The sequence below is a fragment of the Microcebus murinus genome, chromosome 1 (assembly GCF_040939455.1).
Source record: "Microcebus murinus isolate Inina chromosome 1, M.murinus_Inina_mat1.0, whole genome shotgun sequence".
NCBI lineage: Eukaryota > Metazoa > Chordata > Mammalia > Primates > Cheirogaleidae > Microcebus > Microcebus murinus.
The window spans coordinates 93,242,612-93,314,700 of NC_134104.1; the positions used below are offsets into that span (position 1 = coordinate 93,242,612).

Consider the following 72,089-nt stretch of genomic DNA (forward strand, 5'->3'; position numbering starts at 1 on the left):
TAGGGCTCCAATTTCTCTACGTCTTCACCAATACTTGTTATTGTTTGTCTTTTTGATTGTAGCCTTCCTAATAATGTATGTGAAGTGGTATCTCACTGTGGTTTTGATTTGTGTTTCCTTAATAACTAATAATGTTGAGCATCTTTTCATGTTCTTATTGACAATCTGATTATCTTCCTTGGAGAGTCGTCTATTCAAATCTTTAGTTCATTTTTAAATTGTGTTATTTGTATGTGAGTTATAAGGTATTTATATGCAACAGTTCTTTTCACAATTTTAAAAAATTTGAATGCATTTGTTTTTGTAATAATTATCATATAATAATTGTACATATTTATGAGGTGTAGTAATATTTTGATACATGTATACAATGTATAATGATCAAATCAGGGTAATTAGCATATATATAACCTCAAGAGTTTATAATTTATTTGTGTGTTAATAAGTCAATAACCTTTCTTCTATTTGAAAAATTACAATGGATTATTGTTTGCTATAGTCACCCCACAGTGCCATATAACACTAGAACGTATTCCTCCTATCTATAATTTTGTATCCATTACCCCAACTCTCCCAATTCTCCCTCCTCCTTATACTTGCCAACATCTAGTAACCACTATTCTACTGTCTACTTTTTAAAAATTGTTTTTAATTTCACCATATTATGGGGGTACAAATGTTCAGGTGATGTATATTGTCCTTGCCCCACCCAAGTCAGAGCTTCAAGCATGTCCATGTCCCAGATGGTGTGCATCACACTCATTATGTGTATTATACCCATCCCCTCCTCACCCCCATCTACCCGACACCATATGAATGTTATTACTATATGTGCACTTAAGTGTTGATCAGTCAAAACCAATTTGCTGGTGAGTACATATGGTGCTTGTTTTTCCATTCTTGTGATACTTCACTTAGTAGTATGGGTTCCAGCTCTACCCAGGATAATACAAGAGGTGATACATAGCTGTTGTTTTTTGTGACCAAGTAGAACTCCATGGTATACATATACCACATTTTGAAAAACTCTTATAGACATTGGCCTAGGCAAAGAATTTATGAAGAAGACACCAAAGGCAATCACAGCAACAACAAAATAAATAAATGGGACCTGATCAAATTCAAAAGCTTTTGCACAGCCAAGGAAACTATCACAAGAGCAAACAGATAACCTACAAAATGGGAGAAAATATTCACATGTTACATATGCTATAAATGGCTGATAACTAGAATCTATGTAGAACTCAGAAAAATCAGCAAGAAAAAAATCTACTCTCTACTTTTAAGATCAACTTTTTTGGCTTTCACATATGAGTGAGAATATGCAGTATTTATTTTTCTGTACCTGACTTATTTCACTTAATTTAATGTCGTTTAGGCTCATCAATGTTGCTGCAAATGAAAGAAGTTCATTTCTTTTTATGGCTGAATAACACATCACTGTTTATATACACCACATTTTCTTTATCGAGTCATCTATTGATGCACACTTAGGTTGATTCCATATCTTCGCTATTGTGAATAGTGCTGCGATATACATAGAGTAGAGATATCTCTTCAACATATTTATTTCCTTTCCTTTGAATACATAGCCAGCAGTCAGATTGCTGGATCATATAATAGTTTTATTTTTAGCTTTTTGAGAATACTCCATACCATTCTCCCTAATGGCTGTTCTGCTTCACACTGCCACCATCAGTATATATGAATTCCCCTTCCTCTACATCCTGTTATTTTTTGTCTTTTTGTCTTTTGATAATAGCCATTCTAACTGAGATGAGATGATCTTTCACTATAGTTTTGATTTGCATTTCCGTAATGATTAGTAATGTTGAGCATTTTTTCATATACTTGTTGGCCATTTGTTGGTTCATCATGTTGGTTCTTTGAAAAAATAAACAAAACTGACACTCCTCTTGTTAGATTAACAAGAAGCAGAAAAGAAAGGAGGAGGGAAAAAGCAAAAGGAAGCTGGAATGGTTAGGTGGGAAGAGCAGATTAAACCTCTTATCCAAGTCACACGAGAAATAGCCTACAAAGAAGAAAAAGGAAAGGAGCATTAAATTAGATAATCAGGCAGAATTTTAAGAATAATTGGTATTGACTCTTTAAATGCCAAAATGAAGCTATTGAAATAAAAATGGACTAAAGGATTAATCATTCTGGACACAATGTATTTAATGGAATCGCTGTCTAGTAGGAAAGGGATGTCCAACATGGTCCAATTGGAGACCATTATTTTTTTAAATGTTATATTTATATGCCAATAAGTTGATACTAATAAACATGGTAAAATATAGCTACTCTGGAGTTTACATGTATTCAGAGTAAGAAGGGAATGTATTGTGGAGGTGCTCTAAATTCTAGTCTCAAATACTTGGGCAAAAGATTTGGGCCAGAAATAGACTGGCTTAGGCCTGGTATCTACCTATAATCCAATTAGATGGGGTAGGAAGATGAGAAAAAGGCATACACAGAGGCATATAGTATAAATATCACCTGAGATCATTCTTATAGATAGCTCTCAGAGTAGAGGGAACATGGGCTAGAAAGACATCCTCAAAAATAGTGCTAATACCGAATGCCATTAGCTAGGTGGCTATGATGGCGTCAGAGATAAAGAATCAAGTCTACCTGCATGTTTGTGGGAGTGAAACCAATATACTTTTCTGTCCCTGTGCAAAGTAATTTTGTGATCAGGCAAACATAACATAACTACTTGTTCCAGGAAAGAATTGCTATTGCAAGCTAAGATGCTGAACCAACTAAAATAAAAATATCAGCAAGATGAATACAGGAAATTGTGTGGAGGTCTGTTTTCAAAACATCTTTCCATAGCATTAACTGAACCACAAAATTTCACTTTTTCTTTCTGACCTCAGTTGTGTTGTAATGGCATCATAAATTATTACATTAAGTATCATTGATATATGGGCACCATGAGATATTTAGCAAAAACTTTTTTAAACCTCAATTTACAGCCCCTGGTTGAGTGACCTTGGTCAAGTGAATAAAGTTATTGTTTAGCTACAGTTTCCTCGGTTGCTATATGTGGAGAATAATATCTGCCTTGAAAATTGTTACGAAGATTACAGAAAATGTCTTAGAACCATGCCTAACTCTCAATAAATCATAGTTGTTGATAATTCAATACAAAGACAAAACATAATAAAACAGAACACATAGGCATACAAAAACTAGGAGGGGTTAACTCATTCGCAAATAAAGAATTTGAGAAATTTATTATAAACCTGGAAGTGCTGAATTAATTTATCACTAATGGAGCATCTGTAACAGCAAGGGAAAAGGGACGATTCAGCAGTTTGCTCAAGCCAGAGAGGAAGCTGGTATGTCACATTTCTTTTGCATCATTCATTAGGCGATTCTGTGCTGAGAGCTTTGCAAATCAGATTTTGTATGGTGGGATAGAAAAGAGATTTCAAGTTTGAAACTCTTCCCTTTGTTTTGGCCTTTAAATATTACCACGGTATGGCTCATTAAAAGAAAATGAAGTAAAGTCTAGAAATATCTTTTTAAAATTTTAGTCACATAGGAAACTTGTTGCAGAGATTTTCAGAGGAACTTTTTCAAATTACAGACTTTTCAGAATTAGAAGCCTCTAAGGAACCAACTTGTCAGATCCTTCATGACTCACAAGATTGAATTTTCTACTGATGTGGAAAGACAGTGAATACATTTGTCTTAAAACCTCAGGGAGAGGTCCATTATTGATTTGTTCAAGGAGGTGGTAGTTCAGATTCAAGCTGATTATGTGTGTAGTGGGGTGCCAGTGTGACCTGCAGCTGAGTGCACTATTGGAGCTGAAACGTGACCAGGCATGCCTGGAGGACAAGTGGGACTGGTTCACTAGAAATCTATCTATATTGGGAATGAAGCACCTTCTAGGAGATAAATTATTCTAGAGGGAAGAGGAGTCAGATGTCCAATGGCATCTAAGCTGGTCCAATGGCAAAGACTGCTACCTGACAGGTAATTCTGAATATAGCAGTTTATGTTACTTGGATTCTTAACATCTCTCTAAACCTTCCTCCACTTTCCTGGTATTCATGTAAGTTTGAGGGACTGTGATAGTTAATTTTAGGTGTCAATTTGACTGGGTTAAGTAATACTCGGGTAGCTGGTAAAGCATTATTTTTTGGGTATGTCTGCAGAGTGTTTCTGGAGGAGATTGGCCTTCAACCAGTAGACTGAGTAAGGAAGATCCACTATCACCCAGTGTGTCAGGGGGGCATCATCCAATCTGTTGAGGACCTAAATAGAAAAAAAAAAAAAAAAAAAAAAAAAACAGAGGAAAGAAAAATTTCCCTATCTTTCCCTTTTGGAGTTGGGACACCCATCTTCCCCTGCTCTTGGATCTTAGAACCCCAAGAAGCCTTGAACTTCAGGACTTGCATCAGTCCTCTAGTTCCTCAGGCCTTTGGACTTCAGCTTGGCTGTGCCTCTGGCTTTTCTGGCCTCCAATTTGCAGATTGCGTATTGTGGGACTTCTCAACCTCCATAATTGCATGAGCCTATTCCCATAATAAATCCCCTCTAATCTATCTATGTCTATATATCCTATTGGTTCTGTTTCTCTGCAGAACACTGATTAATACCCAAATTATAATTCTTTTATCACAAATCTGTAATAACAGCTCTTAAAACATTTGGAAACAAGCAGTCCTTTTTGTTTACCTGTACTACATGGTATAATATCTAAGAGTGAGAGTTGGGAGGATGCCTTCAAACCCCATCCATCTACATACACTTCTGCATGAAGTATCGAATGTCTTCACAAAGCTGAGGACTCTAGGAAACCAACATCCTTTTGGTCTTTCAAGTGCTCCAGACAATGGTGGTGTCTGGTAAGGATGGTAACAGTGACCATCAAGATCTGGCACAGCTGTGAGCCTCAGATATTCACAGATGTGAGGCACCTTCATGTCCCACTTACAACACAGGCTCCACAAGTAAGAGAGAAAGAAATGATAGAAATTCATTCTTTCAGCAAGTAATTGTTGACTCAATTGACTAAATTTCTAGAATACTTAGATGTTGTAGAATGGAGCAACTTTGCAAGAGCCTGGAAGTCCTTCAGTAGGCACTGGAAGGCCATTACCTATGAAATATAGAATATACTCTTAATAGCAACTCCATGATAGCAGGGGTTATATCTGTTTTAATCACTACTATATCCCCAGAACCTACACTGGAAACAGGTACATAATAAGAGCTAATAAATATTTGTCAAATTTGTTGAATCAATATGATCTTATTTACTAGTCTGGACAGATTGTTAAAAAAACATGATATAATGGTCAATTTAATGAGTCAACTTGACTGAGCTATGGGGGTTCATATGTATTTGGTAAACATTGTTACGTTTGTGAAGGTGTTTCTGAATGAGATTAACATTTTAATTGGTAGACTAAAGAAAGCAGATTGCCTCCCCAATGTGTGTGAGCCTCATCTAATACGTTGGCAATCTGAACAGAACAAAAAAGCTGAAAAAGAGAGAATTTACTATCTCTGCCTGACTGTCTTGGAGCTGAAACATCAGTTTTCTCCTGCCTTTGAACTCAGACTCAGATTGGAACTTACCCCATTGGCTTTCCTGATCCTCAGGTCTTTGGTCTCAAACTAGAACTACACCATCAGCTCTTCTGTGTCTCCAGCTTGCCAACTGCAGATCATGGGACTGACCTCTCAGCCTCCATAACCCTGTGAGACAATTCCTTATAATATATATATTTGCATAATATGTAAATTATATGTTATATATTTATTTACATTATATTCTATGATTATTAGTCTGGGTTCTTCAAACAGACCAATATTTATATATACATATAAATGTATATTTATATATAATATATATTTATATATAGTTCATGTATATTATATGCACATAGATATGTATATAATATATACCATTATAAAAATTACCATTTTATATATATAATCCATGTATATTATATACATATATGTGTTCTGTTCTACCTTTCTTATGTTTAATTTGCTCTTATTTTTCTAGCTTCCTGAGGCAGAAGATTAAATTATTGATTTTAGATTTTTCTTCCATTTTCTCTTATTTTATTTTGTTATTTTTTTAGAGACAAGGTCTCACTCTGACACGTAGGCTAGAGTGTAGTGGCTAGATCATAGCTCACTACAGCCTTGAATTCCCGAGCTCAAAAGATCCTCCCACCTCAGCCTCCAGAGTAGCTAGTATGCACATACTACCATGCCTACCTAATTTTTTTAATTTTTATTATTTTGTAGGGACAGAGTCTCCCTGTGTTGCCCAGGCTGGCCTCAAGCAATCTTCTACTTTGGCCACCCAAAGTACTGGGATTACAGGTGCGAGCCACTGTACCCAGCTCTTCCTTTTTATTTTATTATTTTTATTTATTTATTTATTTATTTTTGAGACAGAGTCTCCCTTTGTTGCCCGGGCTAGAGTGAGTGCCGTGGCGTCAGCCTAGCTCACAGCAACCTCAAACTCCTGGGCTCAAGCAATCCTTCTGCCTCAGCCTCCCAAGTAGCTGGGACTACAGGCATGCGCCACCATGCCCGGCTAATTTTTTCTATATATATTAGTTGGCCAATTAATTTCTTTCTATTTATAGTAGAGACGGGGTCTCGCACTTGCTCAGGCTGGTTTTGAACTCCTGACCTCGAGCAATCCGCCCGCCTCAGCCTCCCAGAGAGCTAGGTTTACAGGCGTGAGCCACCGCGCCCGGCTTATCTTCTCTTCCTTTTTAATACAAGCATTTAATGCAAAAAATTTCCCTCTAGCACTGCTTTAGCTGTCTCCCACACTCAATCCTGAGAAATGAAACTAATGTATTTAACTATTTACATTTGTGACTCTAGTTACAAAAAGAGGGATAAGAGGGGAGGAAAAATACGATATCTGAGTAACTTGCTCATCTTGGTTAATAACTTACTGATAAAACAAGAGGAGGAAAATCAGTGAGCAGCATTACTCACAGATCAGTGGATATGGATAGCACCACCTAGAGCATAGATTTTCTTCTGGGGCACTGCTGGAGTTTGTTGCAGAGCAGAAGCAGAAGCAGTACTTTCAGAGCCAAGTTTTTGAAAAACCAATTAAAGAGTGTATAGTTGCTTTTTTAGGAAGTCTTCCATTGTTCACTCCTGTCCAGATTATGACATTCGTATGTGTGTAGCAGTGGTAGTAATGGCAGTGTTGCTGTCTCAGATAGGAAGAAGAAAGAAATGAATACAAAAAAGTAGAGAATATTTATTAAATAAACATTCATTATTTACTTAAGAAATAACAAGGAAGGACAGGAATTAAATCATGAAACTTCCTTTTATAATGTGGTTACTTCACCTTGAGTTCTAATCCATTGCAGCTAGACCTTGCTGCAGAAAAGTACTTGCAATCTCCTCACAACATAGCAACCATAATGATCTTTTAAAATATAAGTCAAATCATGTCACTCTGCACAAAGCCCTCCAGCCACTTCCATCTCACTCAGTGAAAACCAGCATCTTTACAGGGGCTTATAAGGCTCTGCAAGTTTGGCCCCCCATTGCCCCTGGCGTTCATCATCAATTTCTCTTTCCTTATTCACTCTGCTCAGGGCCCGGTAACCTCTTTGAATTTCCTCCAACTTCTCAGGCATCTTCCCCAATACAGGCTTTTATTCTTGCCACTCCCTCCCTGTGCCTGGACCACTTTCTCTCCAGATATCTATAGTGCTTGTTTCCTTACTTCTTTCAGGGCTTTGTTTAAATGTCCACTTCTAGGAGACTAATTCCCCAATTTCCCCATTTAAAATTGAAACCTGTAGGCAACAACCTGGGTTTTCCTTTAGTGCTTTATTTTTTTTCCTTAGGACTTATCACTCTCCAACATGCTATGGGGCATGCATGCTGAGTTTATTGTCCCTCTGTCTCTCCTCTAAGACAAATTCCATGTGGGCAGCAGCTATTGTTTCTTTTGTTCTGTGCTGTGATGCAGCACCTAAAACATCTACTAATACATAGAAGGAATTCAATATATTTTTGGTGAATAAGCGAATAAATTGAATGAATACTGTGACAATCTGTCTAGAAGTTGAATGTATTGAAATTGCTTGTCATAAAGCCAATAACATCAAAACCTTTTTATAAATCTCCTGAATGTGGAACCTTTTTGCTAGCTATTATTCTTTAGAAATTTGAATGAGTGGTGTTATTTGCAGATTCTATAGCTCTTTATTTCTCTAAGTCATATATCTTCTCTTAGCTCCCATTTGTCAAAATGGTAGGAAACTCCATATTATACATCACTGGGCCTCTTTCTCCTTTGCCAGGGTTGTGTAAAGTTCCTGGGAACCTATGAGCTCCAGAAAATTTGACAAGGGACTTGTCAAATTTCATTCTTTCCCCTGGCGTGATCACTGCTATCCTTGCATGTTCCCTTGGAGGCAATCCACTCTTCTGTGTCTTTGCCAAAGTTTGACAGCAAAGTCTTTGCCAACGTTTGGAGGGAGCTTTATTGTCTTCAGTCTAGCTTTCCGAGGTTCATAATGGCACCATGCCTCCTGTAGTCTTGCCACCTTCCATGGTTTATGCAAGGGAATGCGACATGAGCTCCTAATTCTCACAAAACCTGCAATTATCTTCCCATTTGAAGTGCAACGAACTCTCTTCCAAAGATTGCTACCAACTTTTTCTCTCCCATTTGAAAAAATTCTTCACGATCTCTGTTTAAAAGCCTTGAAAAAGATAATGGTCTCTTTCATGCAGCATGGGAGAAGAGGATGGTGAAACAGTCAACTTTTCTTTATAAAAACCCATTTTGTAGTAAAAAAAATCTTCTTAGTTTTCTACAGAAAAGTTGTGAGGTAAGTTTAGGGGCTTTCTTAGGGGCATTTGAAAAGTATTTGAAAAGAGGATGAGGCGGGAGGATTGCAAGAGTCCAGGAGTTCGAGGCTACAGTGAGCTGTGATCATGCCACTATGCTCCAGCCTGGGTGACTGAGCAAGACCCTGTCAATGGAAGGGAAGGAAAGGAAAGGGGAGGGGAGGGGAGGGGAGGGGAGGGGAAAGAAGGGGGAGGGGAGGGGAGAGAAAAGGAAAGGAAAGGAAGAGAATACCATAACATACTTTTTGAAATAAAAGAGAACATTAGGTTTTTAATAATGACAAAAGTTAAACAAATCTAATTCATGTAAAGTTTTTCGAGAAAACATTGAATGAAAGGTAATAATGCAGACAAATGGTAAACTGTAGCAAAAACCCCCAGATATTTGTAGCATGAAAGCAAATGTATTTTAACAGAAAAAAACATTAGTGATGTGTTTTAAAGTGAATAATTTGCTAGCTCATGTACAAACAAATATTTCTTTAAAATCATACCCTCAAGTTTATTTTTAGAATACTATAAAATATTAAATATAAGGGATAGTTGATGCTATTTGTGGACTGCTTAATATCTGTATATTTGGCTGTTTCTTAATTTATTACAAATTCTCAATCTTTGTTTTAGTTTTATTGCAGTCACTGAACTGAGTCTGAATGAATGATGATAATAGTTATTCTTAAATAGCATTTACCCTGTGGTAGAACACTGATCTAAATGCTCTATAGTTTTCCAATTTAATCATCCAAATTCTTTGAGAAGGTACAATTATTGATGAGGAAACTTGCCCAAGATCACAAACTTACTAAGTAGCAGAACATGGATTCCCATCACAGTCTTACTTCAAATCGTCCTGGCTTAACTATTCTTAATGTATCTCCCATTTGCCTGTTTCAAAACCATTCTTTGATTCAGTGTGATGGCTAATTTTATGTGTCAAGTTAGCTAGACTATGGCGGCCAGTTGTTTGGTCAAACACTAATCTAGATGTTTCTATAGATATATTTTTTAGATGTGATTATCATCTGCAGTCAGCTGACTGTAAGTAAAGCAGATTATCCTTCATAATGTGAATAGGCCTCATTCAATCAGTTGAAGGCCTTAAGAGCAAAGAGTAAGGTTTCCCAGAGATGAAGGAATCCTGCTTTTAGACTACAACATAGAAATTGTGCCTGAGTTTCCAGTCTTTGGACTCAAGACTGCAACATCAATTCTTACCTGAATCTTCAGCCCTCTGGATTTCAGACTTGCCAGACCCTACAATAACTATGTGAACCAATTCCTTAATATAAATATTTCTCTCAATCTCTTTGGATGGATGGAAAGATAGATAGATAAGATAGATAGATAGATAGATAGATAGATAGATAGATAGATAGATAGATAGATAGATCCCATTGCTTCTATTTCTCTGGAGAACCCTGACTAATATACTTGGTGTGGTAAATTTGAAAGATGGTTTGATTACACGTCAAGGGGGTTCTGCACTTGGTGCTAGTGTGCCAACTGTTAATTACTGGTTTGTAACAAGACATACAAAAAAAAAGTATACAAAGTGGGAGTAAGCATTTAGAAATCATTATAGCAATTGACATACCATGGTATCCAAGCTCATGATCAATGAATTCATCATGTTTAACACAATATAGATCAGTATGGATGCTGCGGAACTTGCACTTGTGTGGTGATTTGTGTACAGTAATCATATGTGATATTTTAAAGTTAGTTTGTGAACTATAACTGAAAAGTATATTAAAATCTGAGAATAGGTAAACTTTAAGTATTTGTAGCTTATTTTTATTACTTTATGTTTTAATAAAAATTTAAATTTTATAATTTAACATCGCTAGTTATGTTTGGGAAGTAAAATTCATATTATTTATAGTTCTAATTTATAGATAGTATTTTTCTAAGCCTGGTTCACTGGATTTTTTTCATCAAGAGAAAAGAAACTTTTCTCCGGATATGGAAATAAAATGTAAATGATTTGTAAGAGAGGAAGACCAAAAGAATCTACACTAGTTTTAGCTGGAAATCTGATGATACCTTATGTGGAAAGTTTCGTTTTGTGGCTGCCATTGATGGAGAAGTGATGAAACCTTAGTGAGATAATTGTGGAGATGTATAGGCTAATAAAATAACAAATCATCAAAACTTAAGCCAGATTTGCATTCACAGTATAAAAAATATGTTCAAATATAAAAGAATTATTGGAAAGAAAAGATATTGCAATAAAAAGCTGACAGAAGTAGATGTTCATTATTTCACATATAAACATTAGTGCTTTATGGGTTACCTGTAGTGTAACACTATATACACTTGATGAGGGTTAGGCAAGAGAATGTATTAAGGATTTTTAATTGGAAATGTTGGAAGACTGTGGCAAAGAAGGTAGCTAAAGTACTTTACAATGACATCAAAGCTTGACATATTCAGGCACTGACAAAAGATATGGAAAACCAAGTCAGAATAAAGAAAGCTAGCAAAGTATTTCTCATTGCAACTTGACAAATGCACAGATATTGTTAGCATGACAGTTCTTTTTTATATGTGTAATTTGAATATGATGATGATGATTCTGTCAACAAATATGGTCCAGAGTTTAAATTTAGTATGAGGACAAATTCTTAGTATGGGACGTAGTTGTAATGACAGGAAAATAATCTGAAGTAGCTACCCAAATTAAGGAGCTTGTGCCAGAATGTACATCAACTCACTGTTTCCAACACTGATGAAGTGTTGCCTCAAGGAAAAAGGAAAAACAAAAGGTAGCTGAACTGAATAATGAACTAAGGAGTAAAAATTGTGAATTACATAAAGGCAAATAAAATAAATTCAGAAGTATTCCCTTTATTATATAACAAGGAAGCTGATCATAAATAACTAGGCATTCTGACATGGATGGTTATCGACAAATGTTTGAATCATGGAACAAACTTAATTTTTCTACAATGTTGAAAACCAGCTTTGTTTCAACGTTTTAAAGACCTTTAACAAGATGCCAGTCTTGTTTATTTGTCTATTTGTGATATTTTTCATGATCTTTAATTTTTCCATGCAAGAGAAGAACGTAACATGTTTTCCAATGGAAGATAAAGAGAAAAGGGCAAAATGAAAGTCAGAAGCTTGGAAGAACAGAGTTTTTGTAGAGTGTTACTGCATATCCCACATTGGAGCAATCTTATGCAGCAGGGCATTTTGAAGAAGCACATCAGCTAGATGAAATTTCCATGGATTCTTTTTGGAAGGGGGAAAGATATGGATATACATCTATCTGAAACTTATCCCCCCCCCCCCGTATAATTTCTTGAAAGATTAAAGATAGCATAAATAAAGAATGTTCAGCTTAGTATTAATTATTTTTCTTTACTAAAAGCATTTCTTTTTGGTATTCTCCTTTTATTGGTAAATCTACTTTTCTTCCATTCTGCTGTATGTGCCTAGAAAATCCTTGATGATGATTATGATGATGATGATGGTGGTGATGGTGATGCCGATGTTGCTACTGTACATCTCTTTAATTTAAAACTATAAAATATATGTCTTCTTTTGTCCTCTTCCTGGAATAGCAACCTTTACATTCAAGAGTGCCATTTGACTTTGTCACTGAAAGTGACGCATTTAATCTTTTCAGATATCTTGGTAGAATGCCACAAAAGCTTTTAAAATGGCATTTTAGTAGAGAAAGATGTTCTGGCTATCAACAACTATAATTACATACAAATTGTTTCCCAAATTACCACTTTTACTTTTCTTGTTCTCCAATCTAAGACCTACAGTAAAAAAAAAAGAGAGAGAGAGAAAAGTTCTGATTCATTTACTCATTTAGCAAACCCCTATAAAGTTATGAAGGATTATACTGTCAATAAATGTGGTTTTCTCTAATCCTTACTCTCTTGAAAAAAAGAAGAAACAGTCACCTGTTCTGATGGTTAGTTCAGGTATATGGTGTCATATACTAGTTGAATGTGACATAGCAGAAATAGCAGATATTTAGAGATTTTGAAACAAGTCATAGTTGTAAATTTTTGTTCAGTTCTCTGGGTTAGAAAGTAACAAAGTCTATCTCCAGTTCATCTGAAGTCAGCACCACACACACAATTGTCCCTTCTCTCCTACCTCCTTCTAGTCACCCTAGCATGTAATGCATCTCTCCAGGTATTTGCACTTTTGTAGGTTTAAAAGACTTCTATTGAGATAACCAGTAGGAAATGGCAGTGTCAGAACTTTATATATTTGGAGATGACAGTGATGATTTTCAGGTCTAAGGCCCCAGGTATAGTGAAAGAGACTATTTTGGGCAGCAATCTTACCTTTTTAGCAACACGTGACCAGTTACCTACTGGGTCTGTTGTGTACACCCTGACTGATGAAAATGCCATTTGAGCTTCTGGAGAATGTCTATAAATAGGGACATGGTAAGTTCATACTGAACGCTGTGAAGACTAGAGGTGATGTACCAAGATCATTGGCTTGGTCATCATAAGACCTGGCACAGAGCCAGCTCCAACATTTATGACCTGAATGATCTCAGGGAAGTCACTCTAACCTCTCTGAGTCTCAGTTTCCTTAACCATAAAATGGGAATAATATTACTTCATGGACAAGTTATGAAGATTACATACAATAATACAAGAAGAAATTTTTACACAGTATATACAAATGTATAACTTTAGAAGCAATAGGTCTTCTAAATTTGACTCATGTGTTTGTCATACAGTTTACCCCTGAGGCTGTCAGATCCATCAGTAGCTCTCAATAGAAAACAGCCTTTCTTGGACTTTGTATAATTTTCCAGACATTTCTAAAACCTTCTTGAACTTCTTTTTCATGTTCCCCAAGAAGACTAATTTCAAACTTAATTTGAACACTTTCCAATGCGTCTGCCTGTCCCCTGTTCAAGATTCTGCTCTGTCTGTGAGCTGCTTATGCACAGCTCTGGGCTGCCCTGGCTCAGGCTCCTCTCACTGCCTCAACATGACCCCTATCTCTCCTTGATCTCTGATGTCGCCAGAGGAATCTGCTCTTTCCCTTATGTCCCCACCTTGCCTCTGGGTCTAATTTATCTCTTCTTTCCAGCTGGGTAGAAAATACTTTGGTCTTTACTTTCTTCTTTCAGGGAAGAGGGTAGCAGAGGAGTTTAGGGCTCTCCTGGGAGAGTTCTCACAGACTTACCACAGTCATCTCCACCTCTCTAGACAAGATGTTCACCTCCCGGCTCTTTGGCCCCGTGTGTGCCCACTGCAGTTTTCTCTGGCACAGACTACACTGAATCTGGCCTATCATGCCAAGCTCTTTTCTCATTCATGGGATTGTTCTTTCATGGTCCCCACTAGGGCTTTCTCCAATCTATTGTCTCTTGTCCCTCAGTACAAACTGCATTCTGATTGTCTTCTTTGAGCCAATGTGTGCAAATCAGAGATTGTACCAAGATGTTGGAGTGTATACCAATAAATTGCTTATACCAAAGTACTAGAACCTCACCTAAGACCTCCATTCACTATAAATAATTTGAGTAAAAATAACTGAATTGCTTTAAAAATAAAGGTTACACATAACTCAAGAGGTAGTATCAGAATATGTAACTCTTCAAAAAAACCCTGCTTCTTTAATATTAATATAGATGCTGATTGATCGACCCTCTTATTATTATAAAATGTCACCCTTTGTCTCTAGTAGCAATTTTTGTCTTAAAATTGTGTCTATTTTTCTGATATTTAGTATAGTCATTCCATCTCTTTTTTGTTACTGCTTGCACACATCTTTTTCTATACTTTTATAGTCATGCCTCAGAGTTATTGCTGGTTCAGTTCCAAACCACCACAATAAAGTGAATGTCACAATAAAATAAGTCATACAAATTTTTTTTGGTTTCCTAGCACATATAAGTTATGTTTGCATGATACAGTAGACTAGTAAGTATGCAATAGCATTAAATCTTTAAAAAATGTACATACCTCAATATTAAAATACTTTATTGCTAAAAAATTCTAGTGATCATCTGTACCTTCAGTAAGTCATAATCTTTTTACTGATAAAAGTTCTTGCCTCAATATATCAGATCTTTTATGATATCTTTTATCTTTTAAGATATATATCATGTCTTCAAGTGGAAATAAAGTGTTGTTATTAAATATTGATGCTAACTACCATTGCCTTCTTGAGCCTTTGAAACTGAAATTTATTCTCTTAAATACATTAGTATTGACAAGGTAGTAAAGATATCCCAGCACTAAACTGAGGTTTTTTTCTTGACTAACCAAAAGAAATAAAACAATTAAAAACAAGAGAGCTTCTGCCCATGTGATTCAATGTTATTTAGTGCATTGCTTAAGATTCCTTGTACACAGTCCACATTTTGTAAAATGCTGAACTAGTGAGAGCAGAACAATTTTTCTACTCTTTTTAAAGACACATACTTTCAACATATAAAATATTTGGGGCTTATTTCATTGAGCATAGCTGAGCAACTAAGGGTATGAAACTGTATATGGTGGTTCTTCTAAATTGGTGCCTAAAAAGTACAACAGTCTGCAACAGGGAAAGGCCATCAGATTCAAAGGACCACTGGGTTCTTGTATTCACCATATATTACTCTAAAGCAAAATAGAAACCTTATTTGTGTTGTGAGTCTACTAAGTCTTTCGTTGATAATAAGTCACTGAACAAAGTAACACTTTTAATTCTCATAGTGATTGATTTACAGAATGTTAGTGTTAGAAAGTTCATTGGAAGACCTTGAAACTCAACTTTCATTGTTGTATGAGCAAACTGAATACTGGTAGGTGAAGTGAATCCCCCTGAGTCCTCCAGCTACTTCATGGCAAAACCTGGCACTAGAGATCTGCTTTTCCTTGCACCTGCACATTAGACTCACCTGAACAGCTTACCAAAACCAATGATACCTGAACCTCACCTGAGACCAATTAAATCAGAATCTCTGGGGGATGGGTCTAGGGCATTGATAGTTCTAAAAGATTTCCAGATGATTCTAACATGAAGTCAGGGCTGAGAACCGTACATATGCCACTCTCATGTAGGGTAAGATTATTTACAAATATTACATGATGGACTTTTTTAAAAAGTTTTTTTTCATGATTCTGTTTGCCTTAGCTCTCTGAGCATAGATGCTGAAGTATCCATTGCTTTAGGATGGGGTAGATAAAAACCAAGGAGAAAAAAGTCATTGTTCAGCTTTCATTTTCAAAATAGACTTTAAAAAGTGTATAGCAAAGAGAGTTTAAAAGCTAGACTTTTAATGGCAAGGACAAGGCACTTGAGAGAGAAAAGCTTTTTCTGAATTCCAAAATCTTTCTTTTAAGTATTAAAAGTCAGATGCTGGTGGACTCCAACATGAATTATAAGTGAACCACAGAGGAGGAAAGATGAAGGATATGTGGAAAGAGGCATTTCCAACTACACAGAAATTAGGGTAAAAACAACAATGATGACCACTTTCCTGAGTTGGAGGGCAGAGGGCTCACAGAAAACTGGAAGCAAACAAAGGATTCATGTCTTAGACTGGTTAACTGATATATATTAGTCAGTGTTCTCCAGAGAAACAGGATGAATAGAAAAAATATATATGGAGAGGGAAAGAGAGAGAGAGATTTTTAAGCCATTGGCTCATATGATTTTGGAGACTAGCAAGTCCCAGATCTGCAGGGTGGGTCAGCAGACTGGAGACTCAAGGGAGAGCCAACATTGCAGTTTTAGTCTGCCGGCAAAATTCCTTCTTGCTGGTGGGGATGGGCTGTGGTCTTACTCTATTCAAGTCTTCAACTGATTGCATTACTCACATTAAGCAGAACAATCTGTTTTATTCAAAGTCCAACAATTTAAATGTAACTTTGATCTAAAAAATGTTTCTTCACAGAAACATTCAGAATAATATTTCCTCAACTATCTGGGTACCGTGGCCTGACCAAGTTGATACATAAAATTAACCATTATACCTGGTATTTGTGCAGTTGTGCTTATACCAGACCTATCTCCTCTCTCCTTTCCACTCTGCCCCAGCCAAAACTCAAGGGGCAAAAATATCTGGATTCGAGGGCCAAAATACAAAAAGAGTCCCAAGAGAAAACTTTGTTGTCTGGAGGAATAGTATGAGGATCTTCACCTACCAAAGCTTGATTTACTGCTAGAATTAATTAAAAAAAAAAAAATAGGAGAGAAGTTACATATATGACAGCACAGTATCTAAAAGTGCCAACAAAAAGTCTTGAATATTTTAGCTGCTAAATAAATGTTAGTTGCTCTAGAAATATTATAAAGTATCTGATTCATTCATATCCAGTGATTCACTTGTTACAGTTTTTTTTTTTTTTACTTGTTACAGTTTTTAAATCAGTGCTAAATTACCTGGTCTCTTTTTTGTAGATGGAAGAGCTGGGGAGAGTTAAGTATGGGGAGAACAGGAGCAGGGATATGCATATACCATCCCCCAAAGTTCAGATTATTAGAATGAAAATGCATAATGGAAATTAATTTTCTCTTAAAAAATTTATGTTCTCTCACCAGTGGGCCATTTTCTATGTTTATTCACAGCAATTTACTGACAGAAAAATACACAAAGCTTTAAAAAATGTGTTTTGGACAGATAATGATTTTAAAAGCAGGAAAAATGTATCTAGTCATTGAAGAGGTATATACTTGCAAAAAAAAGTAAATTAACATTTTAAGACAATTTTTCATCAAAATGAGTTTTACTTCTAAAACATGCTGAGCAATATGCCCTCTGGATACTTAATATAAATTCATTTGAAAGGCATCTTAGATCTTTGTACCCAGTGATCAATCGCTTTGTCTTTATTTTTATTTTAGAAAGCCAAAAAGAGACGATAATTCCTCTGAATAATACAGACCAATATTCAGCTATTTGCTGGAATTTCATAGCTTTGTGTGAGAATAAATATACATTCATATTAGTTCTTTATTTTAATCCTTCATCTGGGCAACAAAGGTTTGATCAGTTACTAGCTTTTTGTGTAATGCAATATGCATAGCGAAAATCTTTTACCTAACTATGACTATTACATTAGCAACAGATTGAGAATCTGTGTGACTGGCATCTATAGGAATTAATCAACTTATTGTTTTAATTATTTATAGTAGATTTTGGCTTAGGTCAAATTCAATTTAATGTTTAATATGAAATTATCAGCATATTTGTATTTTATATGCAAACACATACACTAATATTGAGAATAAGGTAAAATCAACATGCTATTAAAATGATATTTTGGCCACAGTACTCAGGAATACCTAAATCCTCCTCTAGAAAAATATCTCTCAGAATTTTCTGGGAAGAGATAAATGAAGATGACAATGACCAGTTAAACAAAATAATATTTTATTACAAATTAAGTCTCTGCTGCTCCAAAAACCATTGACAAAGTCTAGTAAATTGTGCTGGGATTTAATGGAACTCGTGCCTGAGCTAGATAAATGAGTAGCTGTCATCTTACTGAGTGCAGACCTGACATTTAGAAATGATCACCCTTATAAAACAAAAAGCTATAACTGCAAGCTCAGGAAAACATGAAGACAAGCAAGCAAAAAAGAGTTTTTGCTCCATTGGTCCAGCACTGGGTTGGCCTAGACCAACTGCTGCAGACCTTCCAACATCAGGGTAGAGTCTCCTGCTATTCAGGAGAATGGGAGAGACAGTGTGTGTGTGTGTGTGTGTGTGTGTGTGTGTGAGAGAGAGAGAGAGAGACAGACAGACAGACAGACAGACAGAGAGACAGACAGAGAGACAGACAGACAGACAGACAGACAGAGAGATTTGGTACCTTTACCACTTTCTACATGTGGATGGAAGAGAATTAAGAAAAGCAAAAATCGAAGTCCCCTTGGAAGCTCCACCTGCAGGAAATTCAGCATGTCAGAAGTCAGTTTCCAAGCAGTTCGGCCCTATCTCCCTGGGTGGAGGGAGAAGGTGGGGGAGGGCAGGACTGTTGACCATTAGTCCTATTTGGTCACGGAAAAGAGGCAGAGAAGAACCTAGAGCAGCCCCAAGGCTGATATCTGTCCCACAGAGAAGTTCATGAATCAGTAAGATTTTTTGGTTTTCACAAAATATTTTTTCACCCTTGTAATTTTTATTTCTTTAGACTCATGAGATATAATTTAAAAAACAAAACCTTTTTTCCAGCATTAGAAATCTCATCTTAAGGAGGATACACTCAAATTTCACTCATCCACTCAATACTCACTGAGAACAACATTTAGTTGTTTGAGAGGTAAAAAGAGGGATCAAGATGATTCTTCCCTTGCATTTTAGTAGACATTGTCAGAAATAACTAGAATATAAACTATAAAGTAAAAAGTGCCATAAAATATGTCCAGCTCAAGGACACTGAAAGTTTAGAGAAAATAATGATTTTTTTAAAGCAACAGATTTCACTATGATTTTTATGAAGTAGTGTTATGGGTTTTGGAGTGACTGTTTAAAAATGTCAAACAGAACTCATGGAATATGTCTTTTGAAGAGGGACAAAAAGGAGATAAGAAATATATGCCTGAATGATTCAAATATTGATGCACCTGCTCCAAAGCTCCAAAACAAATTAGAAATTTTGTTTCATGATTGCAATTAGTCTTTAAAAAGATGGACATCCATTAACAGGGTTTAATAGTATAATGACAAAACAGTTATAATTGTTCTATTCTGGAAAGAAATAAAAATTGAAAGCAGACGGCTACTAAAGGAATTGAAAAATAAGCTTACTAACTTAATTTTTGAAATCTGGTAGAGAAGATGCATTTTAGGAATCTTCTGCTTTATATGTATAAAGGACTTGAAGAAAATGAATTTCTTTCCTGCTTTGTTCTTTGCTTCTTTCTAGTTAGCTCCGCCCTACCCTTCTTTTATCCTCCTCATCCCACAGAATCCTAGCTTAACCATTTACATTTCTACTGTAATAGAATATAAAATATTAGGATACTTTCAAGAACCTGGAAGCTGAGAAAAATTCCCTACAAGATGAAATTAATTATAATAATTTGAGAGATTTAAATAATGAGTTGAAGGTTGCAAAAGACAGATATCAGACCATTATAAGGAAGAACTTCCTAAAGGTTTGGATGGATTAAAAATACTTTACTCAGGTGTTTCTAATACTTTGATTTACTCAAATGAGAACTGGAAAATCCATTATTGGATGTTGTAGCGTTGATATACACACACTCACTAGGGTTGGTGAGGAGCTGGACTAGTTGATATGTAAGTTTTCTTCATGTACTGAATGACCTTCTATCACTGAAATTATTTTCTAACAAAGGGGTTATTTGCATTATGCTCCTTTCCCAGAAAATTGTAGCACCTACATAATTTAACCCCCAAAACAGTTTTGAACTGAGCCATCCCAATAATCACGAACCTGCACACATGTGCCATACAGGGGGAGAATGAACTTGGAACACAAATTAGATGTGAGATGCTAAGTTGCATAAGCACATACAATTCATGCCTATTATCTCCAGTATATTGTATAAGAATTAGATATTTCAGAAGGTTGGATGTAACTTTAAGTTTTAGGATGGGAGCTTAGTATAGTTCTGTTGAGTTAAATGGAATGTGGCCAGCAGCCAGGCATCTTTGGTGCCTATATGCAAAATTCCCACAAATATAGCCTAATTGCTAATGAAAAATCTATGCATATTCTTCAATATGGTATGTCTTCTAGTGGGCTAGGGCCTGGGAGAGAATGGCTCAGATCTCTGGGCAGTATAGAAGATGCAAGGAAGTATTACAAGAGCAAGTGAGGAGATATACTTGAAATTATAGCAGTGCCTTTATTGAACATGCCATTATGGATCACCACTCATGACTGCTAGAGCTGCCACCACGGCAGTGAGCAGACAGACTCAATTTCAGGTTTGATGTTATTCAGTTAATAGGCCTCCTTCTAATCAGTTCCTCTCTGGCATAGACAAATATCACCAACTTTGGCCACACTGCCCAAATAATCTATATCTCTTAAGATTAGAACATCAGATTGCAACCTCAACATAGGCTATCTCTTTGGAATAGTGTTATATTAATATGTATCTTGAGACCCTTACCAGTAAGCCTAGCTGTTCTTCCTTATAGCTAAGTATAGCACCCCATGTATGAATCCCATGATATCCTTGTCAGAATGTTTTTGCCTGCTAGTAACAGAAAACTTAAACTAGCTTAAGCAATAAAACAATTTGTTGGCTACCCTAACTTCTCAATTTCTCATGCCCTTGTAACTTCTTTAAATTTCCAACACTGTTGTTCTAATTAAAATTTATAATATATTTCACCTAAACTTTTGCAGTTGTATCCTACCTGGTAATTCTGCTACTCATTAATGGTTTTCTACAATAGCCATCTGTCTATCCATTCAAGATTTTGAGTGCCTACTATGCTATTTTGGGGAGAAAACACATCATTGAATAAGTTATTTCACAGTCCTTAAATTTAAGGAGTTGTGTTCGTGAGGAGAGGCTAGGCTATGGTACAACATCAAGTGAAATCTCAGAGGCTGATAACACAGGTCCACTCTCTCTAACATCTTCTATAGGATGACTGTGGCTCTGCTCCATACCATATTCACTGTAGGACCAAGATTGTTAGAGTAGCCTCAATGTGGAAATTTGCCCACAGGTGTGGTACAAGGAAAGAAGTATGACAAAGCGTAAACTGTTTCTCAAAATTTCTGCCTGTAAGTGACCTGTATCACACTCATTTATATTTAACTGGTCAAACAAGTTGCTTGACATGTCTAACTTTAAGGAGTAGAGGAAACATACACCTCTTCCAGGAAGGCACATGGATATTGGTAATGAGGCAGGAGAATGGCTTGAGCTCAGGAATTTGAGACCAGCCTGAGCAACAATGAGGCCCCATCTCTACTAAAATAGCAAAATTTAGCCAGGCATGGTGGTGTGCACCTGTAGTCTTAGCTACTTGGGAGGCAGAAGGATCACTTGAGCCCAGGAGTTTGAGGTTGCTGTGAGCTAGGCTGACATCATGGCACTCTAGTCTAGGCAACAGAGTGAGACTCTGTCTCAAGAGAAAAAAAAAGAGTAATGCAATCAACCATGTGACCTTAAAATATAGAGCAGTGGTCAGCAAACTACAGCCTGCTGTATGTTTTTGTAAATAAAGTTTTATCAGAACACAGCCACATCCATACACTTTACATTTTATCTATGGCTGTTTTTGTGCTACTATGGCAGAGGTGAGTAGTGGTGACAGAGAACATACGGCCTACAAAGCCTAAAATATTTACTGTTTGGTCCTTTACAAAAAATGCTTTCCTATCCTGATTTAGAAAGGTGAAAAGATTATATACATAAAATGAACTATAATATTTAATTATGCATTTTCGGTGTTTACTAGCACTTTTAGCAACAACGGTGATTGCGTTTTTTCTATACAGATTGCATTAGGATACAATACATATTTTTGACAAAATATTGGTTTCTGGTGATGAACAATCTTCTGGTAGCTTCAAGATTCCATCCAGCATTTTTAAGTTTGGCAAACAGGAGAATACTCTAAAGCAAAAGTTAAAAAAAAAACAGTAACTATATTGCACAAAAGCATTTTATTTCACTTACTCTCTTTATAAATAAATGGATGTTCTCTATTGTTACAAAAGACAAATGGCTATCACTTTATTCTGTTTTCCTTATCTTTGCAGTGGAGTTAAAATAGAATATCATTCATGTTCATTGCGCTGATGATCCTGCCATAGCTTGCCCTCTCAGGGATCTAATAGATCTTTCAGCAAATGGTTAAATATTGATCAGAGAGGTAGGACTAAATACAATCTGTTTTTATAAGAGAATTCCATTCCAGCTCTTACAAAGTTCTATAAAGCAAAAAAAAATCAATAAGTGGATTTAGCTGAAAAACCATGAGAGAAAGAATGAGATCATGATATATGTGCTCATTATACAGCTAAAAGTTTAGAAAAATAGAGAGAAAAAGTAAAGCAAGTCTGTTGTTAATGAGAGTTAAGGAAGAATTGTGGCTGGGAAATATAAAAGAGAGGGTGGGAAATAATATTGTGCTGAGTTATTTTCTCTTGGCACAGAGGACTTTTGAAGCTCATATTTCAAATTTAGAGAGTCACTTCCATGTTCAGGAAGAGATCCTTCAGGTCAATCCAGTTAAACAGTGCCCATATACACAGCAGAGCTATAAAGCAGCATTTTCTTTCAAATGGACTTCTTTTTAGATCTGGGGGCCCAGGCCAGAGGAAATGTGTGGCATCTGAATTTGACCAGATGAAAGATACTGAAACCTCTCACCAGGTGTGCTAAGTCAATTAAAATGATAATGATGACCTCCTTGAAAGCTCCCATTGGCTGCATGATTTTCCTACCATTAAATGCTTTCTGTGAATTATCTCTTTTAATCTTCACAATAACCCTGTCAGGTTGGGTTTTTATCACTTTAAATAACTTTAAATAACTTGTCCTAGATCATAAAGTCTGTAGCTAACAGAGCAAAGATTAAAATCTAAGTTCTGGTGTCAATGTTCAGACTGCGCTGTCAGGAACTCCTAAGCACTGCTTATTTTTAAAAAGTCAAGCTGCAGTGAACTACTATCACACTGACTCCTGAAGAATGGTAGAGAAGTTTGCCTGTAGGTGTCCCAGGAATAGAGCCACCTTCTACCTAATGGGACTTACACTATTAGCTCTATCATTAAGTCCTTTCTCTTTTGAATTGTGCTGTCTTCTTATTGGAGGATCTGAAACAGAGGAGGAAGGGAAAGACAGTCACAATTTTAGGTGGCAATGATCAAGAAAAGCTTATACTTAAAATAATTTTGAGCATGGTGCAAAGAGTCAGTTGAAGGTCTGGCCCAAATTCTCAACTCAGATACACAGTGACAAAATGAATGCTGTTATAATCTTCAAAGTATGGATTTGGCTGGGTAACTAAACCCGAATTTGGATGAACTTCAAATTTCAGCTTAGTTCCTTAGCATGAGTGAATGGTTAAATCCTTTCCTCATACTTTAAAATGACCACATCATTTTGTTCAAAGCAACAGAATGCACTACCTAGGTCAATATAACCTGGCTTTTCATGGCTTGGAAGTCAGAACATATCCACCTTGGACCCAATCCAATAGAGTTAATACTAGAAAAATAGAAGAACTTCATTATACCCCTTATTCCCACGTAACTCTATACCACATCATGAATTTTAAAGACAGAATTATAGTAAGACCTCAGGGCATATCAGATTTCGGACAATTAATCTTAATACTATTGTTGTAAGGCATTATTTGAAAGGAGGCAAGTGACTTGTGTTGGGACCAAAATGTTTTATAAAATCCCACATATAAATTAACAAAACTGAAATATAATACTATTAAATTATTCTCATGACTAGGAATGTGCTTTCTCATGAATGATGTTGAAATGTCCAGCTAAACCTCCTCTGACTGTAGAAAATATAATTTTAAACTTCAAAACATTATTATGGTTAAATATTAGTTCAATATTATAGCAACTGTGCTCTTAGTTTTCACTGTTATGTAAAAGCGGTTTGAGAATTTATTATCACACACATGAAATTTTGCTTTCAGACTATAGTCATAGGGGAGAAAACTGCAGTAATGAAATTTATGTAACGACAGAGATTAGAATTTTATTTTGACATTTTTTTATTATATAGATCAGGAGCTAAAGAATCTAACATTATATAGGCCTTTGGAATATATTATAGTTGCCATCATGGGAAAATGGCAGTGTGAAAAAGGAAAATGTGAGAACTATGTTTTCTACTGAAATAGATGTAGATAAAGAAATATAATCATAAGAATAGACCCTAGAGATGATTTAACCTTTTGTATGACAGATTTGACTGAGAGGTAAGATGACCTGCAGTCATATAGGGGCAAATATAGGTCGTAGAATTTAATTTCTAGTCTTTATCCTTTTAATTCCCATAAGTACACTAAGAGTGGTACTGGGAATTAGATTAGCTAGAGATAAAATGGTGGGCATATTATTTGGTGTACATTCTAAGGTTGTTTAGACTCCATTATTATTAGTAGTAATATTCTTAATAGTGACAAAGTAATAAAAAATGGTTTCTTCTTGGCAGGTTTTTGAGTTCTTTCAATCACTGGAGTAGATTTTTGAATCAATTACTTTTTTTGTAATCATCTAATGGTGCCCTTGGGGCCCAAGGGAGTGAAAATAAAACCAGGCAATAAACAATTTATAAGATCGTGAGATAGAACCTGATAGGAATCTATATTTAGAAAAATTTTTAAAAGACATAGTACCTGTTATGCATGTGGGAGAAAATGTATGGAATTTGAAAGTCTAAAATTAAACATCTCTGTATGTGTGAAGTCACATACATTATAAGAGAAGCCTACAATCTATGCAGAAACTATAAATTAACCAAGAGAGAAAAGTGTATTAAAGATTAAAAAAATACAAAGAAAAATTGGTTCAAAATTCTTTAGGTGAGATTAGAAACATAGCATATTCAACACATAGTAGATACTATAAAATATTTGCTAAATGGATTTAAGCAAGAAGCGAACAATATTTTAAAATACACTTATAAATATAATACTCAGTGAATTGGAAAAGGTGACTTAAGGCATTTGGGGCCTTACCTTTTCCTGTAATTTTGGTGAAACTCACAGGGGTTCCTCTTGAGTATGAGAGATTCCAATGGAGTGCACCGTAAACTGGAGAGTCCAGTCAGAGTCTCAATGTGGTTTTCAGCCAAGGATAAATGCTGTATCTGAGGTATCTTTGGCAATTGTTTGAAAGATGTGAGATGGTTTCTGTTCATATTTAGAGTTCTGCAGCTGGATACAAAATGTAAATATCTTGTTACTCGTCTCATAAAGAAGATGGTTAACCATCAACTCTTGCATAGGGCTAGCAGACCCACCCAGACTATAACCCTTTAAGAGAGTAATAATGATGTTTTCTACAAATGGGGTTTCCAAAAGAGAGAGAGAGACAAAATGTTTATATTAAAATATTAAGAGAAAATAAGCAGGATGCACGAGCCCATAAGCTTGCTGAGTGCAGGAATCTGTTTTGTTTTTTTTTCCAACGAATATGCTTGGAACCTGGCACAGTATTTGTCCTATGGTGGATTCTCAATACATCTTGAATGAAAGGGTGAATAACTACATATTAATCTCAGCAATGTAAAAATGTACAGGTACAAAAAAATAACTTGTGATACTGCCTCTAAGTAGCAAAATTATAGTTGTTTTTCTTTTACATTTCCATACTTTAAAAAATTCTATACTGAGAAAATAGCATTTTAAATCAGAAAAAAAAGCTTTATTTTATATACAAGGAAATCAGAATGTACCCATAGGAGAAGAAAAGTGTGTTTGGCTCTTAAATTCAATACCTTTTCCTGATAGATAATGCTTCTCGATATTTTTGCCTTAAAACCATAATTGTATCAGACTGTACAAATAGAGAATATAATTCCAAATCCATCATTGACACCTTGCCTTAAGGAAAAATTCTTTTATGTATAAGTTAGAATTTAATATCATGAAAGAAACACAGAGTACTTATTCATGAGCTTTGGGCCTTACAAAGACACTTGGTAAATGATAATTGCTAATGGTAAATATGCCGCTACAGAGAGAGCTGCAACACCAGAGACATTAGAAAAACAAATTCGGTTTGAACCTGCCTATATTTCATTGTAATTTTTTACATCTATTTTTATTTTCCTGTTTCCTTTCAGTCCCTCTCCATATGTATATTTTATACAGTCCAATCATATCCTTGATAACTTTTGACTTCTGCTCATTTCCACTATTTACATAGTCTTCAGGAACACTTTAGTAATATAATAGTTTCTAACTGAAACACCAGCCCACACAGTTCCTTCCCCTCTGCCCTCCTCTCCATTCTCTTAAATCTGTGCTTTCCTCATCTATCACTCATGCTCTCAATTTTCAACGTATATCCTGTTATCCTCTCAGTCTCTCAGATTCACCCCATCCCAGATTGCCCCAGTCAGTAGGATATGTCCAGGGAGAAGGGTGGTGAATCTAGTGGGCAGTGACACAATTTTCTCTCAGGCAGAATGAAGGAGACCAGGAATATACATGCACCAAATCTTTTTCCTTCCTTGATAAATTGATTTGGCAGTTGTAAAGTTTGAATTGCAATTGAATAATTTTATATTATAAATCTTATTTCTCAAGAAAAGAAAAACCAAGAGAATGCATCTAGATAATCTTGAGACTAAGTCAAGTCTTTTGGTGATTGTGTTTGTTTTTTTTTCATAATATAATAAAGATTTGAAAAGTTTATTGATCTCAGGTCAAATTCCAGTACTCCAAGTAAATGATCTTCTAGTTCAATGTTTCTAAAGTATGCTATGAACATATGTGATCATTAAAATATTTTTGTGTATGTTTATTTAAATGAATGTTAGAAAATATAACAAATGTATCACTATTACATCCCTAGCACCTAGAAGAGAATCTAGCCAAAAAAAATTTTAGTGAAGTTTCTTTTGAAAAATTTTATTTAGATTTTTAAAATTAGTTATTTCAAAAAGCCAAAGTAAATTCAAATGCTATGTGAGGGTGTCAAAAGTTTCAAAGGGGCTTTGAAAAGGACTGAAGGTGGGGACACTCAGATGCATTACATATCTTGGCACTTCCTCTGGCTGCCAGACAGTTTCCCTCTTGTGGGCAGCTGTGATGGTCTCTTTCTGTGGCCTCATCTCAGCCTAGGTTCAGAGATGTACCTTAACCTACTCTACAAATTACCCTTCTTTTTTGTGGATGCTTGATTTCCTTTATATCCTAATTCTTTCTTCTGTTTTCTCCTTTCATTGTTATGAAAGCTCACTCTACCCACCCATTCATTCTGCCTAGTAAAGTAGATAGCAGCTTTCTACAAAAAGGGTTCTCAAGCAATCCTGAGCAAGGAAACATATTATTTTTAACAACAGGAGTTTGGTATCCTTGGGAGACCAAAGGGTCTATAATAAAAATTTTAAAATTTTTAATTTATTTAAATTAGTTATTTTAAAAAGCCAAAGTAATCACTAATCTGATTGCCAAAACTCTACCCCTACATTTAAATGTAACCCTGACAAGCCAACTCTTGTCAACCACCTTGTAGAGTCTTTTCCCACAGGTGTTCAATAAACTTGACTAATTAAGAATTACTATCTTACAACCATAATAGAAAAGATACAACCATGTATCTTACAACTTACATGCATATGTAATATAACTGAATTTTCTAGTTTATAACACAAGGAAAATGGCAAACATTTTGCTCAGATGGATCTATGATTACAAATTACTCCCCTAAAATTGGTATAATTTCGAAAGCAATAGATTTTTTCCCTGTAAGTATGACATTTTAATATATGTTTCTCTTTTTTGCCTTGCCATATGTGCCACTTTAGTACAAAGCATCAGCTTTAAGACCTGACTACACAAGGTAAGGCACAATATGTATAAACAATGATCACATGTATCCAAATACCAAAGACTTAACTTTAACCCAGTAATGAGACATGCTAGGAAGCAAGTACCTTGGCAATCTTATGGCACTTAAATCCACCAGGGAATTGTCCACTAACCAGAGGTTCTCAACTCGAATTAGTCTTCTAAGAATTCTGTTAAAATTTTCAACTTGATAAGGGTCCCCCAAGTCCTGAAATGAAATGTTCAAATTCTGAAGTAAAAACAAACAAAAAGAAAAAGTAAATTTTTATTGACTTTTGAAAGTGGTTATTAACTGAAAATGTGTTGTATATATTATTCAAACCAGTAGTTTTCATCTCTTTTTTTGTCCTCCAGAATACTCATACATTCAAACATTCATAATTATCTTGCAATGATTCTCAAGGTGGGGAGGGTGAAGATCTTGATCAGCATTACTGAGTAGAATGTAAGGTTTTTGAGTGTTGGAGGGTAAATGAACAGGATTGTCAAAGAAGAATCTTCTCAAGGAGAATAGGATTCTCAAACAGATTCTGAAATTATCTAGGGGCACAGAATGGAGAGGGTAAAGTGTTTGAAAATAACTGAATAATCAGTTGTCATTAGCCTCACTTGGAAATATTCAGCAATTGCATTTATAAAAATTTAGAGTAAGATAACATCACTAAGAAGATGAAAAGTGAAGATAGCTGAATAGACCCAGGTTATATGTGCCTTCTCCATGGAGAGGAAGCAGAATAGTAAGCAGATAGTAAGCACATTTTGAACAGACTGTCTCGGGAAGAATGCTAGGATTCATCAGAGAACTGACAGAAAGCACAAAAAGTAAGTTGTGTCACTGTAAGGAGAGGGTTCGAAGCAGTGAGCACCTGAAGAAGCTACTGGACATGGGGAAACAGTAAGAGAGAAAACTTCAAGGCCCCACACTCTGAAACACATTCTACTATCTTAGCTACAGGAAAATACCTCAATCCTTGCAGGCCTCGGTCTTGACACAGGGAGCTACTTAGGGATTGCACAAGAATATTGTTCCAGAAAGGGAACCCACATGGAATCCCACAGTCGTCTGAGCCTACAGCAGCTTCAGCTGGGTGCCATTCTGAGAGACCAGCAACCAGGGATCTACAGATGTGGCGGCTGCTGCTGCACTACTTCAAAGAGGGAGAGAGAAGACCAGGTGCTCCCACACACCCCTGGGAAGGTACCCACCACCTTGATGCAGGCTGCTGTTAAGACTGAAATATGAAAGGATCACACTCCCCGCAGCTTCTTACCCATGCTGCTTGCCTAGGAGGGGCCCCACCCTCTTTGGTAGCAGGGCCAAGGCACCATTTTGAGAGTTTAATGTTGGGTTGCATCCTGCCCTCAGGCCAAGTGTGAGCTGATGCAGCTGCAGTTACCACCCAGCTAGGGAAGACAGAGGAGACAAAGCTCTCCTACACACCCTTAGGACAATATCCACTGCCCTGCTATGGGTAGCTATGGGACTGTAACTAGCCTGCCCAACCTATTGAAGCTACCAACAATACCAACATGGACCACTAGTGTCCCACTGGGAGGCTCCACCACCACTACTTTCACCACCCACATCATACCAGCTGCCCAGGGGCCCGAGAACCTGCCCACACACTCATCCCATTGCTCCCACTACTAGCTTCTGAGCAAGCCACATGGAGACTCAAGAATTAGCCCTCCAGGAGCCACTAACACATGATATGATCCTTTCATATTTCAGTCTTAACAGCAGTCTGCATCAAGGTGGTGAGTACCTTCCCAGGGGTGTGTGGGAGCACCTGGTCTTCCCTCTCCCTCCCTGAAGTAGTGTAGCAGCAGCCGCCACATCTGTAGATCCCTGGTTGCTGGTCTCTCAGAATGGCACCCAGCTGAAGCTGCTATAGGCTCAGATGACTGTGGGATTCCATGTGGGTTCCCTTTCTGGAACAATATCTAAGCAATCTCACAGGTACCAGCATAGCTGCTCTGAGGCCTAAAAACAGGCAAACTCACCCCACTGCTGCCACCACCAGGGCCTGAACACTGGCTCATGTGGTGTCCAAGTCCCCAGCAAAACTTCACCACAGCCTCAACTAATAACTACACCTTAAGTCACCAAGGAAATCACAGATACCACTGACCCTGCCAAAGAAATCATGCAAAGATCACACTACTGCAGGCACCCAAAAATCAAAGCCAAAGTGTTCTACTCAACCAACAACACATGTACATCTTCAGGAAAAAATTCTTCATTATGAAGTCAATTTCAAAGAATTGGAGCAAGCAACTGTTATAACAGATGCACAGAAATCAATGGAAATACACAGGAAACATTAAAAAGCAAGGGAATATGACACAAGCAAAGGACCACAATTGTTTAGCAATGGATCCCATCAAAAAGAATTCCTCAAAATGCCATATAAAGAATTCAAAATGTTGTTTTAAAGAAGCTCAATGAAATGCAAGAGAAATCTAAGAACCAATACTAAGAAATCAGAACATCAGTTCAGGATATAAATGAAAAATTTACAAGGAGATAGATATCTTAAAAGAAACCAAAACAAACAGAAAGTCTGGAACTAAAATATTCATTGATAGAAATACATCAAAGCTGTCAAGATGTCTGGGACTACATAAAGCAAATAAACATATGCACTAATGATATTCCCAAAGAGGAAGAGAGATTTAAAAAGTTCAAAAAGCCCACTGAAGGAAATAATCAATAAATACATCCCCAGTCCAGCAAGAGAGTTAGACATCTGGATATAGGAGGCCTAATGATCCCCAAGCAATTACCTTTCAGAAAGGACTTCACCACAGCATATTATAATCAGAATGTCTAAGGTCAAAGTGAAACATAATTTTTAAATTGCAAGATGAAAGTCTCCTGTCACCTACAAAGGAAACCACATCAGACTAACAGTGAGCATCTCAGCAGAAACTATACAGGCCAGAAGAGAATGGGATGGCATTTTCAAAGTGTTGAAAGAAAACAACTGTCAGTCAAGAATTTTATATCCTACCAGAATAAGCTTCATAAGTGAAGGAGAAATTTGCTTCCCAGATAAGCAAATGCTGAGAAAATTCATCACCACTAGATCAGCCCTACAGGAAATGCTCAAAGGGATCTTAAACATGGAAACAAAAGGTCAGTATTCACCATCATGAAAACACATGAAAATATAAACTGTTACAGAACAATCACACAAACAAGGAAAAGAAAAGAATCAAATGACAACACGACAGAAGTTCATCAAACCACAAAGACAAAAAGAGAAAAATAAAGAAACAAAGAATTCATTAAACAACCAGAAAATAACTAACAATATGACAAGAATAAAGCCTCATATATCAATGTTAACTTTGAACATAAATATATTAAATGCTCCACCTAAAAGATGCAGATGGCAGGATGGATAGAAAAAAAATGATCCAACTATATGCTCTTATAAGAAACTCACCTTACCTGTAAAGACAGATACACTGAAATATCTTTTTTCACTCATTACTAAAAGTAAAAGGATAGGAAAAGATATTCCAGACAAATGGAAACCAAAAGCAAGAAGGAGTAGCTATAGTTAAATCACATAAAACAGACTTTAAACCAAAAACAGTAAAAAAAAGACAAAGAGGGTCATTAAATAATGATAAAGTGATCAATTCAGCAAGAGGATATAACAATCCTTAGTATATATGTACCCAACATTGGAGCACCTAGATTCAGAAAACAAATATGACTAGACCTAAAGAAGAGACAGACAACAATACAATAATAGTGGAGGACTTCAACATCCCACTCACAGCACTAGACAGATTATTGAGAAGAAAACATAAGAAATATTGGACTCAATTTGGATTCGATGAAATGGACTTAACAGACATTTACAGAACATTCTACTCTATAACTACGGAATCAGAATGCACATTCTTTTCAACACATGGAAAATTCTCCAAGATAGACCACATATGTTATGCCACAAAACAAATCTTAACAAATTTTTAAAAATCTAAATCACTTCAAGTATCTTCTTAGACCACAGTAGAATAAAGCTAGAAATCAATACAAAGAGAAAATCTCAAAACTATACAATTATATGGAAATTAAACAACATGCCCCTGAATGATCACTGGGTCAACAGATAAATTAAGATAGAAATTTAAAAAATTTTTGAAAAGAATAAAAATGAAACACAGCATATCAAAACCTCTGTGATATAGCAAAAGCAGTGCTAAGAAGAAAGTTGATAGTATTGAATTCCTATAGCAAAAATGTAGAAATATCACAAATTAACTACCTAACATCACATATCAAGGAACTGGAAAAACAAGAATAAACCAAATCCAAAGTTAGCAGAAAAAAAGAAAAAAGAAATAAAGATTAGAGCAAAACTATATAAAATAGAGTATAACAACAACAAAAACCAATATAAAGGATCAACAAAATGAAAAGTTGATTCTTCAAAAAGATAAATAAAATTCATAAATGACTAGTTGTACTAACCAGTAAAAGAACAGAGAAGATCCAAATAAACAAAATCAGAAATCAAAAAGGAGATGTTACAACTGATATTACAGAAATACAATGGATCATCAGGGACAATTATGAACAACTATATGTTCACAAACTAGAAAACCTAGAGGAAATGGGTAAATTCCTAGAAACATATACCCCCTTGAGATTGAACCAGGAAGAAATAGAACTCCTGAGTTCCTCAATGAGTAGCGAGATTAAATCAGTAATAAAAAATCTCCCAACAGAAGAAAGCTCGGGACCAGATGAATTCACAGCTGAATTTTAGTACACATATAAAGAAGTACTAATAGCAATCCTGAAACTGTTCCAAAAACATAAGGAAAACGTGAGGAAAAGGGAATTCTCCCTAACTCATTCTATGAAGCCAATATCACCCTGATACCAAAACCAGACAAGGACAATAAAAAAAGAAAGCTACAGGTGAATGTCTCTGATGAACATATATATGCACAAATCCTCAACAAAATACTAGCAAATAGAATCCAATTTGATAGAATCCAAGCACATTAAGTGGGTTTTAGGCCAGGAATGCAAGGTTGGCTAAACATATGCAAGTCAATACATGTGATATATCACATAAACAGAGTAAGAACAAAAACCATATGATCATCTCAATAGATGCAAAAAAAGCATTTAATAAAATCGATCATTCCTTCATGATAAAAGTCCTCAACAAGCTAGGCATAGAAGGAGTATATCTTAAAATAAGAAAGGCTATATATGACAAATCCACAGCCAACATCATACTGAATGGGGAAAAGTTGAAATGATTCCCTCTAAGAACTGGAACAAGTTTCAGTTCCACTTTCAACATTTTTATTGAGCATAATACTGGAAGTCATTGCCAGAGCAATCAGGGAAGAGAAAAAAATAAAAGAAATCCAAATTGGAAAAGATGAAGTCAAATGATCTCTGTTCACTGATGATACGATTTTATATCTAGAAAATCTAAATACTCCACCAAATTGCTCTTAGATTTGATAAATCAATTCAGTAAAGTTTCAGGCAACAAAATGTATAGAAATCATTAGTATTTCTATACAGTAACAGACTACCCAAGAACCAAATCAAGATGGCAATCCCATTTACATAACTACAAATAAAACTAAAATACCTAGGAATATTTCTAATCAAGGAGGAGAAAGATCTCTATAAGGAAAACTACAAAACACTGATTAAAAAAATATAGATGACACCAGCAAATGAAAAAATATCCCATGTTCATGAATTGGAAGAATTAATATTTTTCAAATGACCATATTGCCCATAGCAATCTACAGGTTCAATGCAATACCAATCAAAATACCAATCTAATTTTTTTCAGAATTAGAAAAAACAATTCTTAAGTTCAAATGTAACAAAAAAAAAAAAAAAGAGCCCAAATTGCCAAAACAATTTTGAGCAGAAAACCAAAGCTGGGAGGATCACATTGCCTGACTTCAAATTATACTATAAGGCAATAGTAACCAAACCAGCATGCTACTTGTATAAAAACAGATGCATAGATCACTATAACAGAATTGAGAATCCAGAAATAAAGCCACATACAGCCAACTGATCTTTGACAAAGTTGCCAAGAACATACACTGGGGAAAGGACACTCTTTTCAATAAATGGTGCTGGGAATATTGGAGTGTCATAAGTAGGAGAATGAAACTGGACCCCTACCTCTTACCAAATACTATACATTTTTAATTATTAAAACTAACAATTTTGTTCTCAATAATTTTAACCTTTTCTGAAAGTTAAATCAACTCAAGATGGATTAAAGACTTAAATCTAAGATCTGAAACTATAAAAAATACTAGAGGAAAATATAATAAAAACTCTTCTGGACATTGGTTTAGGCGAAGAATTCATGACAAAGACCTTAGAAACATAGGCATGAAAGCAAAAATTGACAAATGGGAGTTAATTAAACTACAAAACTTCTGCACAGCAAAAGAAATAATCAACAGAGTGAACAGAAAACCTATACAATGGAAGAAAATATTTACAAACTATGCATCAGACAGAAGACTACTATCCAGCATTTACAAGGAACTTTAACAACTCTACAGCAAGAACAAAAACCCCAATAATCCCATTAAAAACTGGGCTAAGAAAAGGAATAGACCTTTTTCAAAACAAGATAAATGGCCAATAAGCATATGAAAAATGTTCATCATCAGAGAAATGTTAATCATTAGAGAAACATAAATTAAAACCACAATGTGATATCACTTATCGCAATGTGATATCACAATCAGGCTATTATTAAAAAGACAAAAATTAACAAAGGATGTGGAGAAAAGGGAACTCTTATACATTGTTGGTGGGAATGTAAATCAGTTCAACCTCTATGGAAAACAGTATGGAGACTTCTCAAAAAACTAAAATTAAAACTATAATATGATCCAGTAATCCCACTGCTGTGTATCTACCTAAAGGAAAAGAAATCAACATATAAAAAGATAACTTCACTTGTACGTTTACCATAGCACTATTCACAATGGCAAAGATATGAAGTCAAGCTACGTGTCCATCAACATACATTTGGTAAAGGAAAGGTGGTATGTGAGAGTGTATGTGTGTGTGTGTATAATAGAATACTACTAAGTCATAAAAAATGGAGTCATGTCTTTTGCAACAACATGAATAGAACTGGAGGCTGTTATCTTAAGTGAAACAACTCAGGCACAGAAAGAGAAATACCACATGTTCTCACTTATAAGTGGTAGCTAAATAATGTGTACACATTGAAGCAGAGTGTAGAATGACAGACAATGGAGACTCAGAGGGTGAGAGAGGTGGATGAAGGGAGGTTGCTTGGCGGGTACGGTGTGTGTTGCTCCAATAATGCCCTGAGCCTTGCCCTGAAGGCTCTGACTTAACCACAATGCAATACATCAATGTAGCAAAATTGCACATGTATCCCTTGAGTATATACAAATAAAAAATAAATTTACAAAAAAATGTAAATAAAGGAAAAAAGAATCAAAGTCAAGAAAAAAGGAAGGTGAAAACTATGACTGCTTAAAGTAACTAGGGATGCATATTTTAAAATGACTTGACATATTTCAAAGGTAGTGAATATTTTATTTTTACTTTTAACATCAGTCAACTTTGATGTAAAAGACATTAAAACCACTTTTAGTGGTAGCGTTGCTCTTGTAAACTCCATTCCTAAAAATCAACTTAACTTTTTAATTTCCATATTTTAGCATCAATTTCCATCAATAAAAATTATTAAATAGAATGACAATTCCTTTTTTAAAATTTTGAAGCCAAATAATTTACTATTTGTAAAGAAATATAGATGTCTCTTTTAGAAAGATTATTAAGGTCTTAGTATTTTTAGATATTGTACATTATAAATTTTGATACCTGAAGTTCCATTTTCCAAAAGTATAATAAGTCTTTAAAATAAAACTTAAGAAACAATAATAGATTATATCTATCTCTATAAACTAAGCATCACTTTCTTGGAGAAGATATTTTTTTATTTACCACTATTTCCCAATTTACTTTTCTATGATAGTTTAGGGTTTATTTAGCACTTCTCTTACAGTGTGATTTTTGAAAGGCCAATTAAGTTTTCTATGATAGTTTATTAGCAAGGCTCCATTGACCTTTACAGTATACCCATGGTATATATTGCCACTATAAAGAATGAGTGCATATATAAACCAAAATGATCACTTCTAAAGAAAGTCCTGGAAGTGGACACCAAAGCCTTAGGTGTATTGTTTAAATTTTTTAAGAGTAGAATGTATCCATTCATTATATATGAATAATTCAAAATCAATTTAAAAAGAAAAGAAAGCTCCATACTGGGACACAGTATTATATTTTAATGTCTTTCACTAACAAATTGTTTAACTTTGAGCAAATCATTTATCCTTCTAGACTTCCTTTTCCTTTCTGAAAAGAGGGAATTTAGACCAGATCCTCTCTGAAACTCCTTACCATCCTCCAATTTTATAATTCTGTTTCAGTGAAGCAAATGAGGCTTCCGGAGATCCCAACAAGAAGCTTTGAAACTCAGGTTCATTTATAAAGGCTTCCTCAAATCTTCAAGTATAATTTGATCACTTCAACAAACAAAAAAATTGGCATCCTCCACTGTTGTGAAGAAGTTGATTTACTATTTTATTGCCACCAACACTTGTCTTTCCCCATTAAATCTTCAGTCCTCTGCCTAAACATGACTCCATCCAACTGGTATTAGAAACTGGAGTAGTCACAGCCCCACAGCTTTGTGGTGGTCAGGCTAATTGCACGGGCTGTAACAATACTGGTAGCTCAGTCAGCTGGGTGCTCTTCAGCACCAAGAAATCACAACCTGTATCCTTTAGCAGTGAAAAAAAATTGATTTGTTCCAGGATAGCACCATTTGAACCAAGCTGGCTGATCAAAAGTTTTTCCCTGATGCATTATTCAAAAAATTCCAAATTGCATCATAAACTCATTGATTTGGGTTATTATCCAACATTTTACATTTTTAATTATTAAAACTAACAATTTTGTTCTCAATAATTTTAACCTTTTCTGAAAGTTAAGCAATACTAGGTTAAAATAAAGATTAGAAAATATGAAACAAGTCATGATGAATAGAAAGGTGGAAAGAAAGAAATGGTGAAGCCCAAACACAATGAGTTTTAGAGAGAGCTCTGAAGAGCTGCTTAAAGTTTTGCTATTTGTGCTGGTAATCATCGTTTAAAAAAGAAAGGTGTCATAATTTAATCAATGGAAGAAATAGGCTCTTTTTTTAAAAAGCTCTCACCTTGCAGTCCTCCCAGTTTTCTTGTAGCCATGTTTCCCATTTGCTTTTTTCGAGAACTCTTTTCCTTGGAGGCAAGGCACACTCTGCCTGTCTGAACAGTAACTCTTCTTCAGAGGGGCCTAGGCAAAAGTCACAAGGTGAGATCTTGGAAGCAGATTTAGGGGGACAGGACTGACATCTTCTCTTGATATCTGGCCAGTCATTTGAAACTTCCACTTGATATTGGAATTTAGGAAAATGTGACTTGACCCGCATAGTGTGAGCAGTAACAAAATGAGATTTAACGCACTCCTGTCTGCCTAACCCGAGGGTGGGGACAGAGAAGGACCTCAGGTTTTTTACCACATTGTCCACTTCCTAATTGTTGAAAAATCACGATTCTTAAAGTTGGCTGAAAAACTTCCCTCTCATATCTTCTAAACAAAATAGATCTAAACCTCTGATTTGAAAATACTATTAATAAATATGATTCATAAGCATGGCAATAATAAATTAATCAAAAGATGATTATTAAATATCTAACCAGAATATCTAACCCCTCAATTTCCTCGTTTCTCCCCAGGCTGCAGTGAGCCTGTGGCTGTGTCTGGGGGCTTACTGCCTCGGCCCTCTCATCACAAGGTGAGTGGTGCAAAAAAGAGGAAATAGCAAACGAATCTGCAACATTATTTCTTTTTCATCTGTCTTGCTTTTTCAAAAAGTTTACAGGAAAGTGAGCACAGTTAGAAAAAAAATTAAGGTTGTAGATTATTTAAATTTAAATTGTATTTATACTATCTGCTGCCTAGATTTCTATAGACGACTGAGAGTTAGCTTTAGCTTGAATTTTCACATACAGATTTCTTTTTAAATCTAACACATCACTAGGAAACATGTGACAGTTAAAAAATACAATATCTGTGTTCTTTTAGACTACCTTAAATTTGGGGCATATATTTTGAGGTTCAGAGATAATTTGATGATTTCTAGAGCAATTAATAGGAGAGGAGAATTATGTCTATTAATGGCAGGGGAAAAAAATCAACATTTAGAATTAATTTTTAACACTATATAAGTTATTTCTAGCCCAGACAAGTGAGAAAAATCACTAGTGTAGTAACTTTAATCTTCATATAATTCCCTCTTAAGGGACTGTGAACTCACTCCTGGTTTTCTCTCTCTTTTATCTCTCAATTCAGTTCAACCTCATCCTATCAGTTTTCCCATTGAGAATATGACCCTTCCTTTTCAATGCCCAGGTCCTTATGTCTTCTTACCTAAACTGTAACTACTTTCTCTTGAATCTCCTTGCTTGTAATCTTCTTTTCTCCAAGACAAATGACCTAACCATCCCAAAACACAGCTTTTACCATAGGACTCACTGCTCAAAACATTTCAGAAATTTCTTCTTGCCTACAAATCCTAGCTTGTCAAGCACGGCATTCCACATCATTATCCCTACTGGCATTTTCAAACTAATTTCCCACTATTTTCCAACCTTATCATCCTCTAAATGAGGATGTACGAAATTTCCAGAGTTAGGGAAAGAATGTCCCGTTTCAAATCTAGAGTTGGGTTATCTAGGTAACCATGTGACTCCAGAGGACTCATTTTAATTTCCTGAGCTTCAGTTTTCCATAGCTACAAAAATATGGGGAAGACCTGAATCAAGGGCCCAACATGAGCTGAATTTAGTGACAAAACCTGTTTGTTTGACATTCATAGTGCTTCATAAAAAAACTGATTTCTAATCCTCTTAGACCAGCATATGCATTCTTATTGCCATAGGCCCCTGTACTCCCTATTGTGCTACTCCAGGCAAACTTAACTCTGTTATGATGTCAGGCAGGCCTCTGCCAGCAATCCTCCCAACTCTAACATATATTTGTAAGAGTCCTATCTGGTACCCTTTGCATGCACTTCCTCTACTCTGTTTTTCTGGAATGCATGACTCCCTCATTTCAAAGGTAAAAGAACACAGAAAAAAGACATTGAAGACATCAAAAACAAATTTGGCTTTTGTGACATGTTTGCTTTTGTGGACTATGATGGAAAGTGATGAGTTCATTTGTAAAGGATTTAGGGAAGGCAATTAGAGAAAGAGTCCAATATTTCATTATTTTGATGCTAACATCAGTTCTTTCACCAGCTGCAGATGCCCTTTCACGCATCTCTCTTATAATAGACCTCTCTATTGCCACCCAGGAAATCTTTTGACCTTGAATGTGGTAGTATCACCACAGATTTACAGATACAATATCCTCATGTTAAGAAATGATCTTCTTCATCAGTAAGGATGAGTGGAGTTAAAAATCATGGAAGTGGAAAACCTAATTGACCAGGGAGACCTCCAGGCTATATTGTTTTTCAACCCCCACCCAAATATGGTAGCTTTTTCTGTGAACTAGATATCCCAGAGTTATTAAACTCTACCCTGTATTGTTTGTCTGAGTGCTATTGATCCTCTGCTCTTTAATTATTTCTTTTTAAAGTAGTTTTCAAAGATTCCCTTGAAGTTGGAGGCCAAAGGTCACTTCCACTGTGAGGAGTTGTATTAAATTGGTTTTTTTGTTGTTGTTTACTCAGACTTGGTTCGTAATTGAAGGTATATCTTAGCAGCTGAACTACAGTCTGGAATATCTGACAGCCTAGCGATGTTGGCTTTCAACTGCTACCTCTGAGCTTGTTCTTTGTCCCCTCACTAGATTTGTAACTCCTAACAGCAGTCACTTAATTAACTTGCTGGGGTATTTTCACACAGAAAGAATCTATTCTTTCAAAGAATTCTGCCAACAGTTTACTCTTTTGCTTCATTTTTTTGGGAGAAGTTAAAGTCATTCTTGATCTGGCAATCAAAGCCTTGGGTAACTGCTGTTTATCACACATCAGATAACCTTTCCTTTCTTATGAACTCTCCCTGGATGTACAATTGAGGCAATTGAAATCAACTGAAATTAGTGTTGATGGGCATTTGAGGATCTAATCTAGAAGGAGGGTAATTCTTATCAGAATGCTTTTGAAACGCACTTGTTCTCCATCTCACAAAACAAACTTAAACAAAATTAAGAGCAATAAAGAAAAGACATCTATTTATCCATGATTTGAAGTAATAGGATTTTCCCAATGTTTTCCATCTTCTGGATCATGCTCTGTCCCTTTTATGACTAGTCACTTACAAGAGATTGGGTGTTGTTAATGATCTATGGAAGTAAAACGCATCTTTTATCTCTGCACAGCAATGATGTCTTCTGCATGAATGGCTACCGTGATCATTACACAGGATTGGTTTTGCTGAGTGATGACCTCAGCACATAACTTGGACACTTGAGTTAGGGAGGGAGGGAGACCTCTGGATCCGTTTTGTACAACCTCATTTTCAGTTTACTCTCACATTTTATTCTCTCGTCATCCGCTCCAATTTCTAAAGTTCTGCAGTTCTCCCTAAGTCTGAACCCTCCCCTTGTACTTAGAATACAATCTCTTTTTGCCTCATTATGGCTGCCACAATCATCAACCACATCCTCTTACACAAACCCACCAACATCCTTATTTTATCAATCTTCTCACTTTCTATTCAAATTTCTTCCTTCCCTCCCTCTCCTCAACCCTCTTTAACCAGTGTTTCTTACAGTATGACCCTCAGATCATCTGCAATAGAATTTCCTCTGATAATTTTTAACAAATGAAGATTTCAGGACCCTACCCCATACTATTAATAACTACATCAGATTTTTTGGAAGTAGGGCTCGGGAATCTGCAGTTTTATATACTCAGGGCACAGTAAAGTTGAAGAACCAAATTGAATCCTGCACACTTCAGCCTGTGACATGGCTCTCTCTTCCTTTTGCTAGAGGACTCCTTAGCCATGTGACACACTCAGCCTCTACTTTCTCTGGTCTCCTTCCTTCCTAATTCCCCACAATTTCTTGCTCTTTGAAAAAATATTCTCTCTAAGGTCCTCAAAGAACAAATCTAATTTATCCCTAGTAGTACTACCTATTAACATCTTAAAAATAGAAGTCAGTGCTTAGCTGCAAATAGAGTTCATAGAATTTAAGTATGAGAACATATTTTACTCAGTTTGAGAAAATGATGCCATTTCAGTCTCTTTTCCTTTGCCAACTAAGTTTGAATGAAAGAAGATAGGCATCATATGGGGAAAGTAATGCCATTGAGAAGGGAAAATGATCAGATAAATATATCTAAAGCCACTTTTTCTAAATCAATGGTACAATATGAAATATTACTGCAAGTTTGTAAATACAGATGGAAGATAGGCAAGATATTCGATGTTCAATAAAGACTAAACACTTACTGAAGTGGGAATTATAGCTAATATTATCTTGCTGGCTTATGGGGATGCAAAGAAGATGTGAGAAATGCATGGTCCCTATTCTTACAGAATTTATAGTCTATTGAAAACTGCATATTGAAATCAAACACTATATATATCAAAGACTACTGATAACAGTTTGTCATACTGTCATACTAGTACACTTGAAAAATATGATAGCCTAAAAAAGTAATAGCAAAACATAATTTATTATTCTACAGAATTTAAAATGCTGTGTGAAAATATGAAATGAGACTACCTGGTTTATTTAGTATGATGGTTAATGTTAGGTGTCAACTTGACTACATTAAGGGATAGACAGATAGCTGGTAAAACATTACTTCTGGGTATGTCTGAGGGTATTAACTTCCAGAAACATCCTCAGAGACATACCCAAAAATAATGCTTTACCAGTTTATGCCTTAATTCAGTCAGATTGACATCTAAAATGAACCATCACAGTCTATGAAGGTGTTTCTGGGAGAGATTAGCATTTGAATCAGCAGGCTGAGGAACGATTCGCCCTCATCAATGTGGGCGGATATCATCCAATCCATTGAGGCTCTCATAGAACAAAAAGGTAGAGAAAGGATGAATGTACTCTCTCTTTTGGAGCTGGGACATGCATCTTCTCCTGCCCTTGGACATGAACACTCCAAGTTTTCTGGCCTTTGGGATTTACACCTGTTCAACCACACCCTACCCCTGGTTTCTCAGGCCTTTAGTCTTCAGTCTGAGTCTGAAGGTCTGAGAATCAGGGGAGCTGAATTACACCACTGACTTCCCCAATTCTTTAGCTTGCAGACAGATATCATAGGATGTCTCTGTCTCCATAATCACGTGATTCCTATAGTAAATCTCTCTCTCACACAATATATAGATAGATATATCCTGTTAGTTCTGTTTCTCTGGAGAATCTTAACACATTCAGATAGTCTTCTGACCTTTTTGGAAGATTAATTAAATCAAATTAAAGTCATCAACCAAAGTAATTGTGTTATTCATGATCATGAAAATAGTAAACAAACTAAATTTCCAACAAGGATCATTGTTAAATACATGTAATGGTAGTCATATGATGGAAAACTATGCAACCTTTAAACAGTATTTTTGGGTAACCATTAATGGCATGAAAGAAATACTCACACTATCACTCATTTCAAGTGAAAAAACTCAAGAAAAAAATTACATATAAAAAAGTATATATATATATATGTTTTACAATAATAGACTAAATGGAAATAAAAGTCACAATAGTTATTTCTGTATAGTTGGTATACAGGTTCTTATATGTCTTTCTATTTTTTCCAATATTCAATATTGAACATTAATTATTTATATGTTCAGGTATAACAATATGCTTTTAAAGGTGGCTTCACTATATCAACAATTCTATGGTCTTAAAAACAATTTTTTTTTACCTTCGGATAATATCTTTTTTTTTTCTAGTAATATATTTTAATCCACAAAAATTCTACTCAGAGCCTGTACACATAGAATACACACACTGTGTTCTTTTACCTTCTCTTACTCTTGGGCAACGCAGTTGACTTCCTTGAATGTCATGTTGTTCTATCTTGTGCCAAGTGAGGTACTTACAAGAATCTGATGGCAGCTTTAAAACAAGAGAGAAGAGAAATATCATCTGGCAACATATAATTCATTTACTTCTGTGTGTAAAAGTAATGCAAATCTATGCCAAAAATTTAGACAAATTAAACTCCAAGGAGCTCATGGTGTGCTCATAGAAGTCATCTTAGTCCAATCTAAATTATGTATTCTTGTTCAACTTTGTATTCCCAATACCTGCAACTGATTTATGTTTGATGGTAAATGACAGAGTGAATAAATATATATACCCATTTGTGGATCCACTTTACACCAGCTCTGATAAATTATCCTTTAATATTTATTGAGTATCTCATAAGGAATCTCTTTCCATTTTAGAACACTTCTAATTTTTTAAGATCTCTTCATCACCCTCCAACTTGCTCCAATTGTACAAGTTCTGCCCTTTTGAGGCCACACAAAAGAATCCCTCCACATGGGATTGGTCTTTTTTAAATGTTTAATAACAGTTGTCATCTTCTTCCTAAGTCAGTTAGTTGTTACTTACAGATCATAGTTTATAAATTATTAGATATCCTGGTAGTTATCCTTGGGAAGAGTACCAATTTATTGACACTGCTCTTAAAATATATTTCAGTATGGTAATCTTCCTTGTTCTGGAAAGGATATTACTGAAAAGAATGCATGCCAAGATCACATTTGGGGCAATTTTATATCATTCACTAATATTGAGGTTATAGGCAATCAAAATTCCCAGTATTTTATATAGCTTATGATTATTTCAAAGGTAATGCAAACAAAAGCCATATTACTTGAAATAATATTATGTTAAATACTTTTATCATAGATTCATTCCTCTGTTAACCAGTGTTATACATATATACAAACAAACAAACCCAGAATATTTGGTTTAAAAAATGTATTAAATTATTTGGAACACTGTGTTCTCACTGAGCAGCATTTCTCATGTTTTATGCTTAGCTTGAGCTACAAATTTGTGTAATTAATTCAAACACAAAGAATTTTTCCACCATTAAACTAGCTTATACCACTCTGGATTAAACCAAGTTAAGCATTTCTCTTTAGTACTGGATTTCTTAGAAACTTTAATATATGTTGATTGTAAGTCTATACTAGGAAGTGTTTCCTCCAGCTTTTAAACCATAGAAACTTTATTCTTGAAGCAATACATGCCACATGCCACTCTTCTTTAGAGCAGAATCTGGAAAAAGCTCTTCCAAAGTAAGAGGAAAAGGTGGCTTTTTAATAATAAATTAACTTTGATCTTTTAGCTTCATTACTGAGTCATTGAATCACCTTGGTTGTTCAGCAAATATCCCTATATCTTCATTTAAAAAATAGAACTAGTAACAAAAGCTCTCTACCTTATTAATAGTAATAGTAAAAAGTGAATTACTGCTTCAGCAATTCTTTGAGATATTCTGAGGATTTGCTAATGTGCTTTCAAGAAATTAGCTCATCCTTTTGAACTATTCTTTAAAAAGAAAAACCAATGAACACAAACATATTTTAGATGATTAAGGTAGCAGTCCCCAACCTTTTTGGCACCAAGGACCAGTTTCACTGAAGAAAATTTTTCCACAAATGGGAGGAAGGATGGTTTGGGGATGACTCAAGCACATTACATTCATTGTGCAGTCAAATCTTTCTGCTAATGATAATCTGTATTTGCAGCCACTCCCAGCACTAGCATCACCACCTCAGCTCCACCTCAGACTATCAGGCATTAGATTCTCATAAGGGGTGCACAACCTAGATCCCTTCCATGCTCAGTTCACAGTAGGTTTCGTCCTCCTATGAGAATCCAATGTCACCACTGATCTAATAGGAGCTTATGCAGTCATGCCAGCAATGGGGAGCGGCTGTAAATACAAATGAAGCTTTGCCCACTGGGCTGCCTGCTGTGCAGCCCCATTCCTAACAGGCCACCACTGGTACTGGTCCATGGCCTGGGGGGACTGCAGTATTAAGGACCTAGCCCCCAACCTATTCTTGTTTATTGCATGTTTATGGAAGCTTCTTTCCCAACATGTTATCTGCTTTTGGAATTTTTTCTTTCTTGCTTATATCACAGAATAAAAATTTCTTGTAGGTTAAATTCCATGAGGCTGCCACACCCACTGCCTCTTTGCGTGGGGGAAAAATAATCTAAGCTCAAGCTGTATTTGAAAGGAAAGTTTCCATTTTATGCTTGACATCTAATTTTGTACAAAAACTTGTTTGTTTTTTAAAGGAGTTAAGTGGTAGATTTTGGAATTTCTGACATTGTAGGAAAATGAGATGTTGCATTTTTTTGTTTATTTCTATGTAAGGTTGTAATATGGTGTAGTTGTATGACTTGTTTCTTCCTAAAGGAATAGTGAATATTTTTCTTGCCCTGTTCTTTTTCCCTTTGTAATTCTGATGGATCAGTTGATTAATGCATTGGTTCAACAAATATTTTTTGAAGCTAGTATGCTTCATTTCATTTTATTCATTCATTCAAAAATATATATTGCACCACTGTTATGTGTCAGGTATTCTGCTGGGCATTGGGGACACAAAGTTGAATAAAATATGATAACTGTGTTTGAAAACTTATTTTTTATAAGGTGAGAGGCAGACATGAATAACTCATCTTAATCCAGTTGAATAGGTGGAAAAAATAGGAATGAAGGAAGGGAAGGAAAGGCATGCATTATTCTACTGAGATGGGTTAGAGAAAATGTCTTAGAAGTGGTGACTTTCAGAGAAAAAACTTTTATCTTGTGGACAAAGTACATTACAAAGAGAAAAGAAAATAAATCTTAGACTAGAGACAAAATTTAAACTCAGCAGGAGAAAGGAAGAGATGTCATTTTGGTTCTTGTGGTCTTTATCTTTTCTACTCCTCTTCTCCTTGTTTGATCTTCCTTCCTCCTCCCCAGCTTCTTTGTTTTACTCTCTGGATCAGGACTGAGAGTATCAACTCCTCCTCCCCCCACAATTACATGGGTAGGTTTAAGAAGCTCATATATTTATTTTTTATTTATTTTTTTTTTTTTTTGAGACAGAGTCTCACTTTGTTGTCCAGGCTAGAGTGAGTGCCGTGGCGTCAGCCTAGCTCACAGCAACCTCAAACTCCTGGGCTCGAGTGATCCTTCTGCCTCAGCCTCCCGAGTAGCTGGGACTACAGGCATGCGCCACTATGCCCGGCTAATTTTTTTTTTTTTTATATATATATCAGTTGGCCAATTAATTTCTTTCTGTTTATAGTAGAGACGAGGTCTCGCTCTTGCTCAGGCTGGTTTTGAACTCCTGACCTTGAGCAATCCGCCCGCCTCGGCCTCCCAAGAGCTAGGATTACAGGCGTGAGCCACAGCGCCCGGCCTCATATATTTATTTTAAAATGTTAGATATAAGATAAAATATATTTGATAAATTTATCATTTGGTAAAGGGCTAATTAAAAATATTTACCAGGGACGATATTCCAGAGTCCAAACGTGGATGAAATGTTCTTCTGCTCCTTGACAGAGCTGACTGAGTATGGGTCTCACTTGCATTGGAGTAGTATGATGAATTAGACGGACAAATATCTTGACTACTTGTGTTTTGACCTGAGGAACTAAGGGAAAGAAAATACTTTAAATGTTCATAAATATCTTTTAAAGGCTTTAAATGTAAATACCCTTGTTCAAAAAACAACAGCACATTATTAGCACAAACTTTTCCCTTTAAAGAGAAGTAAATGATACCCTAGATTTTACCTAGATCTTGGAAGGACTTTTACATTTTGCATAGTCCTAAGCATAGTTTTATGCCTAACAGCTACTTAGGACAAATTCCTCTCAAAGGTAAGGGCATCCACATAGACTGTGTGTCTTAGGAAAAGAAATCTAATAGTACACACAAATACACAAACACTTATAACATCTTAAGGAGTCCAGCCTTCATATTGGAATGTCATTCTCAGTGGAACCACAGCTGCAGATTTGGCACATACAAATGTCCTTAAACTCTCCATGGGTCCCCCCATGAATATGGGCCTTAAATTTGCCCTGAAATTTACCCAAAACCTCTTATATTTCCTCAAGTTGGTGGCAAACAAATTAAAACATCAGATTAATTAATTTTAGTCACTTTTAAATACTACTTGACCATTTCTCTTAAAAACAGTTCAATTCTCACTGAATTTCTATTTTATATCACTGAAATGTAAAACATCATTTCTTTGCTCCTATACTGATTCTCTGGATTAGTAGACATTGTTATTCTTATAATTTTCCCTTTCTCTTTGGCAATAGTTATGTTTCTCTTTTTGAAATTGATGCTATATATTATTTTAAGCCAATAGTTTTAAAACAATATCTAAATATGCTTTTTTGTGTTAAGTGAATAATAAAATGTGGTATAGTACATCATGGAGTTCTACTCAGCCACAAAAAACAATAGTGATCTAGTGCCTCTTGTATTATTCTGGATAGAGCTGGAGCCCATACTAAGTGAAGTATCATAAAAATGGAAAAACAAAAACCACATGTACTCACCATAAAATTGGTTTTAATTGATCAACACTTAACTGCACATATAGTAAAAACATTCACTGGGTTTCGGGCAGATGGGAGGAGGGAGGAAGGGATGGGTGTATCCACCTAATGGGTGCGGTGTGCACCATCTGGGAGATAGACACGCTTAAAGCTCTGACTCAGGTGGGGCAAAGGCAATATACGTAACCTAAACATTTGTACTCAGTAATATCCTGAAATAAAACATAAATAAATAAAAAGAAACTAAATTTTGTGGCACAGTTATGCCTCTATAGCAATTTTGCTTGCAAGAAGCTATACATTTCTTGTATATTGAGATGACCTTCATGAAGTACAATATAGAAATAGTTTTCATTTTTCTCCTATGAACTGAGCTAGTACAGCAGAAGAGCATAGCCATATATTCTAAAATATCCTGAACTAAAAAAAAATAGGGCATTATTGTTGGCTTATTTTTTTTAATGGCACAATAATGCTATTCTTAGAATATGGTGCTTTTTTAAAAGAATATAATGCTATTTTAGAATATAATGGCTATTCTCTTCTGCTGTACGAGCTCAGGTAATAGAAAAATGAAAGATATTTCTATATTGTACTTAATGAAGGTAATCTCAATATACAAGAAGTTTCTTGTAAGCAGAATTGCTATAGAGGCATAACTGTGCTATAAAATATAGTTTCTTTTTATTTATTTATTTTTTTATGTTTTATTTCAGGATATTACTGGGTACAAATGTTTACGTTACGTATATTGCCTTTGCCCCACCCAAGTCAGAACTTCCTTCAACCGTGTCCATCCCCCAGACGGTGCACACCGCACACATTAAGTGTGAATATACCCATCCCCTCCTCTTCTTCCACCTGCCTGACACCTGTTATTAAGGAGAAAAGTATTTTCTCATTTGCCACTAAATTAAAAAATCAAGAATTTGGTTATGTGAAAAGGTCAGAAACTATATGCCTCTCATTTCTTTTCCACTGAATTTTTTGGTTCATTTGTCTCTATTAAAATAATGCTAGCCAAAATTTTTTGCCAAAATAAAATTGGGAAAGTAAGGATAATGAACATGGCTAAATCTTTCTTCAGTGACTAGTGTACTGTGATTCCAGACTCCTGCGATGGTCATACAATGAGGGGTTGGGTTGATAGAATAACCTGGAAGGCTCCCTCCCTCTTGTTTTTTAATCTGAAGTATGAAGAATGGTCTCATTCTACTTATATTATAAAATCTCCCTAAAGTAGGGCACTGAAAAAAAAAGTGCCCTACTTTTTTAAAAAATGTGATAAGAAAGATCCAGTTGATTGGGTTTTTTCCATAATTAAAAAATGTGATAAGAAAGATCCAGTTGATTGGGTTTTTACTGTGCCTTTTTTTGTTTGTTTGTTTTTTTAGACAGAGTCTCACTTTGGTGCCTGGGCTAGAGTGCCGTGGCGTCAGCCTAGCTCACAGCAACCTCAAACTCCTGGGCTGAAGCAATCCTCCTGCCTCAGCCTCCCAAGTAGCTACGACTACAGGCATCCACTACCATGCCCAGCTAATTTTATATATATATATTTTAGTGGGCCAATTAATTTCTTTCTATTTTTAGTAGAGATAAGGTTTCCCTCTTGCTCAGGCTGGTCTCGAAATCCTGTGCTCAAAGGATCTGCCCACCTCGGCCTCCCAGAGTGCTAGGATTACAGGTGTGAGCCACCGCACCCGGCTACTGTGCCTTCTTGTGTAGTGCTGTAAGACAAAGCACATCAGCTGCAAAGTGAAATTAAGTTTAAAAGTAAGTGAAAATTATCTCTTCATCTTAGTTTACATTAGATATTTTTCTGTCTTAAACTAGAACTTTTTATGGTAGTATCCTGATGATGACTAGGCATTTATTAATAATAGAAAGTAATTAAAACTTCGTTAATGCAAGCAAGTAGGCAGTTAACATCCCTACCATCTCTCTCTCTCCTCCTCATTCTCTCTCTCTCTTTCCTTCCTTCCTTCCTTCCTTCCTTCCTTCCTTCCTTCCTTCCTTCCTTCCTTCCTTCCTTCCTTCCTTCCTTCCTTCCTTCTTTCTTTCTTTCTTTCTTTCTTTCTTTCTTTCTTTCTTTCTTTCTTTCTTTCTTTCTTTCTTTCTTTCTTTCTGTTTCTCTGTCTTCCTCCCCACCCTGTTTCATTTTTTTTCCCTTTTTTTTCAGAATGAATTGAAAAATAAGTTCAAGAATGGTCAAGAGTTTCACCTATGACCACTCTGGTTGGCTTTGAGTATAAAATTCTTTTAGTCCCTGAATCTGGATTTCTTCCTGCACATTCTTCTATTACTCTGGGCACCACACCAGGGTGTAGCAAAAAGGGCAGTGTGCTGGGAGGACCTTGTGTTAAAAACCTCTGGGACATTCTCAAAGTCTTCTTTGTTCTGTTACTTCTATCATAAATTTCATATGGAATTTTTCTTCAGTCTGCTTTTTATTTTGACAAATCTCAGCAAAACAAGATCATTTCTGATCCTTCAGTTTAAAAAGGAAAAGGAAAACTGGGGCATCTTCCAGGTTATATAACAAACCCAATCTCCTGCTTCATCTACAACCGCCTTAATGTGCACATCCCTGAAGTCGAAATTGCAAGACCTGCCAGTCCTAAGAATCTGAGCAACAGCTACTGCTGTGACCCTGGACAAGGCATTTAGCATCTCTGATTCTCAGTTCCTTGTCTTTAATACTTACAAGATGATGTGGACTCTGCCTCAGTGATAGGGCTTTTGTCATTGTTGTTTTGTTTCATAACATTACTGCTATGATTACTACTACTACTATTACTAAAATAACAATTTTATAGTTAACATTAATTGCACACTTGCCATGTGAGGCACTTTACTAACAGCTTTACATAGATTAACTCATTTAATCATTCCAGTCACCTAATGAGGTGGGTAACATTATTATTTCAATTTATACATGAGGACATTGAGGCATAGAGAGATGAGGTAATTTTCCCAAGTTATACTAGTAAATGACTAAGTGTTCTTAACCACTAGGATTCAAATAAGATGCAGATAACTACTGTGATTCCTTAATAACTGTGGAGCCCTATCATTATTAGGATGTAGTTATTATTAAGGAAAATCATTAATATTTATTTTTCTTATTCTGATTGCTCCACTTAACTGTGTATGAATAATTATAATAGTTAATAGAACATGTAAATCTGTGCAGTTATTATTTACTAAAAGCAAAAGTCTTCAGTAGTAGAAGCTATGAGAACACCATTCCAGATAATATCAAGATGTTTTTAAAACTCTCCTACCAAAAGAAAATAAAACCAGACACATGCAGTTTAGTTGGTATATTGGTTTACTTGTTTTTAATCTTTCTGCCTGCAGTGAACAAACAGTTATCATAAATTACAAATCTAAACCTTTATGAAAGAGAAATTAATATTATTAATGTTCTAATATAAAGCTGCCATGGAGAAGGTGCCATGGCTAAAACTGTACAGTCTCTGCCAGCCATGATTTATAGTGTCTTTAAAATAGGTGACATTATCTGAATTGGCCATCTATTCTTGGTTTAAAAAAGAGGAGAATGGCTAACAAGAAGGAATCAGGTGAGCTGAGATTGCTGGATGAAAAACAACAATAATATAACTAATCAATTCATGAGCCCCTTTCATCAGAAGATCACAATGTCCTTTACCATCATGAATTTATAAGCCTCATAAATTGTCTGCAGCAACGGGTGCTATCTGTTTAATTAAAATGTCAAGTTGGCGATTATGTAACTTTGTAAGGCAAGTGAAGGAGGAAAAGGCAGGTGACCTAGTTTCTGAGGAAGAGTTGAGCTCTTCGATTGAATGAAACTATGTTGGGCACACATCGTACAGAAGGCGAGGGAGCTCCTTTAACACACAGTGTTGTCAAAATAGTATTGAATATGACTCAATTTCTAAACATCCCATTTATATTCATTGCTTCATCATGAAAGCTTTGTATTTAGGAAGAAGGAAGGATAGAATTCTCAATCATATTTTTCACTTAGCAAAGGGCAAACTCTCCCCAAACTCTCAATCTCCTCCTTCCCTCAACAAGAACAAAAAATACTGAGTTAGGTTCTCAAATCCAGTGGGATCTTGCTAAAACCAGTTACCACGGGCCAGAGGAAAATTACCATGAACTCTAGAGCATTAAATTTGGATGAAAGGAGATAAAAATTCAGTCTCTTTGATTTCTTAGACCATTCTGATTTAATTTTTTAAAACCAAGAATTCCTGTCCTCTGGATGCCTATATTTTTATTCGTTTGTAAAATGAGTGATGACTGTGCTACCTACGTGCTAGAGATGGTAATGAGAGCATGGAAAGTACGTTCAGTGGAGTTCTTGTAAATTCAAGAAGAAATCTGATATTAGAACTTGTTAATTTCTGAGATGGCAAATTAGGTATGCCAAATTTTTAAACTTGAAGATTATTGCTACTTTCTGATAGCTCTAAATTAAGTAAATTGAGTAAATAAAAAGTATCAATGAGCTGTTTTGAAAAGCTATGTGTTTTAGAGATATTCCAAAAGACATTTCAATTATCCCAAAGCCTAGGATTTCAACAAATGTATCTTAATTTATTTAGATTATTGATTCTAAAACTATACAACAATAAATTTTAATTTTGAAAATATACAGCTACAATTGTTTTTTCTCTACTTCAATCTGAACAAGCCAGGTTTTAATTTTATGTGACCCAATTTTTATTCTTATAAGTTTTGCGGGTCTATATTACTCCAGACCCATGCACATTCTTCTAAACATTTATAGTCCCTCAAATTAAGCTACAACAAAAGTAAAAGAACAAGCACCTATAATAGTGCTCCAGAGGGAAAGCCTATAAACGCCGATAGCAACCAGTGGGTTCACTGACATTTATAGAAGCAAAAAATATATTCAAATACCAGAAACAGTGAAGATAGAGGGACTGAAATATTTCTATGTTCCTTCCACAAAATTATATTTAGAAAATTTTAAAGCTTTCTTGTAACAACCTAGATATCTGATACTTAGGTGGTTTTCAATACTTGGGGAACATCTACTACTCTCTGTGTTACAACTTTGAAAATTTAACCACATCCAACACTACAAGAGAAAAGAATATAGACACTAAAAGATAATGTGTGATTGAGGTAGAACTTTCAAGCAGAGATAAAACTATGAAAGGCCAAATGAAATGAACTATTTTAGGAAGGTGGTATGACTAAGATCCTTGTTTCATGATGTGCAGAAATGTGATTGAAAAAATAGAGACACTAAAGAAGCTTTACTTTTCTCCTTCCCTCCCTCTTTTCTTTTTCTCCCCTTCCCTCCCTCCCTCCCTCCCTCCCTCCCTCCCTCCCTCCCTCCCTCCCTCCCTTCCTTCCTTCCTTCCTTCCTTCCTTCCTTCCTTCCTTCCTTCCTTCCTTCCTTCCTTCCTTCCTTCCTTCTTTCCTTTTCCTTTCACAATTTGAAAATTAAATTTTAAGTTGTATCCTGGGTATCACCTTTTATACTGTCTCTAAAATCATTTTATAAAAATTTAATGCTTAAAAATAACAATACTGATAGTAAGGATCATTTTATACAGAATTCACAAATGCATCTCCTCTTGTTATAGTGTGTTAAAGAATTTTAGCAAGTAGGGAAAAAATGAAGTTTGTAATTCTGCACAGAACTTCTAGCCATTTAAAAACTACTGTTTCACATGCCAATTTCTTCAAATTATTACATATTTAATTGTTAACATTAAAATCAAATACTTGACATTGCTTGAGATGTACACAGGTGGCTAACAAAAATAGAACTTCTATCACTCCTTTGATCTCTAATCCCCTACCTAAGCATGATTCTTCTCTTAACAGGCAGGAAAAGGAAGCTATAGATAAGTTTCATACACTTTTATGAAATTACAATGCACTTACTCCTAAAAATTGAAGGTGCAAATCTCATTATTTTAAAAATGAAAGCCAGGTTATACACCAATATGAAGACAAAAAATTCAAGAAATCTGTAAACCACCTAATTGTGTACTATTTAATTATCAGCATGTTTTGGAAAACACGGACAGCTACAAAATTTAGGAGTGAGGAAACAAGGTTTGGGTTTTGGCCTCTGTTTAATCTGATTTGTGGCTTTAATAAGAGAGTATAAATCTTGTTTTTGTGATAGTAATTTCATTTAAACTTAAACACTACTAGATATTACCTTTTGGTTGTCTTGTCTATTTCCCCCCCCTGAAATTTGCACCTGCTTTCTTTAAGAGTCTTCTGTTTCTACAGACATTATTAAAAGTGTAAGTCCACCTCTCTCTGTTACAACCATGATCACAGGAACTGCATTGCATTTGTAACCAGTTGCATAGTATTAGGGGAGAGGGTGGTAGTTGAGTTTGCTTCTCTCTTAGAGCAATAGTCATTAGTAAGACAGGTTGCATGACTTTACATGTTTAAATGAAATTTGATCTGGTAACACTATCTATGTTTGTTTTTTTCTCTCAAGTTATGACTAAGGTTACTTTTAATTTCATTTTCCTACCTTTCAGACATGTCTTGCGGGTGCAAAAAGTTCCTCTCGCCTTCATAAAGCTATTTTTCTGAAGACATTTTCATCATATTCTCTGGATGGAATTCGAGAGCAGTCCGCCAAGAATCTGCAGCCTCTTTTGGGGGTCTTCCATGGATTCACTGTGACCAAGGAAACAAGCCGTTACCTAGCAACATGGCCCTTTAGGAGGTATTGTTACCAATCTCTTAGAGCTCATCAAAGGAATTCCTGTGCTCCTGGAACAGCTTTAACAGTGAACATTGTTTCCAGGGAGTTGTCTAAACTGTGGTATAACTGATCCTTGACTACAGAAACATAATGGTAGCAGAGGGAGTAAATATCTATAACAACCCTGGAAAGTTTGCTGTCTTCAGGTCCATTGTTTCTTGAATTATTTGCATCTGGCTTGGGTTTTGTTGAAGTGGTATTTGTTCAATATGTACTTTGGTATTTAGTTTCTTCTCTTCTGTAGTTTTAGAACTAGCGGAAGCAGCAAAAGGGAAGATATCTAATTCTTACTTGAACTCTGTTCAAATTAAACTCCTCTGAATTGAAGACCAGGAATTTTACCTTGTTCATAACAAGAAAATATATAAAATACGCATTTTATAATTTATATTAAAATATATAAGAATACATTTTATATATTTATATAAAAATGATAGATTTTTTATTTCAAAACAAATTTTTCCAACTTTTCTCAGAAAAGAGAGATAATATCATATTATATTGTATAACTCATTGATCCAACAAGTCTGCTCAGAGTGTCTACTATGTGCAGAGATAACACTATGAATTTTTAACTTCATGAGCCGATAAAATAAATCTTCACTAAACCTGCAGTTTCTATGTTTCCTTTCCCAAAACAGAGAAATGTTAGCTGTGGTTTTGAGGACTGAGAAGTTGCTATTTGCCAAAAGCATAGGAAACTCTTCCATAGTCTTTACTGCTTCAGAGAACAAGATAGTTGGGAAACCATTTTACTCAAAATCTAGTCCCAAAATAAGATAATTGGCATATCTTGGAAAAAGCACTATGTTTTCATTTTTATTTTTTTCTGCACACTAGTAATCCATCTACAGACTAAAGAGACTGGGCACGGTGGCTCATGCCTATAACCCTAGCACTCTGGGAGGCCCAGGCGGGAGGATTGCTCAAGGTCAGGAGTTCGAAACCAGCCTGAGCAAGAGCAAGACCCCGTCTCTACTATAAAGAGAAAGAAATTAATTGGCCAACTAATATGTATATATATATATATATATATGTATATATATATGTATATAAAATTAGCCAGGCATGGTGGCGCATGCCTATGGTGCCAGCTACTTGGGAGGCTGAGGCAGCAGGATTGCTTGAGCCCATGAGTTTGAGGTTGCTGTGAGCTAGGCTGACGCCACAGCACTCACTCTAGCCAGGGCAACAAAGTGAGATTCTGTCTCAAAGAAAGAAAGAAAGAAAGAAAGAAAGAAAGAAAGAAAGAAAGAAAGAAAGAAAGAAAGAAAGAAAGAAAGAGAGAGAGAGAGAAAGCTTCAGTAACCTTATGAATGTGTTTCATATCAAAAGATTAAAAATATATTCTCCTTTGCATTAAGTTTCTGTCAGAACTTCAGTTTTACATACAAAATGCTTCAGGCTGAAACTTAGCATAAAATCTTCTATGCTAAAAATATAATTTATTTGCTAAAGATCCATAAAATTGATTTGTTTATATGAAAGTTAGTATAATTTAAAAATATCAAATACCTGAAATATTATATCTAAATTTTCTGCATATTTTTCCAATGATAGGGGTAGAGATGACAAATGTCAGACTTGTTTTAAAGCATCTTTTCTAAGGATTCTAGGAATTTCCCCAAGTCCAAAAATTCTAGACCAGCATTATCCAAAAATGGATTAGATAAAATAATCAAAACACAACTGCTCTTAATTTACCTTTTTAGCTTTATAGCCCACAACTGCTCCATACCCCCACCTGCTTCAGGGAATAGCTATGTTAATACTCCAGTGCCTCAAGTCTGACTTTGCTTAGAATCATCTTAGTTGCCTTAAAAAAAATCCAACAGTCAGGCCCTTCCTCAACCGAACAAATATCCGAATGTGGCTGGGGCCCAGTCATCATAATGTTTTGAAAGGTTCCTGTCATACCCCTTCTACACCTCACTCACCTGTACCTACATCTGTGGAGCAGAACATGGTTCAAGAAAACACACGGCCAGGCTGACTGGTCTCCAACATGTACAACCACCCTCCTCGAAGTGTTGGCTGGCAATCACACTAGGTTCCCAGAACTGTTCTCCCCCACCCTACAACCACCCTGCAGTCTCTCCCTTGTTTTCTGACTTACGCGATCTCTGCCCCATCCTTACTCTCACTTGAGCAATCAGAAAAGAATTTCTATACAGTACCATCCTTCATTACCCACCTACTCACACCTGTCTGCCCATTTACTCCGCTTTCTTCTCTTTCACAAGGAGGCCTTATCAGTGCACCTGTCTTCGTTTGTGGACTAGATCCTAACCTTTCAGAGCTACTCAGAGCCATTGATCCAGAAAGTCTCTGCCTTCTGCATCATTAATTTGTCCTCTCCACTGGATTATTCCCACAAGGATATAAACATGTTATAATTTTTCCCATTTAAAACAAAAACAAAAAAGTCTCTTTGGCCCACTTCTCCCTGCAGCTTCCATTCCAATAAATTGCTTTACATTTCTTGTAGCACATAAGAAAAGCAGTAAATGTGTCGTCTGTGCTTGCTCCTTCCAATTCTCCTCTTTCCAGTCTTTCTTGAACTCACTCCAATGTTTTCACTCCTCTGTTTCACTGGAACTACATTGGGCAAGATTGTTAATGATTTTGAAGTGGCTACATTCAGTGGTCAATTCCTAGTCCTCATTTCTTGATCTATCCCCTGCATTTGAAACGCCAATTTACTCTCTCCTCCCAGAATCCTCTTCATCTGGCTTTTTAGGACTTCACATTCCACTGGTTTTCCTTACTTCATATTCTCTTTTCCTGTTCCCTAACCATGCATCCCCCTAGTCTCTTAATACTGGTTTGCCCAGAGCTCAGCCTTGAGACTCCTTTCTTTCTTAACTCACTCTATTGATGATCTTAGCCTGTCTCGTGGTTTTAAAAACCATCTATATGCTAATGACTCCAAAATTTATGATTACAGCCTAGACCTCTCTCTTGCTTTCTTGAATCCCAGACTCATATATTTACCTGCCTACTTGAAATTCCTCTTGGATGTCTTATATGCATCTCAATTTTAATATTCCAGAAGTAAACTTCTAAACCTCCTGTGCAAAACAGCTGCTTTCATATACTCCTTCTATGTAAGACAAAAATCAAGGAATTATCCTCAGTTGTTCTCTTTCTCTCTAATCTCATATTCAATCCCTCAAGACATCGTATGAGCTCTTCTTTCAAAATATATTCAGAATCTGACCACCCTCACATCCTCCACAGCTATTAGCTTGGTATGAGACCATACATTTATTAGTGTCATTACAACGGTTGCTTTATTGGTCTCCTGCTTCAGGCCATACCTCCCTACAGCCTACCCTTCAACACAACACCCAGAGTGACTTGTTAAATTACAAGTCACTCTTCTGATCAATGTACTTCAATGGTTACCTATTTCACAAAGAAAGAATTAGCATACTTAGAATGGACTACAAGGCACTGATATATCTGATTTAAGAAAAAAAGTAATATCAAAAACTGTAAGCTACTTTTGAAACATCCACAGAACAATCTAGATTTAAAAATTGACTAAAGTTTCTTCACAACTTACAAATCGACCAACGTCACTTATGAAAAGCTAAGCAGTTGGTACCTGCTCTTAGAGGATTAACTTTAAAAAAATACTACTTTGTTTCTCTTAAGCTGTAGGATCAGTTAAAATAAGGAGTATCCCAAATTTGGAATGTGAGCTGTATTTTCAAACAAAGGCTTCCATTTACAAGTACTTTTCTATGTAATGGAGTATTTTCTCAACATTGTGATATTAAAACAAAATTTAGAACTTGTTGGGTAGCTTAAGATAATGGCAGTGGTCTACCTACCAGCCTCTTAATAGTTCTTTCATAAATGATACAAAACAAAAAGAAGAGAAAAGTATGTCTACAGAAAAACCATGTACTCAGTATATCTTGAGAACCAAGACTAGTAAAACCTCAAATTAACTGAATATAAAAGTTCAGTTTGTCTCTCATGTGCCAGCGCCAGCCTCATCCCACAGCAAAGCAACCAAGGAAATGTGTGGGGAGGATAGGAAAAGAAAGAGGCCTAGAGTTGATCTAAAACTATTACCAGAAGGCAGTCAACTGTAAATCAGAAGTACTGTAAAAGGGTTTGGGCAAGTCAGAGCAAGGATTACAGGGAAGAGGCTTCAAAGTATGCAAGATGTAAAAGCACAGATATAATGTAATGGGGCCATGTTTGAATCACATAGCTTCTGGGAGAGAAAAAAGGCAAAAAGGAAATGAGAAGTGCCCTTGGCAGCTGAAAGGCTGTGATTGTTAATTATAACTGTCAACTCGAATGTATTAAGAGATACTTAGAGAATTGCTACAGCTTTGTCTCTGGGTGTGTCTATGAGGGTGTTTCCAAAGGAGCTTGGCATGTGACTTGGTGGAGTGTGAGTTGGGGAAGATCTGCCTTCAATGTGGGTGCACACCATCTGATCAGTTGGGGGGTCAGGATGGGAAACAAAGGCAGAGGAAAGGTGAATACTTCTCGCTCTCTGCTGGAATTTCTCCCTCCCCTTGTTTGGGGGATGTCAGAGAGGGGGCCACTCTTCTGCCCTTGGAGATCAGAACTCCAGGCTATCTGGTCTTTGCACTCTAGGACTTTCACCAATGGCCCCCCTGGGTTCTTAGGCCTTTGGCCTCAGACTGAAAATCACACCATTGGCTTTTCTGGTTCTGAGGCCTTCGGACTTGGACTGAGCCATGCAACCAGCATCCCAGGGTCTTTAGCTTGCAAACACTCTGTCATAAGACTTTTCAGCCTCCACAATCATCACTTGAGCCAATAAATCCGCTCCTATATATCTATATTTATATCTACATACCATTGGTTCCATTTTTCTGGAGAGCCCTGCCTAATACATAGATGAAAAGGAAAAGAAAAAGGGAAATCAAAGGTCTTGCAAGGCAAAGTAGAATAAACTAGATGAAAGGATTTACAACCCCTTCTGTGTTAGGCAGAATAATAGCCCCTCAAAGATGTCCACAACTTCATACATGAAACTGTGAATATGTTACTTTACATGGCAAAGGGTAAGTAAGGTAGCCAATGGAATTAAGGTTGCTAACCAGCTGACCTTAAGATAGGAAGAGTTTCCTGGATTACCCAGATGGGCCCAATATAATCACAAGTGTTCTTAAGTGTGTAAGAGTGTCAGAGTGATGTGATGGGAGAAAGACTCAATTGGTCATTGCTGGCTTCAAAGAAAGAAGGAGCCAAGGAATGCAGGCAACCTATACAAACTGAAAAAATCAAGAAAATGCCTTTCACCTGAACCCCTGTAGCTCCTTAATACTTCCATGAGAGTTGTGCTTTTATATATTTTATAAATGGGTTTCTGCATAAGAGTTAATTGACCAAAGCATGTTAGTCTTTGGTAATTCCCATGAAAATGGAAACCAGTGAATAATAGAAGAAAAAGGAAAGATTCAGAACATGGTATCAAAAAACCCCACACATCTATTTTTAGAACTACAGGAGGAGGAAGCAGAGGATCACTGGGAAAGGGAAGCATGAATTTAAGAGGATAAATGAGATGGTGCTCAATAATGAATAACTATCCAGCAAGATTACTGCAGCTGGTCTTAAATATCTCTACCAAAATCTCTCTACCAAAAACATAGATGTATACTTTTCTAAACTTTCCATGTTTTCTATGATCATTACCTGTTGCTTTTATAATAAATTTAAAATGAGGTAGTTTTACAGAGCAGTGATAAATCTAGTTTGATGCCAACCTGATTATCTGGACAACAGCTCAGTGTGGTTTGGGGGATGCCAGGTGTGCTGAAATGTTCAGCTCCATGTTTTTTCCCAATTCCAAGTCTCAATCTTTTTTCATACCCTGATAATAGCAGAGTGATGCTTGTTTATCCTGACTGGAAAGATGGTACTGAAGATTCTATAGAAGAAACTAAATATTCTGGCTCTTGATTTTACCATTAACCTAATATATATTTACTGAGTAACTATGACATGCCAGGCATTGTGCTAAGTACTAAGAACAGTGGAGAATACACAGAAGCTGTATGGAGATAAAGCATCAAATGCTAACTCACATCAAATTCACAACTAATTAATTATAATAGTTATGTATATTATGATGTAGGCATTAAGGTGCTGATTTAAGGGCTTGTTGCAGGGGAAAAGGTTTTATCTAATCTAGAAATTTAAGAAATGACTTCTCTAAACAAATAACTAGCTAACTAGTCTTCCTCTACTCTTTCTTCCTATTGGTCATCACATACTACCAGGTGACTGACAATCACAATAGTAGGTTCCTTGTCTCTATTGTTCACCACTTGGTATCTCTGATGCCAAACACAGTGACTGGTACATAATAAGCATGAAATAAGTATTGGTTAAATGAGTGAGTGAAAGAACAGGTATCCAAAGTCATCCTGCTGTTGACATGGAAGACAGAAACGGCTTACAGCTCAGAAGTGGTTACTAAGCTGTAGAATACTTTACAGTATAACTATTGGGAAATGTTTGTGTGTTTACATATGTGTTGCTTATAGAAAATGTTTCAAGAGGCTTCTTTCACTAGAACTTTATTTTAGTTATCCTAAAAATTGACCTAACAGCTTCAGAAAAAGTAATGTATATTTTCCTATAGTAGTATGAAGAATAACTGGTTGGGAAAAAAGACAAAAACTGAGAAAAATTTCATGATATGCTTGTAACATAAATATATAGATACTGCTTTATATTTCATTCTTTGGGAAGAAAATAGTCATGGGAAAAGCACTGATTTTCTTCCTGAAAGATTAAATTGGAGACAAAATAAGATTTTTCTCTTTCTTTTTCTAGAGATGTGAAGTTAATCTGAGTGCTTGGTCTATCAGAATTGTGAATACCTAGTTCAGGGCCTGGCACATAATAGGTATTCAATGGTAGAGTGAAATCAGAGAAGCAGAAGTGATTGGAGAGATTGACTTTTCTACTTAGGGGAGAACAAGATCTTACCGCCAAGGGGAAACAGGCAGACTAAGGACTTCAACATCAAGCTAAGAGAGCTTGAAACCTAAACTGGAAAAATTTGTTAGTAGGTAACAATAAGTTATTATTAGGTAAAAGTTGTTATTAGGTAATTGTTACTAGGTAATAACAATTGATAGAAAGTATAAGATGAACCAGGTTTTTGCCATTTTAGGTATTTTAAAAAAAATTCTTGCTTCATATGAAATCTTCTATCATAATTATATATATTTTTCCATGAATGCACACATATATGTGCATATATAAATTACAGCCATAGATTTTAAAATTTAACTTGATTTACTCATTATAAACTCATACTGTAGAATAGTAGTTTCCAATTTGAGTATCTATAAATATGCAAAATTTTAAAAGTAGTTATTTGACATCAAATTGATAATTTTTTATTTTCCTAATAAGCTAACTAAAAACAACAGAAATACTATGTATTTCATCATCATTTCTAAAATGAAAAGATATATTACAAGATAATATAAATAGGAAAAAGCTATCTTAAAATAATGATCCTTTAAATTAACAAAGTATCTCTTTATAAAACTCCACTATGTGTTTTCTATTTTTCTTGTTTGCCCTTGGCTTTGTCAACACTAACTTGTGGTCCAGACTTTGGGTCTTTGAAAGTTACCATTCTGGAGTCCATTCTAGAAAAGTAACAGAATGCTGGAGTAGGAACATCTCATTTATTCAGCAGATTTATCATCCCTGAAACTCACAGAGGGCCATAGGGCATGTTATACTAATGTAACTCATGTGTTGCAGTATGATAACATCAAGCGTACACAAGGGATTTATGTGAGATGTGAAGAATGGTTTTCTTGCTTTCAGATAAATAATGGGATGAATTAACAACAGCTCTGTTCTGAAGTCTTACAATGTGAGTACAGAATGGTTTTGATAAAAGATGCAAAGAGAATAAACTAAATGATTTTGGGGGCTGCCCAAATCTAATAAAACACTGCTGATTCTTGGAATATTAACATTTTTCTCATTCATATACCATCTTATTTAGCCTAACACAAGCCAACTGATAAGTTCTAAGGATTTTGCTCTCTACAGTAGAAATGGCAGCTTGCCAAATCCAATAAAACTCACTTTTTAAAATTTTCATTTGCAAAAATACAATGTGATATGTGCTAAGGGATCCACTTTGTTTTGCCAAAGGCTGTTAAAATTACTGATATTTCCCAGCCATTATGAATTGCTTCTTTAGGGGAAGGGAGATTAATAAATATCTGACATGTAACAAAGCTGATCTATACTCTATACTTCTTTTATTGCACTTTAGATTTAATCTCCAAATTTTGGTCAATATATAGGAGTTTGTCTATATCATGCCAACCTTCAAAAAAAAAAAGCTTATTCCTGGAAACTCACAATGTTTTTGTTATTTTCTTTTTTGAAGTCAATTAACCTCTCTTTCATTATCAGTAAAATCACTGCTAGGTGCTTCCTAATAATCCTTAGCAATGAGATACTGTTTTTAACTTTGCTGAACTGGATGTCCTTTAGACTACTAATCTGCTTTATGTTTTAATGTGAGCTATCTAGGATGGTAGAAATAAATCTAAAGGCACCAAGTAATTTCACTGAATCATTTAATTACCTGAAACCACCATGTAGCCTGGCAGCTCTGAGAGAAGTGATTTAAGAGGATTATTATGATGAGTACTAAACATACATCCAAAATCATATTTTAAATCATTTATTATCATTTTTTTCAATGAATTCCAGGGTTCATTGTTCACTGTATTTTCCAATGGCAAAATTTGACAGCATAAATATGGTGAATGAGGCCAAAATGCTGAATGGTTATTGTTTATTAAATCATAGGATAAGTCAATTCCTATAAAGAGTTTTTATCTAAACTTAAAACTATGTTCAGATTTATAAAACTTCTATCATAGTTCATTAAAAGGCATGTTAGCTCCTACTGTGTATGCTAGACACCATTTTAGGTGATAGAAATACAATAGTGAATAGGTCAGATTTTTTTCAAGAAACTTATATTGTGAAGGTAAAAGAAACAGTAGGAAATTATTAATTAGCATGCAAAGTGTTATAATCAAAGTAACTAGAATAATATGGAACCATGTAGAAGGGACATTTAACCTATTGGGGTGGAAGAGAGTTAGATAAGTCTTTCTGTTAACAGAAGAACTGGCATCTAGCCTGACACCTGGAGGTAAAGCAGCAGCCAGGGAGGCAAAGAAAGGGAGATGATGTTCCAGGAGAAAGAACAGCATGGGCAGAAGGCTGGAGGTGAGAGAGATCAATGTGGTTTGGGCATCTTTGGTAGGTTAGGATGGGTAGGGCTTAGAATATACAAGAGAATAACAGCAGGATGAGGATGAAGACACAGGCAGAAATCTGGCAATGAAGAGCTTTGTATGTAGGGTGACAATGAAAGTTATCAACTGAACCAGGACCCTTGTGGGACCCTTTTGAGAGTTAAAGCGGGTGCTAACAGACAGGAATCTGGAGCTACCAACATGAACTTGACTGTCTCAGGCAAATGGGGACACGTGCTTGCCCTACTTAATGAAAGAATTTAACTTCATCTTGATATATTAATAAATGGGAACCATTAAGGATTTTTCATAAAGAGAATGATACGATCAGAATTGGACATTGACAAGATCACCAGACTGCATTGTAGAAAATGAATTGAAGGCAGCAGAACTGGAGGCCAGGGGCAAATTAGGAAAGTCTTACAGAACTCTAATAATTATAGCACAAAAATACAGCCTAGAGGAATTTGAGAGACTCTTTAGAAGTTACCACTGACAGAACTGATTGGACATGGAGGATAAGGGTGGTGGGGGAATTGGGGATGACATCCAAGATTTCTAACAGTGACAACTAGAAGAGTGGCAGCACCATGCCCTGATGGTGGTTGGAAAACAAACTCATCTTCAGAACATGTTGGGTTTGAGGACCCTCAAGGTCACCTAGATGGAACTGTCTGACAAATGCACTGTAGTATGGGTTTTGAACCTAGGAGAGAGAGGTAAATTCGAGATACATGTTTGAGATACATGTTCAACAGATTTGTGATCATTGAAGCCATGGGAATTAATCAGATTGCATAGAGAAAATTTGGAAGAATATAGAAAGAAGAGAGGTCAGGACCAAGTCATGAGGAATGTAAACTTAAATGGGTAAGAAGAGGAAATAGAGTCCTTGTAAACAAAATTGAGAATGACTAGAGAGATAGAAACAAAGAAAGTAGCAGAGTATGAGGGATATCTGAAACAACAAAGGAAGAATGTTACAGGAAGGCATCAAAGCCTGCAGAAGGCATTAATAGAAGGTAACTACCTCTAGTGATCTTTGTAAGAACAAATGTAATGACATTATCACAGATGCTGCAATGCAATCTCCAAAACACGTGTGTCTTGTCTCATTTTCTTTCCTTTTTCTATAACACTCTCTCCACACTTTAATCCTTCACCTAACTCAGTCTTACTTGTCCTTCAAGATAATTTAGCCCACATTGCTTCTGTATTATTTTATGCATATCTTTATTGTACCTGTGTATTATAATTTATTGAAATAATAATCTACTTGTTACTTTTCCCACTAGGCTGTGAGCCTCAGAAGGCAGGAAATGTTTGATTATATTCTCAAGTCTTAGCATAATACTTGCCACAGATGTGAGCTATTTAATAAATGTTTATTGAATCTATTCTAAACGAGGTGACTTTTCCTGAAGGTATATAATTCAATGTGAAGTGGGAATTCAGAAAGAGATTGCTATAATATAAACAAACAGGTAAAAACAAATTTTATTATAGCTATACCCATTTAGCTATATCTACAAACTTACCCATCTACTTTTAGTTCTTATATCTACTTTCTATCTCTCTGAATGTATTTATAATGAAACAGCTATTTCATTAAATGTGTGTATTCTGAATTATAAATGAAAAAAGTTGCAAATTCACTCATTATGCATTTGCTGTGCACCTCTTAGAACAGAGCTTATCTTACCAAGATGTATTATTGTTTTGTTGCACTTACGGAGATCTTATAAGCACTTGTTTTCCAAAAATTACAGTAATTAAATTTTATTAATTTTCATGCATGATAGACAAAAGTACAATGTCATACTTATCAACAAAGATAATGAAATGTCATTTAGAGCAATCAGTCATTTGTCAACAAAGCATAGTTCAAATCTCATTTTGACTTTTGCCTGTGAAATTATTACAACTAGAGAATTAAATATATTTTGTCTATGTATCTTTTTAGTAGAGTAAATCAGAGCTGAAAGTAAAGAACAAGAAGGAAAAACTCTTACAACTTAAGTCCTAATCTTACTTGTCCTGCAATAAAAGTAGTTTTATACCATATTAGTAGAACAATAAGATATGTTTCAAAATTTAAATATACAGACATTGGCACAATATACCTAACTTTAAAATAATACTTTGCATGCCAATCACATAGAAGTAAATAATGGAGATTCTTTCATCCAACCAACTGCCTTCTTTCCTTCCTTCCACATTATTTATTGAGAAGTTATACAGAGCAAAGCCTTGTGCTATGCTAGGTTCCAGGGATACAAAAATAAAGCATTCCTTTATTCATTTCACAAATATTTATTCAGCATATTCTATAGGTCAAGCACTATCCTAGGTCTTGGAGGTATAACTCAGATGGAGCCCACACTTGGTTGTTCAACTTATACCAATTCTTAATAATTTTATCTTTGAACTTGTTTTGTAAGTAAAGGTTGATGGGACAATGGAGCATGCAAGTGAGGACAGAAGATATGTACAATATGTGTGTCCACCATTCACATGTACATAGAGCATTAATGATACCCCATGAGCACAGAATTCTAGTGGATCCACATGCATGGGTGCGAAGTAAGACTCAGTGCAAGTACAAGGAAGTACATCACATGTACAATGGAGTAAGTGCTGATGCTGAAAGCCCAAGAGGCCACACTTTTCATTCAAACCAGAATTTGCTTTTAGAGCAGAAAGAAGGCAATGGTGTTCTAAGAAAGGTGAACAACCAAGGAAGCCTATTATGTCCTTGTTTACCTATGCTACTTCCCTGTATTAGCTTACTACTTACAATGAAAATAATGATGTACAAGGAAAGGGAAAGATACAGCAGCCAATAGTTCCTTTTCCTTTCAATCCTTCCTTCTTCATCCATAGCCAAAAGTAGAGAGTATATGTATCCAGAAGTGAAATAAAGGACGGGCCCGGTGACACATGCCTGCAACTTCAACAGTTTGGGAGGCTAAGGCAGGAAGATCACTTGTGGCCAGGAGTTTGAGGACAGCCTGGGCAACATAGAGAGATCCTCATCTCTACAAAAAACAAAAACAAAAACAAATTATCCAGGCATGGCAGTGGACACCTGTAGTCCTAGCTCCTTGGGGCTGAGGTGGGAGGATTACTTGAGCCCAGAAATTTGAGGCTTCAGTGAGCTATGATCATGCTGCTGCACTACAGCCTGGGCAACCTTCTCTCTAAAATAAATGAATGAATCAATGAACCAATGAATGAATGAAAATTTCTTTTAAAAGTGGAATGAAAATAGCTGAGTTAGTTTTTTTGCAGCATTTCCACTGTTCTGGGAAGAATTAAATACATGTTCAAGTATGAGCTACAAAATATAAAATATGTAATTCACACACCTTATATGTGCCTTAAGGATATTTTTTTTCTTGCTGTTTGAAAAAGAGAGCCTACATTTTCATCTTGCACTATATAGCTGGCCTGGAGGAAGAGTATGATGTCCTGAAAGTAGAGAAAATACTTCCAGAAGGAGGGAGTGGTCTTTAAATTGTATCAAATGCTGCTGAGGGTTGAGTAAGATAACACCCCAAAATTGATCATTGCCATTGGCATGGAGACCATCAAATTAAAGTTAATTCTGTCAGTTTAGATATTGAAATATATATGCATAATATTAATAATTTAACTCTAGTAAAACTAAGGGGGAGAGGTTATACATTCATTTTTACCTAGGACATTTCCATTTAAATTTATCAGTTTTATTTATTCTAACTATTAAATATATCTGAAGTAAGGATAGATTAGCATTTGTTCAATGACAAAATGGAGTCACCCTAGAACTGAAATAATTTAAGAACTATAATTAGATTACACGTTGTTTATGCCTTCTATTGTGACAAGAAGAAAATCCTACCTTATTTTTCTTTCTTTTCTTTCTCTTCTCTTTCTGTTTTTATTCTCCCCCTTTACTTTGAAGATGCCTATACAAAAGGGAATGAATTATTAGATGAAATTGGCACTAAAAATAATCATTTGTCAAATAAAAATCTATATTTTTTATGAAAAAGATATTAATAGATGATGTACAACGACCCAAACGTTGCCCTCGTCAACGTTATGACATAACCCAAACGTTATGTTATTATTTACATAAAAACAAAATTTTCTAGTTTATCCTGTAATAGCTTAAGTTAGCCACTAGATGGCATATGTCACCACACTCAAAAATCTTCTTGAAACTGTTTATAAAATCATTTAAAATTGCAAGTTGCAGAAACGGAATTCTATTGGTTCAACTCTTCATCCTTCTTACTTTCGAAGAATTCATTTTGGGGCCTGATTTCTATGACAGTTTGCCTTGTATAAAGATGGAACGATTAAGGCTTTCCCCTATTCTTAAAGCAATTCCGGAATCTTTTCAACTCCATAAAATATAAAATGGAATGACAAAACTGGGCAACAAATTGCATTTAAATGACTATGAAGATGAATGGCAATGTTGCACTGGAATGTTTTCAGCCAAGACCAAATGGATAACTTTATCAATCTTGCATCTTATTATCTTACAAGGAAGAAAATGACGTACAGATCGCAAAGCAAAGTTAGTATTTACTTCCATGTTGTACTATTTATACTATAACTAAAAAACTGTGATATATTATTTATTCATTTGATCACTATGTTGCCAACTTATTCTTTATATGGCAACATGTAAGCAACACAAGTTTATAAAATGTGAATCTTTTTAAGTTTATAAATTTCCTAAGTTAACAAACATCTTGATCTTTATCATGATAAAGGTCATTCTTGCTGTTTGATAATTTTGTGAAAATTCCATTTCATTAAGATATCTGTGGATACCTTAATTCCCTACCTGAACTCTTCATCCCTCCTGAGAGTTTGTCTTCCCTGGTTCTATAACATGCTCTCTCCTTGGTATTCCTCTCATCTCTTTGCTTGCCTCTTTTCAGTCTCTTCCCTGCGATCCTCTTCTGCCTACTTCTTTAATTCTTTTGCTCTCAGCTTTTTTTCTTCTCACTCTTCACTGTTGCTCTATACATTCTCGATAAATAATTTAATTCATTTACAGTGTTTCAGCTATGACAAATACATTCGTTGCACTTTAAATCCTAGAAGTCCATATTGCATAGAAAATATATTTAGGCTTTAGCATCAGACTGCCTGGGTTCAAACACTGGTTCCACCACTTAATGGTTAGGTGATCTAGATAAATTACTAACTTTCTTGTCTTAATTTGAGAACATTAATAGTCCTACTATCTTGTTGTTAGGTTAGAAAAAAGCAATTTTTATAATGCATTTACCACAATATCAGGCAAAAAGTAAAAACCTGATAAACTATTTACTCCATTTAGGACTCTTTCTCAGAAAATAGAGCCAGACCTACTGGATGTCTCCATGCAGATGTCTTACAAAAATTTCACAATAATATATTTAAATATTACACACCAATATCTTACTCTCTCCAAATCAGTTCTCTTTCTTAAATTCCCTAAATTAAAGGCAACAATGTCACCTAACTTTGTCTCTCTATTCTCTCACATCTATTCATTTCCTATATCCTGTTGACTCTACCTGGTCAATATCAGCTGGGTTTATTCTCTCCAGTTCACCTCTATTTATTCATTCATATTTTTAAAATCCATTCATTCATTGAATGAAAATATTGTCAACTGTAATGGGATCTACAGACATGGCAATGAAGAAGACAACCAGGCTCTGCTCTTCTTGGGTTTACAGACCACTGGGCAAGGCTGAAGTAAAACAGAAGTGACAAGTAACTTCTACCTTAGTTTGTCTCCTCAGCAATTCCTCACCTAGATTGTTACAAGTATCTTTCAGTCTCTCCTCCTTCTACCATATCTGTCAAAATTTGCCAGAATTTTCTCTTTAGGACACAAATCTAAATCTTAAAATATTAACCAAAATACTCCAACAGCATAGTTATAAATAATGGGTGTGATCAAGTGAGTTTTATTCTAAGATTGCAAGGGTGGTCCAATATTAGGAAATCCGTTATTTTAATTCATTAAATTAAGGAAATAAAAAGAAAAATTATATGATTATCTCTACTAATGCAGTAGATGCACTATATAAGATGCAATACCCATTCATGTTAAACATACTCAATAAACTTTCTTAGCATATTACAACATATTTACCTCATCCCAAAAGCTTGGAAAACTTTAATGTTTGATATTTAACATTATAATGTTTTTCTTCAAAAGTCAGAAAAAAGGCAAAGATGCCTTCTGCATCTACAACATTTAGCATTATATTGTAGATATTAAGCGTATCAATCTGCTAGGGCTGCCATAGCAAATTATCTTAGACTGAGTGGCTTAAACAATCGAAATTTTTATTTTCTCACATTTCTTAAGACTGGAAGTCCAAAATCAAGGTTCCAGCAAGGTTAATGTCTGGTGAAGTCTCTCCCCTTGGGTTGCAGATGGCCACTATCTTGCTGTGTGCACCCATGACCTCATCTTTGTGTGAATGTGGAGGAAGGGGGGGAGTGAGAGAGAGATAGAGAGATGGTAAGGGGGGAGAGAGAAAAAGTTCTCTTGTGTCTCTTCTTATAAGGACACTACTTTTATTGGATTAGGGTCCCACCCTTATGATCTGATTTAACCTTAATTATTTCTTTATTCCAAACACAGCCACGCTAAGGGTTAGGGCTTCAACAAATAAATTTTTGGGGGGACACAAATATTCAGTCCATAACACTAACCAATGCAGTTATCAGGCAAGAGAAATCAATTACTGTCATAAGATTGGGAAACAAAGAGATAAAACTGTATTTATTAAGCGAAGATGTGCTTATATATCTGGAAAACTCAAAAGAATCCATGGAAAACATAATAAGCCATAAGAAAATTTGGCAATGTAGCAAGTTATAAAATGAAGATATAAAAGTCAATAGCATGTATAAATCTGTATGTTTGTACATATATAAACAAAACCAGTAAGAATTTGTAATTGAATAATAGATATCATTTGAGATAGAAGAGAAAAGAAAATACCTTGATATAAACTTAACAAAAATGTCCAATTTTTATGTGAGCAAAACTGTAAAATGCTTTTCAAAGAACTAGACCTAAATAAATAAAAAGACGTATCATAATCTGTGAGAGAAAAAGCAATGTCACACAGAGTCAATGCTCCCTAACTTATTTAATAAATTTGATCCTGATTCAATATCTTTAGGCTTCTTTTCTAGAGCTAAACAAGTTGATTATAAAGTTTATTAGAAATTTTAAAACAAGTAAGAATAACCAGATAAATTCTGAAAAAGTAAAGCAATGTTGGTGACAAGGGCTGGGAAGAAAAGCCATAGCAGATTTTTTTTTTTTCTTTCTTTTAATATCTTTATTTGGTTTTTTTTTTTTTTTTTATTCTTTTTCATTTTTTTATTTTTTTTTTATTTTGGCATATTATGGGGGTACAGATTTTAAGGTTTCAATAAATGCCCATTCCCCCCCTCCCCCCAAAAGTCTGAGTCTCCATCATGACCATCCCCCAGATGGTGCACAAAAAGTACCATAAAGCCTCTGTAATTTAAGTAGTTTGATATTAGCACATAAATAGGCAAACTAATGAACAAGTAGAAAATCAAAAATAGATGCAATTGCATCTAAAATTTTGTATATAATATCCCAAATCTCTAGGTAGAAGATGGATTTTTAAATAAATGTTGCTGCAAAAACTGGCTAGCCATATGGAGAAGGATAAATTGGATTCATTTCTAACAACATAAGCCAGGATAAATTCCCAATGGATCAGATATTTAAATCAAGGACTTAAAAAGGAACCATGCATGTATTTTAAAATGCATTTAGGAATTCTATAATCTGGGAGTGAGGAAACATTCTTCAACATGGCTCAAAATCTAGAAGCAATAAGAGAAACAATATACATTTTATTATGAAATTAAAAGTTTTTCATAGTAAAAATATACCATAAGCAAAGT

The 72,089-nt window shown here is 35.5% G+C and overlaps 1 protein-coding gene across 1 annotated transcript; it reads right to left on the bottom strand.

Moving 5' to 3' along the window:
- Window positions 1-20,511: 20,511 nt before the first annotated feature.
- LOC105879171 (uncharacterized) lies at window positions 20,512-54,685 on the bottom strand. Its single transcript, XM_012779215.3, has 8 exons — window positions 54,580-54,685; window positions 46,981-47,128; window positions 43,475-43,568; window positions 37,642-37,760; window positions 28,438-28,580; window positions 25,511-25,708; window positions 23,557-23,618; window positions 20,512-22,413 (listed from the first exon to the last, which is right to left on the bottom strand). Exons 1-7 carry the CDS (start codon window positions 54,588-54,590, stop codon window positions 23,573-23,575), a joined length of 759 nt encoding a protein of 252 aa, XP_012634669.1. The 5' UTR covers window positions 54,591-54,685; the 3' UTR covers window positions 20,512-22,413; window positions 23,557-23,572.
- Between the last annotated feature and the right edge of the window lie 17,404 nt (window positions 54,686-72,089).

What these genes read in the sequence shown, in the direction of transcription:
- LOC105879171 (XM_012779215.3), bottom strand. An exon ending in ACTCTGGAATATCGTCCCTG is followed by an intron (nt 43,569 to 46,980) that starts GTAAATATTTTT and finishes CTTGTTTTAAAG; the next exon opens with CTGCCATCAGATTCTTGTAA. An exon ending in TTGCCCAAGAGTAAGAGAAG is followed by an intron (nt 37,761 to 43,474) that starts GTAAAAGAACAC and finishes ACTTTTGCCTAG; the next exon opens with GCCCCTCTGAAGAAGAGTTA.